At 42.6% G+C, this 72,089-nt stretch overlaps 1 protein-coding gene across 7 annotated transcripts; it reads left to right on the top strand.

Moving 5' to 3' along the window:
- Nucleotides 1–18,482: 18,482 nt before the first annotated feature.
- LOC147631130 (uncharacterized) lies at nucleotides 18,483–44,835 on the top strand. Of its 7 annotated transcripts, none has more exons than XM_086809473.1 (15): nucleotides 18,483–18,627; nucleotides 39,145–39,280; nucleotides 39,437–39,481; nucleotides 39,980–40,010; nucleotides 40,549–40,637; nucleotides 40,738–40,762; nucleotides 41,002–41,040; nucleotides 41,160–41,277; nucleotides 41,846–42,003; nucleotides 42,163–42,532; nucleotides 42,722–42,792; nucleotides 42,881–43,109; nucleotides 43,222–43,635; nucleotides 43,799–43,882; nucleotides 43,965–44,835. In XM_086809473.1, the coding sequence occupies exons 2-15, from the start codon at nucleotides 39,164–39,166 to the stop codon at nucleotides 44,395–44,397; spliced, it is 2,223 nt and encodes a 740-aa protein (XP_086665599.1). In that variant the 5' UTR covers nucleotides 18,483–18,627; nucleotides 39,145–39,163; the 3' UTR covers nucleotides 44,398–44,835. The 7 variants fall into 7 exon arrangements, with proteins under 7 accessions (XP_086665599.1, XP_086665601.1, XP_086665597.1 ...); XM_086809475.1 differs by having other exon boundaries at nucleotides 42,623–42,792; nucleotides 42,881–42,956; XM_086809471.1 differs by having other exon boundaries at nucleotides 42,623–42,792.
- The last annotated feature ends 27,254 nt before the right edge of the window (nucleotides 44,836–72,089 follow it).

Genomic DNA, 72,089 nt, shown 5'->3' with positions numbered 1-72,089 from the left:
GAAGTTTTTTTCGGGTTCGGTTTTAGAAAAACCGACGGATTAGTCTCTTGTCCGGACATCCGTGGGGATGAGGCCCCGAGTGTGGGACTCTGTCCCCGCACAAGAATTGTTGTTTCCGCTACTAGCACCCCGAATCCGTTGCGAGGTGGGAACATAGACCTTACAGTTGGTATCAGAGCCAATCTAATAAAGATCAACTGAGAAGCCAAATATGTCAAAAATTTATCAAGAAGCACAAAAAGGTTGTAATTGTGTGATATAAATTCATACAATTTGATATTCAAACTGAAAATTCGTAATCTAGTAATTGGGTCTTCAAATGGAAGTACCGCAATTGTATGGAACCCTGACTTGCTTGAGGCCTAGACATGATGGTATTTACCTTATAGTTCCAAGTATCATGACTACCGTATATACTGAGGGTATAACTGCAGCTCTTTACCGACAATATATTACGAGTAAATCTAAGACTTGAAATTATAAGCATTAATGCTATCCAGTTGATGAATTCGAATGTGGTTGATATGATTTTTAATTCTGTTTGAGAACTGATGAATTGATTTGGATTCTGATTGAAAAATGATGATCCTTGAAAATTGGTTGACATGTAATAAGCTAAGCGAAACCACAATGAGGATGAATGGGACGAGTCCCTGTGATGATGTTCTTAACTAGAATGATGATAACGATTTCAGCAAATCACTATGAGATTAGTGGATTGTGCTGTCGAATTGCTACTGTTAACACTTGACTCGGTAGATAAAGTAAGGGATGACAAATTGAGAACTCGCTTGACTGAAATTTCCGTGGAGGAATGTTCAGAAAGAAATTTTTCGGTCTAATGGATCATTATCGTGTTAAAAATATGGATGTTATGATCTGAATGAATTGTTATTTAATGATGAGTTCTATATAAGGGATGTTTATCCCCGTATTCTGTTGGGTTGACCAGAATATAAGGAACCCCAGAATAAATTGGATCTTAAGAAAAAGTGTTGTCCTCTACTTTGCGAGATGAGGACATCTCGCACTTTTTAAGTGGGGTAGAATGTGAGATTCCTCCCCCAGCCTTCGAAGTATACAGGAGTAAGAATCTCCCTTTCTGATCTTATAATTATTCCCTCTCTAAGATAAAAGAAAGATTCTCAGGAGCCCACCTGTTTTAAGGATTCAGAACGATGAGTTCTGAAGTGAGAACCGGTGTTTGGATGCCAAGATTTTGGTCATTAGTTAAAAGACTGCACGACTCCTGCCATGTCAAGGGCACAAGGAAGTCAAGAACCCCAAATTCAGAGACCAATTCCTTCATACCAATCTAATCAGGGTCCGTCTCGGACAAGATTGCTTAACTCCATTAACTAGGTCCGACCCATTGATTAGGGTCGAGATGACCAGTCAAATGCTTGACGTCATGGAGCAACAGATGCACGCAATTCATAAAGATATAAAAGCTACCCAGGATCAACAGAAACAGTATACAGATAAGAAGAGGACAGTCAGAGAATTCAAAGAAGCAGATATGGTCTTCATTCGAGTACGGCCCAAAAAGAAGTTCTTTATCTCTTGGGGAGTATAAGTAATTATCCCCCAGATATTGTGGGCCATATCTGAATTCAATGAAAGTAGGTGACTTAGCCTACGAGCTTCTTTTACCTCTTCATCTGAAAGTTCTTAATGTATTTCATGTAAGCCTTCTATAGAAAATTATGCCAAACCCAAATCATGGAGAGACAGTAAAACTTCAGTGGCAAGATACCCTATTGGCTTCTAGGTTACGCTAGTTCCTTCTTTTATATAAGTCGTAACTCTTACTTGTCGCTCGCAGTAATCTTACTTCCATCGATCTCCTTTCTTTCTTCTTAATCTCCTTCATGGCTTGGCAGCAAGAATTGGTTTTATCCATGATGATTTCTCATCTTCAAGACGCAAGCGAGTCTGTGAAGAAGGATTTTATAGAACTGTATGAGCGCTTCTTCAATTTCTACTTGTTTTGTGCTGACTGCTGCGTGGATATCCGGCTTAAGCCCTTGGACAACAAACCTGTCACACCAACAATTTTCATGGAGGGCCCGGGAATGCTAGCACTATTGGATGTGATTGTACTCAGGGAATGCTAGCACTATTGGGCAACCGTTCTTCTATATTGATTTGTCATGTTTTTGGAATATAACTAAGAGCAAGCTTACAATTTCATTTCTAAGTGTCTCCTATGTCTAAGTCTACAGTATCACTATTATGCTAAATATGATGTTTGTTCATGAGGAAGTGAGTGAGATGTTTAGTGGAGTGTGCAGAGAGAGACAGAGCTAAGAGAGTGAGAGTGAAGGGTTGCTCAATGGAGTTATGTTCAGCGTGAACCCATGACCATATGGGAGTTGGCGTTTATACCCAAAAACTCTGGTGTGGGTGACTGCACAACATGGAGAGTGGACTGTCGGCACGTTTGCCACCTTTGAGCTACAGGGTGCAACACATAGGCTGATCCTGTCTCTCTGGTATCGGTGCATCATGACATCTTCCAAACTCTAGCTCATGGATATGGCATTTTTGTCGTGTCTGTTGGGTGTGAGTGCCTTGACAATTCACACACCAACATGGAACTCTCTACTCGTAGTATATATGTGCTACCTCATCAGCTTCATGCTGCATGGATCTAGAGGACGTCACACAAAAGATGTCGATGCAGACGAGGACACACCTCCTAGTCCTATCATATGTAAGATTCCTCCCTTCAGCTTTTGAGGTGTACAGGTATAAGAACCTCCCCTTCTGATCTTTTAATTGTTCCCCTCTCTGGAATAAAAGAAAGATCCTGTTTTACCCTGTTTTGGTCTAGAGAGAGAAAATGTCTAGAGAGAGGTAATCCAAAATCGAGATATTTTTGGACATAAAAATCCTCCTAGTGTCTAAAATGGCTTCCCCTGAAATAGAAATTCAAAAAGAACTTTCCAATGTACAATTGGAATTAATTAAAAATAGGTATAAAGGACCTTAGCCTAAGGGTCTAGATTTTTAGAAATTTTTGGATTATGGTCCAATTAAGGTTCCTATGGGGCCAATAGGATCAATGCAAGTGTGGGGAGGAGATAAATCCAATCTATAAAAGAAAAATACCCAAAATGAGTAAATTCCCACATAAGATGGAGAGTTGACTGAGTACAAGGTTTCTTAGTAAAAAATTATGAATATTACTTAAAAAAATGAGATATTTTGGGTATAATGATACACTTTTGACACCTTGGTAAAAGGAGAAGGGGGCTCTTCAAGGAGACACCTATTTCACATGTGTGGAGGAGTTTTAAACTAAAAAATAATAAGATATTTTTATCTCTCCTCTCTCCTGGATCAAACCAAATCAAAAAGGGAGTTAAACTGGTCCAAATCTTGTCCAAATTTAGCCAAACTGAACCTAGAAAATTCTAGAAACTAGTTGGACTTGGTTATAGGCCTCCCTCACCTATAAATAGACCCTTGGCCCTTTGTAAAAAAATATGTGAACTATACCATGCCAGTATTATACTAAAATAATGATATTTTCTATTATCCTCTAAAAATCCTCTACAATTTGGAAATATTGGAGCTTCTCTCTCTCTTCAACCTTCTTTGGAGTCTTCATCAATATACTAAACCAATTGATTGGTTGGGGGCCTCTCCAATGACTAAAGAATCAAGCAAAATAAGAGGTAAAGCGTGATTTTATGGTCTTTTCTTAATCTCTAAACGTTTCTTACTTCTCAACCCCTCTCAAGCTTGAGAAGTATTCAATTGAATGGCTCTTTAATGCAATTGAAGCTCTCTAATGAATTTTAGTGATTAAACACATAAAGTTTTCATTTATGCTTAAATTAAAATACTTTTTTAAGCATATCTCTCTCTCCGTTGAATCTCCCCTGGGATGATGAGTGTGGCACTTGTACCACTTACCCATATTCATTTATATTAGAAAAAGCTTGCCTTCCAAAACCACTATCCCTATCTACTATCTAGCGAAACCACAGCCAAGGGAATGGGCTTGGAAAAATCAGCGGGGCGGGGCGGGGGAAAGAAGACCCTGTTGAAATTTCATCGGTGATGGGGATAGATCATTGCAATTATTGATCTTCAAGTAAGCACGAGTCATCAGCTTGGGTTGACTATGTCCCTGCCCTTTGTACACACCGGTGATGGGGATAGATCATTGCAATTATTGATCTTCAAGTAAGCACGAGTCATCAGCTCGGGTTGACTGTCCCTGCCCTTTGTACACACCGTGATGGGTAACACCCCGGTGCCATGTCCCTCGGACCTTGGTCCCCACGTGATGTGCCCTCACACGCCCCTGACCCCTAACATGCCGTGCCCTCACATGTCCCCCTCGGCACCCGCGTGACGTGCCCTCACCCCCCTCGGCCATCCCCCTGCGTGTCGTGCCCTAACGCGCCCCCGACCCCCATAGGTCGTGCGTCATGCACCCCCTGGCCCCGCGGAGTCATGCTCTCATGCCCCCAGTGCCGTGCCCCCATGCCCCCCAGCCCCCACGTGCCGTGCCCTCACGCGCTGCCCGCCGTCCCGGCCCGTCCCCTTGGAGCCGTGCCCTCACATCCCCCGGCCCGCCCCCCAGAGCCATGCCCTCACACCCCCGGCCCTCACGTGTCATGCCCTCACATCCCGCAGCCCCCCCACCCCGTGCCGTGCCGTCACGCCCCGCACCCCTCGGGTGTCGTGCCCTCACGCCCCACAGCCCCCCCAGTACCGTGCCGTTCACACCTCGCAAAGCCCCCCCCCCACACGTAGTGCCCTCACGTCCTCGCAAACCCCCCCCCCCCCCCCCGACGTGGTGCCGTCATGCCCCGTAGTCCCCCCTGTGTCGTGCCATCACGCCCCGTAGTCCCCCCTCGGTGCCGTGCGCCGATGCCCTGCAGCCCCCCTGGTGTGCCGTGCCACCATCATGCCCCATAAACCCCCCCTGTCGTGTCATCATGCCCCACAGCCCCCCGGGTGCCATGGCGTCACCCCACCCGCCCTGTGCTAGAGAAGAGTCATTTGAGATAGATTGTACGAGCTATAGGCTTGAGACAGCACGTAAGGAATTCGATAATTCCCTTACAAGATCAAAACAATCTCTCAAAACCTCAATGCTCTTCTCTAATGATAAAGCCAAAATCACATCAACACTTGCACCTTTAATGGCTCAACCTGAGTTATACAAGGACATAACAAACTACAAAAAACAGGACTGTTAGTATTCGCAAGTTTCCAAACAGCCCTCATTAAGAATTGTCAAAGGGCCGTGTGCCATTGTACGCATTGGGTACTTTTGAAAAAGCTGAGACCCAAACCAAGGATAAAAGTGAATGGGAATATAAAATAGACATAGGATCTAAAGCTGAAACAATAACCGAAACACCCATGGTTCCTTTGGAAGACTCTATCATGGTATGGTTGGATTTCCCTACAGGCAATGATATTCAGCGTAAGCGCGCATTGATTAGCCCTCGAGCAAGTCATAACATCATGACAATAGACACGAGTGTCATTGAGACAACCTAAACTCACCTCAACAAGCAGTAGTCTTGCAAAAAAAACCAATGAACAAAACCTTGAAGTTCTAGGTTACTTCAGATACACTACTCGAACAATCAATGGCGATATGGAATTTACATTTCATGTCACCCTATATTCCCTTGAGTATGATGTCATCATTGTTAGATCTTGGATAAGTGAATCGTTGTACTCACTAGATGAATCCATGCAAACAGTCACCTTTGAACACTCCTGCATGCAATGTAAGTTTGCTATTTTACGGGAGGAAGAAACCTTGTAAGAGCTGGAACTTCCAACATATCTTACTGAAAAGATTCCTAGGATTTTGGTTGGATTGGAAATTTCAAATGAAATCACCATATCTCAAGCACAGCTTTATCCAAAACGAGAAGACAATCTCATGACCCTCGAGCTATGGGATTTGTTAGGTTAACCAACACTCATGGCACATCCTGAAAGGATTACCTTTACACAAGACTTGAACGTGCCATGTTTAGGATACTTTGAACATACAATGTATATTGAAACTAACCCCCTCACTTGCAAGTTTTTTGTGGTTGCGTATGTGTTGGAAGCAGATTTGATCTTGGGGCATAAATGGACTGTTGCTGCCCAAGCACCACTGTGCTTTGCTAGCGATAGTCATCATGATGGTCAACGACAAGAAGTTGACAATACCATACTACGAGGAAGAGGATCCAACTTTAATGGATATCTATGATACTGAACGCAAAAGAATACAAGCCTCTTCCACAAAAGCCCTTCTACACAATGACCTACCATCTGCATCAACAACCAACTCCGATAAAGCCTCTACTCCATCAACCCCTTCCTCACCTACGAAGTTCGATGCCAAAACCTCGCAACAGCAGCTATTCCTGAATATTTTCCTAGAGCACAACCATCTAACTCTAATAGGGAACTGAAAGAAAAGGCCCCAGCTCCTATGCATCTCATTGACAAACCTCACCAAAGGAGACAACCACATGCTCAAAGGCCTCGTCATCGAAAGCCACTCCACAAGAGACTCTAACCTCATCATCAACAATGCCAACGAGTCTCAAACCTGCAGTCTCAGCACCAACCAAAGTCAAGGAGGGCCCCAAACCTTCCACATCACCCCAAAAGAAAACTCCACCACGACAACCACAATCAAGATATCTTAATAATATCAAAATGTGGGTGGAGAAGCAGCTACTTGTAGCTTAAGACTACTATGAAGGTGCCAACGCAACACTCGAAAGCAAAGGAAGAAAAAGTACTCCACGACACCGTCCACGAAACCCTATGCATGTTCCTCAAAGAACTCCACCAATGCAACAAGTGTGGGTACCAAAAACACTGCTGCAAGCACAAGGGTACTACCAAAGAAATACCAAAGCTTAGGTCCCCAAGCGCATCACAAAGTCCCCTAAGCTTGCACAAAGAAGGAAACCTCAACACCAAGCACATCGGCCACCAAATTACAGTGTTCATAAAAGATGGGTACCTGTGCATGTGCTTCAACAACAAAAATACTATGATGGTAATTCCATCATATGGTTGCCAAAATCGAACAATGTGAAGAAAACCTCACCCACCGACTTCAACCCCAACAACTTCACCTATAGTTCGATAAGAATGGAGGCCCAAGAAACAGCAAGCAAATCCCTCAACCACTCTCGTGCATCCAACACCAACACAAGAGCTTGTCTGTTCAAGCAAACAATCAGCAGTCTTCCCTACTGCCTCCTCGACATCATTTCAGCAACAAATTCAAGATCAATTACGGAGCTTGTGTTGGTGTATCTAGCACCATTACAAGAGCTTGTCTGTTCAAGCAAACAATCAGCAGTCTTCCCTACTGCCTCCTCGACATCATTTCAGCAACAAATTCAAGATCAAATATGGAGAGCACATCAAGAACAAAATAACAATGCTCTTGTCACCCCTCTGGAAATGATAAATGATTCATCCTAAGCAAGTGCAAACACAGATGTAAAGTCACGGCCCATGTTAGTCCCCCTGCAGTTTCACGTCATGACTTTCATGTTTGCACTTTCAAGTCATGACTTTCACGTCTGCTCTTTCATGTCATGACTTTCACGTCTATAATTTCACGTCATGACTTTCACGTCTGCACTTTCACGTCTACAATTTCATGTCATGACTTTCACGTCTACAATTTCACATCATGACTTTCATGTCTTGGATCTTCACATCATGACTTTCACGTCTGGTCTTTTACGCCTCAGTGTTTCACGTCTTAGCAGTTCACGTGAGAAAAAAAAAGAGAGAGGTCAAAATTTACAAAATCAAGGAGTTCCATCTCACGGCTTAAGAACCTGCACTTTCACGATTTAGGTCTCATCATGGATTAAGCCATATCACACAATAGCCACTATATATTTGTTAAGCTTATTGCTTACTATTCTTTTGGCTAAATTAATGTAGTAGCTGCTCCATGAGTACGAATCCATACTCATGCACTGGAGAACATTTGCACCATTGTCTCACCATCAACAACTTCCAGATACATCTCTAGATGGGGGGCCATGGTGGGCAAAAGTCTGGTCAATGGTACAACCCATCGCCTGAAATTTTCCTTCAAATTACAGACCTCTCCAAAAGACGCCACAATCTTCACAACTCAATGATTTTCCATCCCTAGTGAAGATCTCTATATTAGCCTCGCAAGTCGATGTAATTCTTTCAATCCTCACCAACAAGTGGCTACTTCAACACATAGAAATTCAATAAGAGTCTATATGACTCAAACAATAAGAGTCTATATTAGCCTCGCAAGTCGATGTAATTCTTTCAATCCTCACCAACAAGTGGCTACTTCAACACATAGAAATTCAATAAGAGTCTATATGACTCAAACAATAAGAGTCTATATGACTCGATTCTTGTACTTCATGTAAATCTGCTTTTTATAAGAGCACTTAAATATACATAAAAATATAAAAAGCACATGGGCAGAAGAAGACAGGATCAGGTCCTACTCAACAACATTTGACAAGAATCCTGCCACACACAAAAGGACATCATCACAAGCCAATTACTTCAAATGATGAATGTCGCTTCAATGAATCAAATGAAGAACTGAGAATCACCATCTCGTTCTGATGATTAAGTCTACGTTCCTCCGGATCCTTCTCTCTCTTCTCTCCCATTATTAACATCTCTTAGTGTCCCCACTAACAAAAATCACATGTAACCTTGCCAATGATTGCCAAAAATAAATTAAGCAAATATAATAATAAATCAATTAAGTTTACGTTCCTCCGGATCCTTCTCTCTCTTCTCTCCCATTATTAACATCTCTTAGTGTCCCCACTAACAAAAATCGCATGTAACCTTGCCAATGATTGCCAAAAATAAATTGAGCAAATAAATTGAGCAAATATAATAATAAATCACACAAATATCAAAATGCAATCATTCGCAAAAATCCCCACCCCGTTAGGAATTCCCAATACACAACTAACCTCTTCATTCATTAACTAGCTTTTCTTATTCCTTCTGGAGGAACACAGACCATTGAATGTCATTCAACATCAAAGCCATCGAGAAAGCTTGTTTATTCTCCCCACACAAAAGTCTTCAACACGATCACGAGGACGCGATCAGGAAGGGGGGAATGTTAATCCAATTCTAGGATTAACAAGAGCTACTGCCATTATCTTACATTAGGACGCAATCAGGAAGGGGGGAATGTTAATCCAATTCTAGGACGCGATCAGGAAGGGGGGAATGTTAATCCAATTCTAGGATTAACAAGAGCTACTGCCATTATCTTACATCAAGGAGTCACGGAGATACACCAAAGGGTCATACATTCAAGATATCAAGCAATAGTGTCCAAAGCTACAACTTAGACGGGCGCCCGTAATGGTGTGACGGAGTATTTATGGCAATTCTCGCTTCAAGAGCGTGTGGTAGCAAGTTAGGATGGAGTCCTAATAAGTGATGTACTTCATGGATATATTATGAGAGTAGTTATCGTAATAGCATTAGGCCTCTTATGAGCCTAAAGTCCCCGGTAGGCCATAGTTTAAGTGAGTGTGAACACTTATGGCCATGTATATAAGTGAATTTCTCTCATAATACAACAGACTCTCCCATTGCAATTGAGTCTTGCTCTTGCTAATCCTCTTGCTAATCTCTCTCTCTAATACATGCTAGTGTGCTAGTGAGTGTGTGTGAGTGAAGTGAGGTGAGAGGAGGGACGAGGACCCGTAGTGCAACGCGGCGGTGTGACAACACTCGCGAGACGCGGTGGAATTGCTTCTCAAGGAGTTGTAGAGCTTGGAGACCTCAAGGGTTATGAGCTCGACCATTGGAAAGATGCTCTCTCATCACTCACGACAGTTTACGGTTCACCAGGTAAGCTCTTTTTGGATGTGTTTCAAGGAAGGTTAGGGTGATTCTTAGCACAAGGTTCATGCCAAAAAAAACAGATTTAATTTTTTCGTGAAGTCAGATTCATAGTGTGAAATAGTGTGTTTCACGCCCCAAAAAAAATCAGATTGAATTTTTCCGTGAAGTCCGATTTTCACGGCGTGAAACACTAAGTGTTTCACAATGTGAAACAAGGTTTATGTCCAAAAAAAGAATTTATATAAAATTCATGAAGTCCGCTTCACGTCGTGAACTGTACCCTGCTAGTTCACGATGAGAAAGGGGGGCCATTGGCAAAAAAAAAAGACTCTAAAAAACACCCTTGTTTGGAGGCTCATATCTCCTAAACCGTGAATCCGATGAACGCACTCTATGGCTCATCGGAAAGCTAACATTGAGCTCTTCAACTTTGGTCTTGACCATCCAAAGTCAAAATCGACCGTTTTGGCCTCCGACCCCCAACAGCCTCAAAATTTAACCCGAATGGTAATCCCATCATATGGTTTCCAAAATCAAACAACGTGAAGAAAGTCTCACCACCAACTTTAACCCCAATAACTTCACCTAAAGTTCGACAAGAATGGAAGCCCAAGCAACACCAAGCAAGTCACTCAACCACTCTTGTGCATTCAGCACCTACACAAGAGCTTTTGTGTTCAAGCAACCCCAATGGTAACCAACCAGTAATCTTCCCTACTGCCTCAACAACATTTGAGCCAAAAACTTAAGAATCAATTTCCACGTCTACAACGGAGACTTATGAGCGCATCAAAGACAAATTCACAATACTCTTTTCACCCCTCTGGATGTGAAGCGTAAGTGTAGAAGCTACGCGATAGATCGAAGAACCTATTCTCTCAAAAAGGAGAGTAGCCACAAGAACCTGTTGCTTGCAAGGTGGTAGTAAAAAAACACACACATACACAAACACAAGGGAGTCACACATATGGCATACCTAGAAGTGGTAGAATATCACAAGCAACTCCCACAAGGATCTTCAATAGCCATTATATCTTGTTAAGCTTATAGCATACTATTCTTTTGGCTATGTTAATGTAGGAGCTGCTCCATGAGTACATATCCATACTCATGCACTAGAGAACATTCGCACCAAAGCCTCACCATCGATAACTTCCAGGTACATCTTTAGATGGGGGGGCCATGGTGGGCGAAAGCCTCGTCAATGGTACAACCCATCGCCTGAAATTTTCCTTCGAATTATAAACCTCTCCAAATGGCTCTACCATCTTCACCAATCACTGATATTCAATCCTTAGTGAAGATATCTTTATTAGCCTCACAAGTTGACGTAATTCTTTCAATCCTCGCCAACAAGTGGCTACTTAAAAAAAAAAGCAGCAGAGCAACTTAATAAGAGTCAATTTGACTCAAATCTTGTACTTAATTTATATATGCTTCATAAGAGCACTTAAATATACATGAAAACATAAAAAGCACATGGGAAGAAGCATGCAGGAACATGTCCTACTCAACAACATTTGACAAGAATCCTACCACACAAAGGGACATCATCGAAGGCCAATTTCTTCAAATAATGAATGTCGCTTCAATGAATCAAATGAGGAACTGAGAATCACCATCTCATTCTGATGATTATATCTACGTTACTCTGGATCCTTCCCTCTCTTCTCTCCCATTATTAACTGCATGAAATCCAAATATGACAAAAGAAACACTTTTATAATAAAATAATAACGGTATCTTGCCACTGAAGTTTTACCATCTTTCCATGATTTGGGTTTGGCACATATTTCTATAGAAGGTATTAAGAACTTTAAGATGAGGAGATAAAAGAAGTTCGTAGGCTAAGTCACTTACTTTCTTTGGTCCACAATATCTGGGGGATAACTACTTATACTCCCCAAGAGATAAAGAACTTCTTTTGGTCCGTACTCAATGAAGACCATATTTGCTTCTTTGAATTCTCTGACTGTCCTCTTCTTATCTGTATATTGTTTCTGTCGATCCTGGGCAGCATTTATATCTTTATGAATTGCCTGCATTTGTTGCTCTATGTCGCCAAGCATTTGACTGGTCATCTCGACCCTAATCAATGGTTCGGACCTGGTTAATGGAGTTAAGTAATCTTGTCCGAGACGGACCCTGATTAGATTGGTATGAAGGAATTGGTCTCTGAATTTGGGTTCTAGACTTCCCTGTGCCCTTATCATGGTAGGAGTCGGGCAGTCTTTTAACTGATGACCAAAACCTTGGCATCCAAAATACCGGTTCTCACTTCTGAACTCATCGTTCTGGATCCTTAAAACAGGTGGGCTCTTGAGAAGGTATTCTGGGAAAGTGTCTTCCCTTTTTAAACAGAATCTTTCTTTTATTTAGAGAAGGAATAATTATTAGATCAGAAAAGGAGATTCTTACTCCTGTATACCTCTAAGGCTGGGGAAGGAATCTTACATTCTACCCCACTTAAAAAGTGCAAGATGTCCTCATCTCGCAAGTAGAGGACAACTCTTTTGCTTAAGATCCAATTTATTATGGGGTTCCTTATATTCCGGTCAACCCAACAGAATATGGGGATAAATATCCCTTATATAGAACTCATCATTAAATAACAATTCATTCAGATCATATCATTCATATCTTTAACACGATAATGGTCCATTAGACCGAAAAATTTCCTCCTAAACATTCCTCCACGGGAATTTTAGTTAAGCAAGTTCTCAAGTTGTCATCCCTTAACTTGATCTACCGTCTCAAGTATTAACAGTAGCAATTTGACAGCACAATCCACTAATCTCATAGTGATTTGCTGAAATCATTTTCATCATTTATCATTACAGGGACTCATTCCAATCATCCACATTATGGTTTCGCTCAGCTTATTACATTTCAACCCATTTTCAGGGATCATCATTTTTCAATCAGAATCCAAATCAATTCATCAGTTCCCAAACAGAATTAAAAATCATATCAACCACATTCGAATTCATCAACTAGATAGCATTAATGATTATAATTTCAAGTCTTAGATTTACTCGTATATACTGCCGGTAAAGAGCTGCAGTTATACCCTCGGTATATACGGTTAGTCATGATACTTGGAATTATAAGGTAAATACTATCATGTCTAAGCCTCAAGCAAGTCAGGGTTCCATATAATTGCGGTACTTCCATTTGAAGACCCAATTACTAATTTACGAAATTAGTTTGAATATCAATTTGTATGAATTATATCACACAATTATAACCTTTTTGTGCTACTTGATAAATTTTTGACATATTTGGCTTTTCAATTGATCTTTATTAGCCAATTCGCTCTGATACCAACTGTGAAATCCATGTTTCCACCGCGCAATGGATTCGGGGTGCTAGCAGCGGAAGTAGCCTTTCTTGTGCGGGCCAGGGTCCCACACTCGGGGCCTCGTCCACAGATATCCGGACAAAAGACTAATCCGTCGGTTTTTCCAAAACCCAACCCGAAAAAACTTCCTTTATCCGGAAAGCACGGGCGATTCCACCAGGATAACTTTTTACTCTAACGTAGTCAAGACCATTACTGATCAAACTGATCCAACTGCATCTTTAAAGGTACTTGGTCAATCAAGGACGAAACTTGCACTTGGATCATTGGGATCAACGCTTTTTTCCCCATCAAGAGGCACAGCTGTTGATTCCTATTTGATTCGGTTTGGTTCCATTTTGATTTGGTTTGATTCAAGAGAGAGGAGAGATAAAAATATCACATTAATTTTGAGTTAAAAACTCATTCAAGCATGTGAAATATGCACCTCCTTTAATGGACTCCCCTTCCTTACATATGTGTCAAAATGGAATTATTATACCCAAAATATCTCATATTTTTAATATTGCTCATAGTTTTTTACTAAACCTTGTACATTTTCAACTCTTCATCTTATGTGAGCATTTACTCATTTTTGGATACCCAAAATATCTCATATTTTTGATATTACTCATAGTTTCTTACTAATAAACCTTGTACATAGTCAACTCTTCATCTTATGTGAGCATTTACTCATTTTTGGGTATCTTCTTTTACAAATTGGATTTATCTCCTCCCTACACATGGATTGATGCTATTGGCCCATAGGAACCTTAATTGGACCATAATCCAAAAATTTCTAAAAATCTAGACCCTTAGGCTAAGGTCCTTTATACCCATTTCCAATTAATTCCAATTGCACATTGGAAAGTTTTTTTTGAATTTCTGTTTCAGGGGAACTTATTTTAATAAGATGAGATAATTTTCTATCCAAAAATATTAAAAATCTGAATATTCTCTCTCTAGAATATTTTCTCTCTCTATGCCAAAACAGGCAGAGACAAGATCTCTTATATTTCTGAAGAGGGAATTGATTACAGGGGAATATGCTGGACATTTTGAGAGGCTGGGGAGGAATCTTACACAGAGAGAGAGAGAGAGAGAGAGAGAGAGAGAGAGAGAGAGAGAGAGAGAGAGAAAGAGAGAGAGAGTTTCTTTACATATGTCTCTCAATAATACGTGGGTACAAGAGCTCATTTGGACCGAATGTATATTTGCCATCATGATTTGTTTCTGCCAGATATATTGTCCATGCAGGTGGAATATAATCATATTTTGTCAGATCATTTCCCTTTGGTATTGGAGATGTATATATCCATTCTGTGGATGCTTATAGGCCATTATTGGGAAAGGCTCCTCTTGAGGTTAACCAGCCTTTCTTGGAGTTGCAGCAGGTGTTACAAAACTTTTGAGGCCATGTAATCTCTGTTGGGGTATCAGCTTGGGAGTGTTGTATGTTCAATATTCAAAAGCTTGCTAGCCATTATGGCATTCATAATGCATCATATTTTAGGAAGAAGTTGTAGAACCTAGAATTGTTGTTGGTTGATTTGAATTAGGTGGTTTAAGAGGATTATTCTTGCCATGACATTGAGATAGCTATTGATTGGTTGTCCCATCAGGTTGCAACATTGCACGAGAATCAATATGCGAGATATAAGCTTATGGCTCGAATGTATGCCCGAATGGATTATAATTGTTAGTCACATATGTTCTTTACTTGTTTGCAACAAAAGCATGCACGTGAGAATAGTGTCAAAATGCAAGATAGGCAAGGAGGATTTACTGATCCTACTTGTGTTCTAGATGTGTGTATGGACTTTTATCACCATTTTTTTGGGTCCGCAAGAGGGCATATCTCCTGATGTCATTACAGCTAGAGAGTCTATGTTTCACTTGATTCGTCACCAGGTATCAGATGTTTTTGCAAATGAATTGGAAAGAGATATTTCTGCAGATGAGGTGGAAGATGTGTTGGAGCATTTGCCTGAAGGGAAAAGTCCAGGATGTGTTGGAGCATTTGCCTGATGGGAAAAGTCCAGGATGGGATGGGCTCCCCAATGAAGTACGTTAATGAGTTGAAGGTCCCTCTCACTTTTCACGAAGTACGTTGATGAGTTGAAGGTCCCTCTCGCTTCTATTTTTCATGAGGCGTGGAATACAGGTATCATGCATACAAGCTGGAAGATCGGGCTTGTACGTTTATTGCCTAAAGTTCCATCCCTAGTTAATCTAGGTTAATGGAGACCAATCAATATAGCTGTGTCATTCTCCACCAAATGAGCTAACCGAGGAAGAGACTTGCTCACAATAGTAGCCCTTTTATATGACCTATGTGAGCTGTAATACCCACTTTTGCATCAAATATGAAAGCATTCCTAGTTAACTAGATATGCCACAAACCTGTCCACCTTAAAAAATGAAAGAAAATTGAATGTTTTGGGTTATCTAGCCCATTCGGAATCTTGCCAAAAATCCATTCTTTAACCTTTTCAGGCCTATCTATCAACGGAATACATACACGAGAAAGAAAATCCAATCTTTGACCTTTATAGGCCTATCTGTCAGCGGAATCCACAATCTTTAACCTTTACGAGCCCTTTTATACAACCTATGTGAGCTGTAATACCCACTTTTTGCATCAAATATGAAGGCATTTCTAGTTAACCAGATATGCCACAAACTTACCCACCTGAAAAAATGAAAGAAAATTGAATGTTATGGGTTATCCAGCCCATTCGGAATCTTGCCAAAAATCTAGTCTTTAACCTTTACGGGCCTATCTGTCAATAGAATCCATACACAAGAAAGGAAATTCCACACCTTCTTGGCCACCAAACATGAAATGAAAAGATGCGGGCATGTTTCCAAGCATGTAGTACAAAACACACAATTACCAAAAGCAATCTGCCACTTTCGCAACAACTGATTCCCCAATGATAGGCCTCCAACTAACATGCGCCATAGGAACACCTTCCCTTGATATGGAATCTTAGACCACCAACCTTGTAAGATTACTTCCTTCCACCAGGCCCTACTTTTCCTGATATTCCATGCCCAATTAGCCTTCTCAGTGATCCAGCACTTATCTTCCACCGTCATATGGTACACTTGATTTAATATACGCTGGACAATGTCCTAACGCTTTCTAAATGCCCAATCTAACCAAGGTTGCTAATCCTCCAACTGAGGAATGTCACCAAACGATGTAAGGCCTACCCTCATCTTCTCCCATAACTGTACATATCCACGTGGAACCTGAAAATATTGACGGATTTTCTGAAAAGACAATAAGCTGCCTCTATGTGGCAACAAAGCATTCATAATTCTCACTAGTCCCAATCAAACCATTCTATTGAATTTTGGCGGCTCAACAAGTTTGTCAGGCCACTCCAAAAGTCGTGAAGTAGCCAACACCTCACCTGCCATAGAATCAACTGCAAACCACTGATATGAAGGCTTCCATTTAGTGTGTGCCAACACCTCCTTCCATGAGATCATCAAATGAGAAAGGAGAGGTGAAGCCACCACTCGAACCTGTTGGGAACCATTCACTACATCCCACCATGTACCATCAATCCCGGTATTATCATACACAAGTGCGACCTCCTCTATGAGGACCTTAGCCATTACCACCTATGGCTCTTGAGATACACACATATCTTGCAATAAAGGCCATCTCCGACCATATGTATCTAACATCTAATAGGACTTCCCCTCCACTCCTCTTTGAAGTAGTAACATGTTCCCAAGAAATCCACGTCTGCCCTGGCTTATTTCTTGCTCTTTTCCATAGCATAAATCTAATTGGTTGTTGTATCTGATGCAAAGCTTTGCCCGTCCATGGCAATAAAGGCAAGAAAAAAGATATCGTGCTAATCATTATGGATTGTGCCACTTTGACCCGAACATGCATAAGCCAACCCTGAGATTTCCAATACACAAACTTATCGTTTATCCTTACAGAAATCCATGCCAACAAAGCATGTGAATTAACATCAAATCCAATCGGATAAGTGGCGTGTGATGCATCCCCTTTATACGACCTGCCCATTCCATCCTAAACCAAGCAAATCGCTCTCGGTACAGCTTATCAAAGCACATCCCACATATTAGTCTATAACCCTGAAGCAAGACCAAAACTATCCCAAACAGCCATAGCCTTTTGAACATTATCTCTCGGTACAGCTTATTAGAGCAGATTTTTGCATATTAATGTATAACCCTGAAGCAAGACCAAAAGTATCCCAAACAGCCATAGCCTTCTGAACATTATCTCTTTGAGTCTTAAGGAACATGAAAGAATCATCTGCCAATGCCTAGCCGACCATCTGGTGTAGCAATTGGAAACAAGAGAGGGCTAAGTGGGCATCCCTGCCTGATCAATCTCGTCAAATGAATGGGCTCAGTCACCCCACCATTAATCATAAGCCTAGCCACTACATGTTGGCTAATAGTATAAATCAAAGAAGACATGCGAGGTCCAAATCCCATAGACTGCATAAGCTGTGAAATAAAAGACCAACTAACGTGATCATAAGCCTTTTCAATATCCAGTTGAATCATAACCACCTCTTGCCTCGAAGCCCTTGCATAATCAATTCTGATTTGTACATTTATAATCAATTCCGATTTGTACATTCAGTATATTATGCAAAAATATTTTGACCTTTAATAAATCCATATTACCTTGGAAGAAATCGTTTGCAATCTATTGGCCAACTCCTTTACAAATATCTTATACATTTGGATGAGGGTACTTCGAGCTACACTTGTGGTTCGGAGTAATTAGTGAGAGAAAGCTAGTACATCACATGGCGGCCATGTGACCATTTGTAAAGTAATTTCGGTAATATATCTCCAATTACGAAGAGAGAGAGAGAGAGAGAGAGAGAGAGAGAGAGAGAGAGAGAGAACTATTATTTCATACAACTACCAAAGTAATGATACTATTAAGTATTAATTTTTACTACCAAAAATGTAGTGAATAATAGCTAAAGATTTAATAAAAAAGTATCATTATATTATACAATATGTCATTAATAATTTCTTTTATTTTGGTATAATCGCAAACTTTTAGTGTAACAAACGATATACAATATCATTTTTGCATTTTGCTAAATAATTATTGTTTTGTGAGAGTGTATAACATTGAACTATCTCAAAAATTTCCTTCCTTTCTTCGAATCTCCCCTCCCTAGTTACTCAAAACTTAAAAGTAGGGTTAAGTGTAAAAGGTCGCCTTAAAGAAGGCGTGACAGGAACGTATGTGAAGGGGCTTAAATACACATAGCTAGCACCTTTTTATTAGTGGCACTCCCTCTATTCAGGTTCTGAGCGACCCCGTATCGCACAGTTAGGGTTGCAGCGCGACCTTCGTCGCACTTCTGCGGCTCCTGGTAAGTCTCTTCCCTCTCTCTTGGTATGGGTTTTAGGGTTTCCGGATCTCTGCTTTTCGTCTTTTAGGGTTTTTCAAGGATTGTTTCTTGTCCAATTCTTTGTGTGATACAGTCTAGATGCATCTCCTTCAGGGCCATTGATAATTGCCTTGATATAGGGGAGAGTATCGGATGGCTGATATATCCCTCAAATTGAGATTTTGCCTCTCAAGTTGTCTGTCTTTTTAAGAACATGGATCATGGCTCGAGATTTTGGCCTCCTCATTTCGCATTTTTGGGAGAAAATTGAAGGATTGCCTCTCTACCTAGGCAATTATTAGCAGAGAATGAACCGGTTAGCAGTCCAATCCTTTGTGAATACAGTCCTGATTGCATCGCCAAGCGATTAGTGACTGGTTGCTTAGTTGTCACATGCACCCGTGCATTGAGGTGCCATGTGACACGGGCTCATCATCAGAGCTATACTTGTACAGATCTAGTACTTGTTTATAGGGGCGCTTGTGCGTCCCCGAGAACATGTGTCGAGAGCCTCCCCGAAGCGGCAGAAGTGGCCGCCCTAGGGGCTTTGAATGGCAATTCCAATTAGGACTATTCGTCGCACATTGTGACCTCATTGTGAGCCCTGGTCTAGTGACATGCCAAGCATGAGCTACATAGTCTCGCCAAGTCTTAGGTGTCAGAGTCCGTCACGTAACCTTTCAGTATTGTGAGCATAATAAACAGGTTGACAGTAGTAAAAGAAACGGACCAGCATCTAGGGAAATATATATATGCAAATCCTGAGTCACTTGCATAAATTATCTCATTCTCTCATAGTTTCAGCTATAAACAAGTGCAGAAGTATGTGTGCTTGAGTCCTAGGGCTTGTGCATACATAATCTAAGCCAAGCACTTCATTATGCTTTAGTCCAAGGCACTCCGAAGTCTTCTTCAAAATTTAGCCTTCATTCTTGCATCTCTTGTAACTATTTGGTCCTTGTAGCTCTATTTCACATGATGGAACTCTTTCCTCGACACATGGAAATGTTGGTGGGGACAAATGGAAACAGGGTTCTTAAAACTGGCACAAGAAAAAGCACCAGTCTTGGTCAAAAAGCAAGAAAAAGCAAGAAGTCAATTGTGTTGACCAAGAGCTAAGGGCAGCATTGGAAAGAGAACATTGAACTGGATCAAAAAGCTAAAAGCTGCTTTTTCAAAAAGCAACTCCAAGGCCAAAAAGCAAGGCCCTGAAGCTAGAAAAGCAAGACAAGAACTTTTGACTAAAGTTGAGTAATATTTTACTATTAAAAAGACCAAAAGCAAAGTAAAAGGCAAATCCAAAGCAAAAGCATCACTTTTTGGCAAAAAGCAAGGCTTTCCCAAGTATAAAAGAAGCATAAGTCTCTCGTGAGCATCAAGTTGAAGAATCTATTCATCGCGTTGCCATCTTCGTTGAAGCGTGGAGATCATCTTCTTCATTATCATGTATGAACCAAACCACGGAGTTTTTCATCGCTACTTGCTAATTTCAGAGTGCTTCCATCAACTGCAGTGCCATGTCATCATCTTTTCGTACGGCTGGACGGATCTGTATAGCTGTACGGACAAAAAATTTCAAAAATCCTAAAATTGCTCCAAAAATCCTAAAAATTGCTTTTTGGAGGGTTTTATTGCTTGAAAACCATTAAAATAGGTTTTATATCAATTTTTTGCGAGAAAGAGCTTTTCCATGGTTTTCTTCATGGACAAGGCTATAGGAGTTGTGGAGATTACCCATGGGATTGTTAGAAGTCATCTCCTGTCTATATTTATACACCAGGGCCTCTGTTGTGGGTGTGCCCGCCTTGTATAAGGTGTTTTATCATTTTTCCACACTCCTCGTAGTTTTTTCCTATTTTTTTTCCATTTTTTCTAGTGGTGGGGAGTGTTACCACAGGTTGGCAGGAGCACTCCAGAGCTGGCCGACTGTCCCAACAGCAGTCCTGTGGCTGGCCGACTGCACACAGGTGATGCGTGGGCTTCAGGATTGCTGGCCGACTACACACAGATGAGTCATGGGCATTTTTCTGCTGGCCGACTGCATTTATGCAGTCGTGGGCATCTTTTATGCTGGCCGACTGCTCTCCCAGGAGGTTGGACGGGTCCAATTATGGCATCTGGAAGGTCATGATGGAGTCGGTGCTGGAGTCATATGACCTTGCTGATTTTATCATCATCGGGGTTCCACGGCCGGAAGCTGAGGAAGGGGAGTTACTGTTGACGAGGAAGGACCGAGAGGCACAGGCACACATGTGGGATCGTGTGAACGCCAGGGTCCGGTCGTTTATTTTCCTCAATTGCACACCACAAGTGATCAATCATGTGAAGCACATGACACTGGCGAGAGGCATATGGGAGCACTTGGCTTCTTTGTATAACAGGGTATCACCCATGAAACGGATCTCCTTGGAAGTGCAGATGCGGGTTATGAACCCTGCAAAGTCCTCGACGATGCGGGAACACATCAACAAGCTGCAGGCCCTTCAGCAGGAAGTCCTACAAGCTGGGAAAGAGATATCATTTGAAGACATGGCCTTCACTTTGCTGTCCCACTTGCCTGGTCAGTATTCTACTTTCTATTCCTCGTTGATTACGAGTGGCAGGCTCAGCACCATTACATGGGAGGAGCTTGTGCCAATGGTCTTGGACCAGGAGGAACGTTTCACGAACCCTCCTCACAGCGGAGGTTCGGAGGCCTTAACTGGCCAACGGTCGAAAGGCCGGAATACCAACAAGGGCAAAGGGAAGGCTTCACCGGAGAAGTCTTCTGAGAAGAAGCCCGATTCAGAACGAGAGAAGCTGAAGGTCGAAAGATCTTGTAATGATTGTGGCGAGAAAGGCCACTACTGGAGGAAGTGCCCTAAGCGGACAGGGAAGAGTGCTGATTCCTCAGCCTCAGTTGCAAAGACTCTGGCATTTGTGCACTTAGAGATGGTGGACTCCGATGCTTCATCATCTTCGAGCGAGGAGGCAGTTGGCTTCACCGCGAAGGATACCTGGGAATGGATTCTCGACAGTGGTGCTTCCAGGCACATGACTCCATCCCGTGACTTCTTTCTGGATGTGAAACGGCAGTCAGGTTGCATCTTTATTGGCAACAACTCCACTATTCCGATACATAGTGAGGGCCGGATGGAGATTATTCTCGACGGCAAGGGGGGCAAGCATGCTTCCCGTGTTCTTTATGTCCCTGCTCTGGGTTTTCATCTTCTGTCAGTGCATGAGGTATGCAAGACTGGCTTTCGGGTGGAATTTGAGGAGCATTCAGTTGCTCTAAGGGACCGTGAGACTGGCCAAGTTGTTTGGGAAGGCGGTGTGGAGAATGGCATCTACAAGCTCTCTGCACTCTCCTCATTAACAGGTTCTCAGGTCGGAGATTTGTGTCACTTTCGTTTTGGCCACTTAAATGTGGATGCTTTGAGGCGCGCCTTCCGGGACCAGATGGTGGTTGGCTTGCCAGATGTTGGTAGTAGGCAAGGGCGTTGCAGTTCTTGCATATGTGGTAAGCAGCACAGGGAATCCTTTCCAAAGAAGGCTTCGAGGCGGGCTTCGAAACCATTGGAGTTGATTCACACTGACTTGTGTGGACCTCAGCAGATACCATCTTTGGGAGGATCTCTCTATTTTATGCTGCTTGTTGATGATTGTACCAGATTCACGTGGGTCTACTTTCTTTCCCAGAAGGACCAAGCTTTTGCTCGGTTCAAGGATTGGCACGTGATGGTGGTGAAAGAGTCTGGATATCAGGTTAAGACTCTCAGGGCTGATAAAGGAGGTGAATTCTCCTCGACTGTATTTTTCAGATTTTGTGCAGATCATGGCATCAAAAGGGAACTGGCCAATACTGGATCGCCTTCGGAGAATGGAGTTGTTGAACGCAAGAACAGGACTGTGGTGGAGATGGCGAGGACCATGCTGGAGCATCGTGATCTTCCTCGTCCACTTTGGGGTGAGGCTGTGGCAACGGCTGTCCATACCATCAACCGCTCTCCGACGACTTCAGTACCCCATATGACTCCATTTGAGGCATACTTTGGTAGGAAACCCGATGTCTCGCACTTCCGTGTCTTTGGGAGTGATGCGTATGTACATATTCCGAAGAAGCAGAGGGGGAAGCTTGACTCCAAGTCCCGCAAGCTGGTATTTGTGGGGTATAACTCTCTTTCCAAGGGATACAGGTTGTATGATCCAGATAGGAACGAGATTATTGTCAGCCGGGATGTGGTCTTTGACGAGCATGTTCCAGCATCCACTGTCGAGGAGCCGCCACTTCTTGGAGATCTAGAGGAGTCTGATGATGATTCCCAGACTATCATTCCAGTTGATCCACCTCAGTCATCACAGGAGGTTGAGCCCGCAGTTGGAGTAGAGCCCCCGCGACCTCAGGAGGCTCCATGATCTGTTCGAGTACCTGGGTGGTTGTTAGACACCCTTCGGGAGTCAGGTGTCACGGAGCTTCCCTCCGAGTGGACCACAGAAGACGGCCCTCGAAGATCACATAGAGTCCGAGATAAAAGCAACACAGGGGAGCTTCTTCAGGTGAACTATGCTTTGATGTCTCGTATCATGTGGGACAAAGAGCCCACTTCCGTAAAGGAAGCCCTTGCACAGGATACTTGGAGGAAAGCCATGCAGGTGGAACTTGATGCCATCGAGAAGAACCACACTTGGGAGTTGGTACCGAGGCCGTCAAAGCGGTCTGTCATTGGTGTCAAATGGGTCTTTAAGACCAAATATGCGTCTGATGGGTCGGTGGACAAACACAAAGCCATGCTTGTGGCTAAAGGTTATGCTCAGCGGCCAGGCATCGACTACGAGGATACCTTTGCACCGACAGCGCGGATGTCCATGATCCGGACCGTTCTTGCCCTTGCTTCTTCTCGGAGGTGGCCCGTGTATCAAATGGATGTAAAATCTGCGTTCCTTAATGGTGACCTGCAGGAGGAGGTGTACGTTGAGCAGTCTCCAGGCTTTATTGTTCCAGGATCTGAAGGGATGGTTTATAGGTTACGTAAGGCCTTGTATGGTCTTAAGCAGGCTCCCAGGGCGTGGAATCAGAAGATTGATTCCTTCTTTATTCGAACTGGATTTCAGAGATCGGTTGCAAATCCGAACCTGTATCTCTTTCGGGAACGCGGCATGGTCACGCTTATCATCCTTTATGTGGATGATCTCATTCTCACCGGCAGTCATGTGGAGCACATTAGAGTGACGAAGGCTGCCTTGTCAAAGGAGTTTGAGATGACCGATTTAGGCTTACTCTTCTTTTTGGGATTGGAGATCTGGCAGACCCAGAGGGGGTTTTTCGTCTCTCAACAGCGGTATGTTCATGAGTTGCATGAGGCCTTTGGGATGGAGAATTGCAAGCCTATTAATTCGTCGATGGACCCGAACACAAAGTTAACCGTTACAGATCCTTGTGAGCCAGTTGATGCCTCACAGTACTGGAAGCTGGTTGGTTCATTGATCTGGTTGCTGAACACCAGATTGGACTTGAGCTTCTCCGTGGGGCTGTTGAGCTCTTTTATGCAGACACCATTGAAGTCTCATTGGGATGCAGGATTGCGGATCTTGCGGTATCTGCAGAGTACGAAGGATCTGGGACTCTTTTACACAGGAGGGAATGGAGTCAGGCTCCAAGGTTGGAGTGACTCAGATTGGGGAGGAGATCCAGACACGAGGAGATCCACTTCAGGATACCCTCGGCTCAGGAGCAGTTTCTTGGAGCAGCAAGAGGCAGCCAACTATTGCCCTTTCTTCGACAGAGGCAGAGTACCGGGCTGCTTGTGGTGCTGCTTGTCACGACCCTGTGTTTTTCTCTGGACAAGATGCAGGTGTGCACGGGGACATGGTGGACAGTGTGAATGGCATCAGGTTGGAGTCAAAAAGTAAACCCATGATTTTGGGGCCACGTGTGTGCTTTTGGAAAAAGGAAGGCTGGCAGGCAGCATGGACTCCAGGGCGTGAGGGATTTTCTGAAAAGAAGGCGCATACAGGCTGGGCTGATTGCAGGCGTGGGAGAGAAACAGCGCAGAAATCCACACAGCCTGAACTTCACAGGCAGGCTTGCTTTTTGGGAAAAGTACACGGGCTGGTTGCTGTTCAGCAGAGAAGACAGGCGCAGACTGAATCCTTCTTCTTCTTCTTGGCTTTTGGAGGGCTGTCTGGCCTGCTGCGCAACAGTATACACAGGCGCCTTCTAGATCTCTTTCCTTTTCCTGTGTTTTTAGCGAGAGACTGGCTGGCTACACTGCTGTCCATACAGGCAGAGCTGACATCGAAACGTGGACTGTAGGAGGGAGTGCAAGGCTGGACAGCAGGTCCACCTACAAGTGTTCTCTCTCTCTCTCTATCACGTCGAATCAGGTGCTGGACTGCAGGCGGCTGCAGGACAAGAAGGCAGGACACAACGGGGCTTTTCCTCGTGTCTTTTTCTCTCTTGTGGAAAGCGACATAAAGACTGTAAGTCTCTCTTTCTTTGTGAGCAAGTGGGACTGCAGGTGATGTCTTTCGGAGTCTCTCTTTTCACTGGCTCAAGACTGTTCCAGAGTGGTTCTCTCTAGCCCTTTGTGAGAGGAAGGGTTTGGCAGTTCAGAGGGTGGAAACAGGACTGTTTATGGGCTGTTTTTGCTTGGCTGCAAATTCAGCTATGTGTTTGGGTTTTTGGCTGCAAGTACAAGGTCACTTGGTTATGTTTCTTGGCATGGGAGTGATGCAAGCTCGCATGGCTGCGTGCTCATGGAGCAGATTGTTTTCTTCCTGCCAGAAAGGAACAGTGGGACCTACAGCTATGGGCATCTCTATGTTGCCAGATGTTTCATGAGGGAACAGGTAACTAGATGTATGGAAACAGGACAGAAGTTTCAAAAGGGAAATAGGCCTAAGGGTTTCATGTGGAAACAGGTTGTAGGTTTCTCGACGAGGAAACATGTTTTTGGGTTTCTCCAGGAGATAGGTCACATGCAGGCAGAAGGTACAGGAGTGGACACATGTTTGGTACAGCCTTGCTACTGATTGGACAGGGGACAGGGAATCCATGACAGAGATGGATAGTACCCTTGGAAGGTAGAGAGGGTTTGTACAGGTGTGTCGACTGTATGGTATGCTGTGCTGTGATACTCTTTTGAGAGACAGTTTTGGAGTCTGTGTTGTGATGCAGAAGCACTGGATGTGTCAGGGTGTGATGCTGTTCATAGTGTGAGAGGCTATGGCTATGGATAGTTGTGGCAGCCCTGATCAGGGGAGAAAGCTTCTGTATGCAGACTCAATGTGAGAGAGTCTTTCGATGTGAACAATGGCTGAACTTGTTTGTGGATGCCGAGTGGACAGGAAGCCATGATGCAGGTTCTTTGCAGGCTTCAGGAGTTCTACTGTGTCGGCTGAGTTCCTAGCCTTATATTGTAATCAAAGCTCTTATAATCAATTAAAGAAATACCGCAAGGGGCGCCACTGCGATTTGGGGCCAATCAGTGTCCGTGTACTATTTGCAGGAGCACTCTAGCTCCCCCTGTTTGTTTTCCTTTTCTAGGTCCTCAATGGTGTTGAAGTGTTTTATGTGCGAGTGTTTGTTTCACCGCCCTTTGCTTTCTGAAGGCCGGTTTCAAGGTGCCGTTGCTTGTTAGGTTGTATGGCTGCGGAGGCTGCTAGGCGAGATTGGGTTTTCACAGAGGGAGCCCACAGTCATCCAGTGCGATAACCAGAGTTGTATAGCTATTGCTCGGAACCCGGTTTTCCATGCCCGGACCAAGCATATAGAGATACAATATCACTTTGTACGGGAGAAGATCTTGGCTGGTGACGTCTTGCTACTTTATTGTTCGACGGAGGACAATGCGGCGGACCTCTTCACGAAGTCTCTACCTCAGGCTACGCTCAGGCGGCACTCCAGCTCCCTTGGGTTGGTTTCACAGCCAGGAGCTGAGAGGGGGTGTTAGAAGTCATCTCCTGTCTATATTTATACACCAGGGCCTTTGTTGTGGGTGTGCCCGCCCTGTATAAGGTGTTTTATCATTTTTCCACACTCCCCGTATTTTTTCCCTATTTTTTTCCATTTTTTCTAGTGGTGGGGAGTGTTACCACAGGTTGGCAGGAGCACTCCAGAGCTGGCCGACTGTCCCAACAGCAGTCCTGTGGCTGGCCGACTGCACACAGGTGATGCGTGGGCTTCAGGACTGCTGGCCGACTACACATAGATGAGTCGTGGGCATTTTTCTGCTGGCCGACTGCATTTATGCAGTCGTGGGCATCTTTTATGCTGGCCGACTGCTCTCCCAGGGGCATATATATAGGCCCCTTGCCCCCACCACTTATTCATTCAGTTTTCTCGGGATCTTGTGTATAGAGAAGAGTTTACACACCTATCTCTCTATGTTTCTTGTGCTGTTTATTTTCTGCAGTCTACTTGCTCTTGTCTACTCAAGTTTGGTTATCATTTCCGCTGCATATTCTGACAGGGATCAGCGAGTGTTTCCTGGACTTGGACATAGAGCTTGGACATGGAGAACTTGGGCATAGAGCTTGGACATGGAACATGAAGCTTGGACATAAACATGGAGAACTTGGACATATAGCTTGGGCATGAAGCTTGGATATATAGCTTGAACGTGGAACTTGGACATGAAGCATGGAACTTGGACATGAAGCATGAAACTTGAACATGAAGTTTGGACATGAAGCATGGAACTTGAACATGGAACTTACACATGGATTTGGATCTGGACTTGGATTTTGGACTTCGACTTAATTTAGACTTGGAACTTGGAGTTTAGAATTGGATTTGGAATTAGAGTTTGGACTTATCATTGGATTGGACTAGAACTATGATTGGAATTGGAACTTGGACTTGGACATAAACTTGGATTTGGATTCATTGGACTTGGATCCATTGGATTTGGATATTGGATCTGGTACTAGTCGGTGAGAGATACTTGTGGGTCATCCCCGTGGTGTGCTCGGCATGAGAGATCTCATTCCTTGACATCGACATCGACTTGGATATCTTACATCGGCATATCTGTTTGTTTTGTATTCATTGATTGTATTGATCTTGGCCAGCGTACCCGTGGATTGTTTCTGAATAAATTCTTGAAAGGGGGCGGGCCTGTTTCCCGCTCAATGTGGTGTACTGTGCAAGATTCCTATTCCCTTCTATCTCTCCCCTCTCTCTCTATATCTTTATCTCTTGGACACATGGTTGAGTCTGTCACTGCACGCCCCGCTGGGCTTACATCTCCCTCAACAGATGTAATAGGCGGAAGCTTCGGAGAAGGATCGGTAACTTCAATACTCAGAATTCAGCCGGAAATTAACGCACAAACTGAAAGGAGATGTGCAGAAAATAGAGAGAGAGAGGGAGAGATGGAGAGGACAGAGTATTGGGTCCCAGTTACCCTCTGTAGGGCCCCCACCATGGATGGTGTATTTGCTTTATTAGAATGATGAGAAATCTGAAAGAAAATACAGTAATCTTGGACCTTTTCTTGGCTGAGAAATCTCTGCTCTTGACCTTCAGTTCTCCACCCCTTTGCTTAGCAATTCCCTTGGCTTGTCTAGCCCTTGATTTGCTTGAGCTCTTGGTGAATAATGAGATAAATGAATGGGATTGTGGCCTCCACTATTTATACTACTTCCCAACAGCAGTCGGCCAGTAGATAAATAGGCAGCCAGCAAAAATGTCCCACGGCTAGTGAAAATTCAGCAATAAATGCTGAAAATATTCACATAAAATGCTGCTTTTTTTTCCTTAAAAGGCTGGACATGATGCGCCTGCTTCTGATTGGCTGGACACAGCTTTTGCCCACAATCCAAGGGCTGGGCAGCCTGTATGGGCTGTTGCCCCATACATGCCCTACAATCATATACAGGCTGCAAACTCCTGGAAATTGCCTTATCTGTGCCCTAGGGCTGTCCTACAGCCCCTCCATGGCTGGTGGGTTCAGCCTAGGCCTTCCTGGCCCTTATGGGGGTGGTTCCACACCATTCCCATGCCCACACTAAGATCCGGGGTAGCCCTATGGGCTGGCCCCTTGTCCTAACCACTATCTATTCTGTGATCTGGCATCCGGTACCATACGAGATACACAGAACCACTGACATCATTCTAGAGGGAGACTCACAGCGCGGACTGGCACTGTTTCATGTGCAGGACAGTGCACACCTGACCTTGGACTCGTGTGCAGGACAATGCACACCTGACCTCGGACGATTGAGATGGATCCTTGGCTGACTCGTCCCGGACTGGGCTCACATGGGACCAGTTCACCATCCCAGGTCCTGCACCTTCTGTACAGAAATGTCTACGTGGCATCCAAGTGCGGGATGCACGTGACATCCCCTGGCAATACTTACCACCTCTTCACACGCCACAACAACTCGTCAGCAGACAGCACATCCACGGTACACTGGGGGCGTCCCCATCCAGTGTACTGGCACGTCATAGCATGCAAACACACGAAAACAAGTCATGCGAAAACAAGTTTATGCATACAAACATAAATGCATGTGCACATGTAATGGACGAAACCTCCCTTTCATGAAACTTGTACAAGGATTTCTTGTCGGGCACAAAACTGGCGCGACAGAAATGTGAATTCCTGGTTTTACCATGGAGTGACAGTCCCTTAGGCAAAACACACATCTTGGCACGACCCTTCCTATGGAGTGACAATCCCATAGACAAGGTCGGCACAAATATTAGTCCTACCATGGAGTGACAATCCCATGGATAAGATGCAATCCTGGTCATACATGGGTGGCATTAAACAGACTCCCGTCCATATGGCACAATACTGGTCATACACAGGTGGCACAAAACCTGTTCCTGTCCATGTGACACAAGATAACTGACCCTTTCACATGGGGCACTGGCCTGGCCACATGTGAACATGGTATAAATCTGGCCTCTCTATGGAGTGACAATCCCATAGAAGTGGCTCCAGAAATGGAGATGGACCAAATGGTGACACGTTTGGTCTACATCGTCCTTGCGTTTGGCAATCCTTACTCAACCTTCTTCAACAAGTTGTAAATAAGTTCTCCAAAGCAATAAAGCAAATACTCTTGCTTGCGGGATGAGAAACTTAAGTGGGTAGATTGGGACCCAATCTCATTTGGACTCTACTTTTGCTCTATCTCCTGTGAATAAAGATTAAAGTGGATTGCTTTATGCTTGCTAACATGAAGGTATAAAGGCCTTGTTGTGCGTTACACTTGGTTGTGACCCTGGTTGGCTTCAGGGAGAGCTTTCCGTGAATGGTTAAATTGCGGTTAGGAAAAATCACCCATTCATTCATTATGTTAGGAGAAAAAGAAAGAAGCTTCGAAGAAGACACCATTGCAAAAGTAAGTGTCGACGACTAAGTGTCGACGAAGATGCAACAAAAGAAGAAACGCTTTCGTAAAGCACTAAAGTTTTTCTGTAAGAGCTAATGAAACAAAACAGGCTTCCAAAGTTACAATTGAAGCAGGTGAAATAAGTAGAAAAGCCAAATAGAAGCCTAAAGACTAGGGTTCTCAAAATTTTGAACACATGCTTCTTCTCATGGAGCTACAAAGATGACGAGAACATGCTGAGGTACGAAAGACAAAGGAAGCCAAACACAAGGATGATGAAGGTCAACGCTAGGCAGAACGTGTGGCACTGGAGCATCAACATAAGCTTGATTGGGAAACCATGCAATTGTAGTATCAGCAGATACTGGCAACCTTAACACGCCAGTCTGATGGCAACACTTTCTAAGTTGGCAACTGGTCCTCGTTACTCCATCAGTCCATTCACCACTGTCATCCAAGCTCAATCAAACTTAAATAAATGTACAATTCTTGCAAGCCCATGGTTGCCTTTAAAAGGTGGAAATCCCCTAACTAATCCCTAATCAGTTGATTCAGCCTATAAAGGACCGAATGATCAACAAGAACTTAGTCAAAAGCTATTTATAACCAAGTAAAACCCATTTGGACTGGCCAACCTGTTGTCAGCCAGGTCCCTAGACAAACCACCTTCACATGCTGCAGTAGTCGACTATGATAAATCTCTATTAAAGCTGGCCAATAGCCTCCTGGGTTCCTCCAATGTCTTTTCGCTGGCCGATAGCCTCCTGGGTTCCTCCAGTGTCTTTTCCCTGACTAGACTTAGCTGCTGTAGATCCAAACTTTGGTCCTAAACCTTTTTTTAATCTGTTGTCCTTCAAGGATAAGCTATGGGATTATCTTGTACATGTCTTGCACATGACATTCTACACTTGGATCAAGCCGTGTAGCATACGGTCACAACAAAAGATACTACTCGCTTGTTTATTCACCTTTGGTATTTTATTTGTGGTTTACCACGGATAATTGTTTTAGATAGAAATCCCAAGTTTACTTCATGTTTTTGGAGGGTATTATTAACTTTGGGACTAAGTTGTAGTTGTCTAGTGTATTTCATCCACAAACAGATGGTTAGACATTAATTTATAATCAATTTGGTCTTTGATGTTCTCAAATCTTATTGCCATAACAAGAACATTATCTTTAATTGGTGTAGGCTATCCTAAACGACACTCATTCATATAGTATTGGCAAGACTCCATTTGAGGGAGCATTTGGTTGCCGTTTCTCGTCTGTAGCATTTGGTTGTCGACGGTCGTTTCTTGTTTGCAACATTTGGTTATTGTTTCTCATTTGTAGCATTTGGTCACCGTTTCTGGTCTCTTCTTATGAGGATGGTGTTGCTATCATTGGTAGCCAACAATTCAGAGATTATTGAGTCCTTGAAGGAGCACCTAGACAAAGCACATGAAGCCTATACCTGGCAAGCCAACAAGTCTAGATGAGACGCCAACTACAAGGAGGGAGATTGGGTATTTCTCCAAATCATGAAGCAACGGTTAAAGAAAGTGGGCAAGCGTTGTCCCAAGCTCTCTCTCCAAAGCTTTGGCCCGTTTCCCATTGTAAAGAAGCTCAGTGATGTCTCCAGGAAGTTGAAGTTACCGGACAGTTGGATTATGTATAATGTCTTCCATGTCTCATGGTTGAAGACTTATGTTGGACCATCTTTGCAAGAGATTCCGTATTAGGAGAGCTTGAAGTGGTCGATGAAGTAGAGGTTATCAAGCCCGAGCAGATTCTCTGCCACAAGTGGAAGCATGGTTTCGATCGAATTCTACACCAAGTCAAGAGACCGAGGTACTCACAAAGCTGCTTGGCTCGATGAGTTCTTCTTCCAAGGGTACCTATAGATATTGGCCGACTACTTAGAGGCCATGCAACTACCGCCAAGCTAAGTAGGAGGGAATATCACATGCACTTATGCATTGAGGTGCCATTAGCTCATCGTCAATGCTATACTTGTACAGATTTAGTATCTTTTTAGGACTATTTGTCGTATGCCGTGACCCCATCGTGAGCCCTAGTCCAAGGACATGTCAAGTAGAAGTTGCGTAGGTCTTTCCAAGCCTTAGGTGTAAGAGTCTGTCACTTAACCCACTTGGAGAACATTCAATTCATGTAGGTCACCATAGGATAGGCATAGATAGCAAGTGTAACATGCGGAAGCTTGGTTGAAGAATTGGTAACTTCAATGCTCAAAATTCAGCAATCATTCACGACGAATATAACAATTGGTAACTTTAATGCTCAAAATTCAGCAATCATTCACGACGAATATAATGCACAACATAAGAGAAGATGTGCAGAAAATAGAGAGAGAGAGAGAGAGAGAGAGAGAGAGAGAGAGAGAGAGAGGGGAGAAGACACAATATTGGGTCTCGAATACCCTCTGTAGGGCCCCCACCACGAATGGTGTATTTGCTTTATTAGAATGATGTAAATCTGAAAATAAAGACTGGTGCTTGACTTGCACTTTTCACCTTGGCTGGAGCACTTCCCCTTGGCTGTCCTGGCCCTTGGAACACACCTATCTTTGTGAATAATGAGATGAATCTACTGATTTCTAGGCTGGGTATTTATACCCCTAATATGCTATGGTCGGCCAGCTGCTAAGAGCCTCTCGACCTGGTCCAACAGCAAATAAATGCTTTTTAATGTAATCGTTTCACACTATGCTCTGCCTGCCATTGTGCACATGGACTGGGCTGCTGGGCAGCCCTGCGCAGGCTGTGTGGGCTGCCCCCACCCCTGGCCGACTGGTTGGGCAAAGGCCTAGAGCTGGTTGGCTGCCTGGCCAGGCCCCTTGGGCTGGCTGACAGCCTGCCCAGCCCATTCTAGGGCTGGTGGGAAAAGCATGGGGCCCTCTTGGCCCCTTGGGGTGGCTCAAAGTCTGCCCCATGCCCATTCAAGAGAACAATGCCCTCTTCTAGGGTAGCCCTATGGGCTGGACCCCTTCCTACATGCTTCTACAGACTCTTGGTGTCCGGTTGCAAATCCAACTCGTAGATCATCTACATCATTCGAGAGGGAGACTCACAGTACGGACTGGCACTGCTTCATGTGTAGGACAATGCACACTTGACCTTGGACGCGTAGAGTGGAACCCTAGTTTACTCATCCCGGATTGCGCTCACATGGGACCGGTTTCCACTCTAGGTCCCGCACCTTCTTATTCAGATATGTCTACGTGGCATCCAAGTGCGGGATGCACGTGACCAAGTGCCAAACAATGAAAGAGAACTGAAGTTCACAAATAAAGGATGCACAGGAACTGAAGGAAGATCATATACACCAAAAGGTGGTTACAAAGCTGGAGTAGGTAGCATGAGGCGCACCGTAGGTGCAGCCAAGATCCTAGAATATGCGGAAAATGAGATAATACAACACATGACCTCGGATGCAGAGTGGAACCCTGACTGACTTGTCCCGGACTAGGCTCACATGGGACCAGTTTCCAGTCCAAGTCTTGCACCTTCTTGTTCAGATATGTCTACGTGGCATCCAACTGCGGGATGCACGTGAAAGCAAGCATGTAGAAGCATTGATTAGAAAAAGTAGTCAAGGCTGTAGGCTAGCCTAGTGCCTTGCACTTGGCAGCCCAAAGGCCACCAGGAGGTGGCCAACCAAGGGCCACACTCTGCTAGCAGCCAGTCGGCAGCCAATACAGGCTTGTCGGCCAACAGCAAGGGCAGCCCAGCCCACACATGAAGCAATGACATGGAAGGCAGCATTTAATGCTTATTTTCAGCAGTCGTGAGCACAATAAACAGGTCGACAGCAGGAAGAGAAACCGACCAGCATCTAGGGAAACATATATATGCAAATCCTCAGTCCCTTGCATAAATCATCTCATTCTCTCAGAGTTTCAGCTGTAAACAAGTGTAGAAGTATGTGTGCTTGAGTCCTAGGGCTTGTGCACACTGCATACATAATCTCAGCCAAGCACTTCATTGTGCTTCAGTCCAAGGCATTCCGAAGTCTTCTTCAGCATTCAGCCTTCATTCTTGCATCTCTCTCAGTAGATCTGGGTGTGTGTAAGGCTTCTAAAGTGGCTTCACATTTGTCCTCAGTCTGTTTGATGGTTCAGTTGACGTTTGGTCTACATCGTCCTTGTCTTTGGCAATACTTAGTCAACCATTTTCCGTAAGTTTTTTTGCATTGTAAAGAATGAAGCAATACCCTTGCTTGCGGGAGGGACCCCTTAAGTGGATAGATTGGGACCCAATCTGGTGCCTTCTCTCTCCAGCTCTATCTTCCATGAATGAAGATTAGAGTGGAGTACTTCATGGTCACGCCGTGGTCACCATGAAACTCGTTTTGGTGGCTTCGAAACTCGTTTCACGTTTCAGTGTTGAAATGTTTCATGTGCACATTGAAACCATATCGTTTCATTTGGGAAAAAAGGTTGTGATTTTGTGTGCTTTTTAGCTTTTATAATTCTTTCTCTTTCCTTCTTTCATCCTATTTGTTCTTTTCTCTTCTCTTTTGTATGTTTTCTTTGTTTACTGATGATAAATATGCTAATATCATCTTATAACTATTGGCTAGTACCTTCACATTTTATGTATATGATCGTTTCGGTCCAACGTTTCATTGTCCACCTACCTGGTGTTGAAATATTTTGTTCCAAAATAAATTGTTTCAGCATCGTTTCGTTTCAATAGTGAAACGTTTTGCAGTGACCTTGGCTCACGCTCATAAAGGTATAAAGAAGGCCTAGCCGTGCGTTAGATGATCATATTGGTTGGATGTTACATCAGTGCATGCATTTTTTGAGGTTTGGGCTGCTCATTTTTGGAGAAGTTGTAGTGTAGTGGTTTGTGTATTTTACCTGTATGTGAATTATTATTATTATTTTTTTTCCGAGAAAAGATCCTTTCATTAGTTATATAAAAACGCCCGTAGGGCTACAAAAGATCCTCTCCTGCTCACAAGAAAAACAGAGCAGAGAACAAAGCAAGGCAGCCAGGGAGACTCTCCCTAGGTGCTGAAAAGTACAAGTATCAGTACAAAGAACTGAGGGGCTATATCATACAATAGGAGGGGGGAAAAGCCAAACAGGTGGCCTGTAGTGCCAACGGGGGGACCCCGCGTGTAGGGTATAGAAGGGGCCGTTGCGCTAGGTGGTGTGAAAGGCCTGGCGCCGCAAGATCGCCTCATCCGAGTCGCCCCGGATGCGGTCATACTGTCCTCGCAGGGTGTGGATCAACTCCTGCCAAATCCCCCGAACAGTCTCTGCTGGTGGCTCCAGTCTCCTCTCAAAGGCCCTGAAACACCGGGCCCTCCAGGTGAACCAGATGGTGAGGCTGCTGAGGAGCTCCCATCGTAGATCCCTCTCCTGTGTCCAGCTGGCGGACGAGAAATCCGGTGAAGGAACAAGGCGAGGCTGGCCCCTAATGAATCTGATGGCCTGGCTGTCCTGCTCCATCTCATAGCCCATAGTAGGCCCTGACGAAGTCGACCAAGCAGCGGCACCCCACGTATACATACCCTCTGGAGAGAGGGGGGCCAGAATACGCAGCATCCGCAACCAAATCTGCTGCGCCTGAGGGCAGTCCCATAGGCAATGTCTCTGTGTCTCCATAGGGTGGCCGCATCGGATGCAGGCTGCCAGAAGACCGCTGTAGACAAGCCAGGTGCCAACTGCTGAGCCCCTGTGTGGGCGACCAGCCACTGGAAAGTCGAGATCTTGCGGGCCTGTCGACTAGCCTAGAGCCGGGCCCAAAAATCCTCCAAGAACTCCTGTGAGAGTCCTTGTAGCCGCCAGTGCCCCGCTGCAGCTGGGGAGACCATCCTCCTCGCCGTCAAAATATGCCGCCCCAACCGAACAGTATACTGGAAAAAGGTGATCTCTGTGGCCTCAAGGGATGCATAAGGATAATGCCACTCGTACTCACCAGGGTCCCACTGGAGCCGGGCCAAGGGGCGCGCTGCATATGCCCATATGCGCCAATCCGGGAGCACCTCTGCAGGGTCTGGGTCAATATGCCACTTCCGAGAAGCGGCGGCCACTACTCGTATCCTCTGAAAGGTGCACTCTGCAACCAAAGGCGACTCCACCTCCACTCTCTGAAGTCTGCCCTCATCCTGAATCTCATAGTAGAGGCATCTGCCATCCTCAGTGCAAGCTCTGACAGCAATCAGGATCTCCAACTGAGTAAAGGCTCCCATCCACCGTGGGGCCACTAGCTCGAGAGGCGTGAACCACTCCTCTGTGAGTGCCTCCTGAATGTCATCCCTCATAATCAACCCCCCTCTGAAGTGACTCAGCCTCTCCACCTGGATCTCCTCTGGGAGACTGCAGAAGGCCTGCCAGTCTCCAAAGCTACGTGCTGGGCCTGCCACCAAAGGTCCCCAGGCTAGACGCGGCCGAGAACCCAGCATATGACCCTGCTCTGTGCGAACCGCTGGGCTCCAGATGAGCGGCTGTCTGGCCCGCTCCTCAACACAAGGAGGATCGCTCCCAAGCTGCAAGCTCCGTGCCGTGCACTGTAACATGACTGCCTCTCACCCTATCGGCCGGGTCCTCAAGCATGTTGAAGTCTCCCCCGACACACCAATGTGCGGCCTCTGGCAATGCATCCGTAACCTGGGTCCAAAACTCTGCTCTGGCACTAGCATGGTTGGGCGCATAGACGTTGAGCACGCCCAAGAGCTCATCATGCATCCTCAGAATGACATACTGTGCTCTACCAGGCACAATGATCCCTCGATCCACAATGGCCTGCCGCCATACATCTACAATGACCATGCATACTCCTCCCTGTCCACCCAAAGGGCCTTGCAGACCAAAAGGTGTTCTATCTACCAGGCATCACCGAACCATATCTCCGGATCCTGCTCTCACCCAAGTGGTGCTCCTGCATCATCAAAATATCAATACTGCCACCAACCAGGCATCTCTGAAGCTCCTGCCTCAAGCAACCACGATAGCGTATATAATGTGCTCCGCCAAGGCCCTGTACATTCCATGAGATGATCCTCATGGATGACCTGCTGAGGTGGATGCTGTCTCAGCCGTACGGCGGGCCTTCGCAAGTGGCTTGGATGGGGCTACGAATCTGCCCACCCGGTGTGCTGCAAGAATCACGGATCACGCGCCAGTTGGCTGTGTCCCATGGCGAGACTGCCTCCCGCTCAGACAGAGCAACCTCGTGTATGCATACATATCTAGGGTCGCGTGCTAAGTCTGCCACTATGTGAACGACCAAATGACGAATCCCTGAGGCATCCACACTCCCGGGATCCAAGAAAAAATGAGCCAACTCCCATAGTCGGCCTATCACATCTGTCACCTCCAGATCGCTCACATGGTGAGAAAACTCAACTGCCTGAGTCTTCAAAGTGCTAAGAGCGAGCTCCAGAGTCCACTCCCGGTCGCATGGGCCACAGAGAGGGAACGAGAAGGCCACCGCTGAATCAAGTGCCTCCTCCCCGCGGGCTGGAGGTATCACTACATGAACTCTGATGGGTGCTGGCTCATGGGGGCCCTCTGCTCCAAAAAGCCGTGTGGTGAAGGAGTAATCAAAAGCCTCCGAGCGGTGTCTAGTGCCGAGGCGACTCAGCCGACTGCGGATAGATGATATCCGTGAAGCCCGAATCGGCATGGTAAGTCTCCTCTGCGGTGCTCGAGCAAGGTCGGTGCTCAGAGCCCTCCGGACTGCAGGTGAACGCCAGGGGACTGCCAGGGCCTCCCGGGGAGCTGAGGCGGGGGGGGGGGGGGGGGGAAGGGGGGGGGGCGAGGGGGGTGAAGCTGCTGTGGGGCCAGTCTCTAGCACCGAACCCACCAATGCTCCTAGCCTAGAAAGGAGCGGAAGGTACTCACGGCGGAGTCCAGGGAAGCAAACTGTAACATGGAAAAGGCGCTCTCCCTGCTCGGCCGCTGCTGGGTCAAAGCCATGCTGCCAAGGTCTGAAGAATGCCCGAGCACCCCTGATGTCAAGGGGACTCATGGCTAGGACCTTGGCCACGCTCTGGGCTGTCTCGAACTCGATCTGATAGTGTCCACGGCCCAATAGCTGAACGTCCAGGATCCTGCCCACATCTGCAAGAAGGCGGGCTTGGAGAAGATCCCGGATCTCCCCTCTGCTGGGGCGAGTGCCGACTATACGGCAGATGGTGGAATGTGTCTGGAGGCGTTCCACCTGTGCGGCGAGGCTCGCTTCCTCTTCTGGCGAAAGAGAAAGCCTGATGGGGGTATCCTCAGGGGCGGGCGAGGGGGCTGCGGGAGAGTCCCTCTGAGGCGGGGCGGGAGGAGCCTCCATCAGTGTCTGAAGCAATGTCGAAGGCGGAGCGAATGCGGAGAGTCCTGCAAGAACCGAGCTGCACACAAAGGACGGAGGGGGAAGGCGGAAGGCAAAAAGAAAGCCCCAGGGGACGGAAAAATCAGAAAAAAAGGGGGGGGGGGTAAGGCGGCGAAGACAAAAAGCCCCTAGGGGGGAGGCGGAAGAAGCGCGAAAAAGGGGGCGGGGGGGAAGATAAGGTGACGGCGGTGAAAGGGGGGGCGGGGCGCTGAAGAAGGACGGGAGGGCACGAAGGAGAGGAGCAGGAGCAGGGGGCGGTGTGCGCTACAGCGCTGGGGCGCGCAGGACAGCCAGGCGGGGGAGGGGGGCCAAACGCGAGGGCAGGTGGGGGGGGGGGAGGGGGAGCAGACGCGAGGCCGGGAATGGGGGGAGGGCGTGCAGTCAGCGCGAGCAGGGGGGGAGGGAGCGAGAGCTTCAGCGATCCTGTATGTATATAGATCTAATATTTAAGATAGATACCCGTATGTGAATTTGCACCCCTGCTCTTGGATATCCATTGATGAGCTGTGTAGGGATGCCGTCATGTGGAGTCATCTGATGGTATTATATTTTTTTGAAGCTACATTGGCACCTATTGGTTTATGGGCCAATTCCAAACTGCATAAGCATTGAGGTTGAGATTGTTAAATATCGAAGGCAGCTTGAGAGAAGCTTCACACCATGTAGTACATATTTATGTTGGAACTGCAGCTGCTTATAGCCTTCTGCTGCTTTATGTGGTGCATGTGCCTGTGGGAAACTCTTCTTCTCTTATGCATGGCGACCTTTGCACACTAGGTTCAAGGATTATTTTGTAGCTTACTAAACCCATGCATATTCATTCAAACAGTTTCAAGCTGGTTTCCAGAATGAAGCCAGAAAAGGCAGAAAAGGTGGCTAAGGTTGAAAAGATGGGGAAGACCAATCCAATTGTTTTTTTCGATTTAGCAATAGGGGGTGAGCCAGCTGGCAGAATTTTGATGGAGGTATGTGTCCTGAGTGCCACTAATGTCCTTATCTGCACTGTGGGTTTTGTGCAAAGAGTTTGCTAGGTTGGAACAGTTTTGGGGTACATATCAACCGGTCTACACCATTTTTCACAGATCTGGACTTTTTTTTGACATGTTGACAGCTCTATGCAGACACTGTACCGAAGACTGCTGAAAATTTTCGGGCTCTTTGCACAGGTAACCTCTTTCTGCAGTTTCTTTCTTAACATATTTTCCATTTTTTCGACAAAGTGTGTGAAGAGTCTGTGTCATGCTGGCACAGTTGAAGCTCTGGGTCTGGGTCTTATGTGTACTTGTTTTCTTGATTAGTTTTTACCTGGACGGATTCTAGTCTTATCTAGTATGAGGTTTTTAATTACATTGTCTCTAATGACACAGGAGACTTCATAGTGCATTGGTTCATGCTGGATATGCTACAAATAGGGGTTAATGTTAAGATTGGACATGTCATGCCTAAGGGATAATGCTCCAAAAATTGATTTGATTATGAATTTAGCCCTATCTGTAGCAAGCATTATGCTGTGAATGTCTTTCAGAGTGAGTTTGCAGCAGTTGCACTCTGTGTGCAAAGAAACTTAGTTGCTTAGCAGGATTTTCTTATCATAGTAATCACTCGAAGAGCTGATACATTCTATAAATAATAGCCTGGCTCTCTGCACTGACTCTCTGTTACAGGGCTTTGTCAGGAATCAGGGTTATGTACCAGGTAATCCATTTGCAGATTCTCTCACAGAACTTGTTTTGCTGCTGAACTTTTCTAGAACATGAGTCATAGTTGGCTCTTTGCTCTATTGTAGACATTGCACTATTGCACTTGTTAGAAAACACACAGTCAATGGGAGAAGCGAGAGGGAGACACTTGATTACATGAACACACACACTCTTGCACAAGAGAGAGAGATAGAGCACAAGGGAACTTGCTTCAGCTTGATTGCACTTATAAATAATGCTACATGAGGGTCCTTTATATAGGCATTGGACCTAGCCTCAAAGTGAGTGCACTGAAGTGAATCACACTAACCTTACGCTTAATTAAGAGACTGTTCACATGCCCATAAATATAACACTATACGTATGCACTCCGATGTTCCCTCAAGGAGGCTCACAAGTAGAGATGCACCGTAAAAACCCTACATCCAACAGCACTAAATGAAAACTCTTTTGGGAGATATTGTAAACATTGACAGGGTTGCTGCTATGTGTTCTGCGAGTCATTTGTATGCATTTCACATGCTATTTTGCAGGTGAAAAGGGTATTGGACGGAACACAAAGAAGCCTTTGCACTACAAGGGGACCATTTTCCAACGTGTTATCAAGGGGTTCATGGCCCAAGTACACGATTCGTTCTAACCTTTGGTTTTGGTTGTTAAATTAGATTTATGTTTTTGTTTGTTGTATGTTTCACAGCGTTAACGCTGTGTTGCCTGTACAGGGGGGTGATTTCTCCAAGAAGGATGGTATGTGCCAAACCTTGCAAATAAGGAGGATCTTACAATGGCATTTGAGACTAAGCTATGTTTTAGAAATTCACTTCATTAGCTAGCTATGCCTGTGAGGTGGTGTAGTTATTTGTACAATTTGTGTCAATTAGTTAATGATACGGGATAATGATATGGGTAAATCAAGCAGTTAGTACCTGGGCATAACTTCCATGGATTATTTGCACATGGATCCAAGCTCATTATCTTGAATGCAGGGACTGGAGGCGAAAGTATTTACAGTGGAAAATTTGCTGGTATGTGTACTGTAGATGCTCTCAAGAGCTGGCCCTGTATCTAACCAGATGTGTAAAGTAGATATTCAAGTTTGTTGTGGTTGCTGTTCTCACAAGTCACTTGTGGTCCTACCTTGCAGATGAAAGCTTCCGTCATTCCCACTCTGAACGTGGGGTTTTGTCCATGGCGAATGCTGGCCCTAATACAAATGGTTCTCAGTTTTTCTTGACCTTTGCACCAGCTCCACATCTTGATGGGTAGGATAGTCCTGCCTTTTGATTTTCTGTTTTGTTGTGATTCTATGTTTTTCTGGACACTCGGTTTGTGCATGTGATGAAAATATTAAGTAAGCTGATGCATCAGGTTTTTGCTGTGAATTGGAGCAAATAGCTCCTCTGTCATTGAAATGGTTTCAGTGCTTGGTTGTGTGTGTGCCCCCAAATTATGATCTCGAAAATTTTACCATACTGGGGCAGAGGAGCTGGCCCTTGAATTTTTGCTCTGTTTGACTGGTCTATATTGTGATAATTTTTTGTAGGCCAGCAAGACACTCGTCATTCACATGACCTAAGTGATGGGGTGAGGCTAATACTTGTTTGTATACATTTAGACTATTGACCATCTCTCTCTCTCTCTCTCTCTCTCTCTCTCTCTCTCTCTCTCCATGCATACCTTCATGCTCCAGAATTTCTCGTTTGTAAGGTTGGATGTCATCTTGTTGTATCAACGTACAGTATTTACTGTCTGATGTGTCCAACTGCTAGAATTTTCAGAAATCTAGGCAGAGGTTCAGAGAATGTGCATCTAATCTCTTTTTGTTTGCAGGAAGCATGTGGTGTTTGGGAAGGTGGTAGAGGGAATGGATGTTCTGAATAAAATTGAGCAACAGCCAACAAGAGAGAGGGACAGACCTGAGCAGACCATCAGAATTGTCAGCTGTGGAGAGAGATCTCGAGGGAAATCAAATGGTGTGACGGAAATTGGTGAGTTGTATAGTTATCTACAGTGTTATATACAGTGTTATATACTAGGGAAATCAAGTGGTGTGACTGATTGGTGAGTTGTATAGTTATCTACAGTGTTATATACTAGTGAAACCTTAATTTTTATTTGATGTATGGCTTTTTGACAATGGACTACAGAAAAGAAAGGGAAAAAGCCAAGAGGGAAAGGAGGCTTCTCTAGTGACGAGGATGCTCATGAATCAAGAGGAAGAAAGAGGCATAGGAAGTCTTTGAAAGAGAAGAGCAAGAGGAAGAGAAGACGTCACTATGAATCGGATTCTGATAGCTCCTCTGACTCGGCATCAGAGTCTGAGACCTCCTCTGAAAGCAGTTCAGACTTAGAAAACTCCTCATCAGAGCTAAGCTCCTCCAGTGAAGATGACCGGAGGCACCGCAGGAGAAAGACTTCGAGAAGGACAAGGAGGAAACACTTGAAAAAGAAAAGAGACAAGCGCAAGGACCGAAGACGAAGCCGAAAGGACAAGAAATATAAGAGAAGGCATAAATGGTATGTATCTAGGGGGGACAATGTCCAGTGACTTCTTTTTCCTGTTTTGCTACTTGATGTTTTCTCTGTCTCTTGATATCCTTGTGATAGGAGTTCAGAAACTGATGACAGTGATAGTGAGAGTGAGAGCTATACTGACAGTGATAGTGAAAGCGAAAGTGATAGTGTCTCTGAAAGTGAGAGTGGCAGTGATATCAGCAAACAAAATGGGAAACAGAAAGCTGCAGTGAGACTACCTGAAAGAGTCTCAGTGGATCCTGGTCTGTAAAGTGTGCAGATCTTGTATGTGTTATTTGCTACAGCTGGTTACAAAAGCAAATGTGGACTTGATGCATGCTTTTTCTGCAGGAAATGTGCCATCGCTTGAAATCAAGCTTTCTCCGGTAAAGAAGCAGGAGACTAGAGAGGAGAGAGTCAAAGAAAGGTATGAGCTCACACGCAAAGATACACAGGAAGAAGAAGACGGTGAAGTACGCGATGAAGCACGAGAGGATACTAAGGAGAGGGGGGAAGGGGAGGCTTTGGAAAGGAAGAAGAGTCCATCTCCTTTAGCAAGTCAAGAACAAAGTCGATCTAGGTTTCTACCAAATAAATCTTTGATTTCGCCACTATGTAAACTTTATGCTGCTGTTTGTGCTTAATACACAGACTTGCAGTTGCAAAGTAAGTTCTTGTTTTTTTCTGTACAGGAGCCAAAGCATGAGCCCGAAGAGGAGCTCTGGCAAAAGCCTTAGCCGGAGCATGAGCAGAAGTTCCACTAAAAGCCCCAAAAAGGGTACCAGCAGAAGCCGCTCCAAAAGTAGAAGCTGGAGTCCTGTACCAGAAAGGAAGAGCTCACCACCGCGTCTTGTGGCCCACTCGAGAAGCCCAACGCTGAGTCCAAAGGGCACCCCAAAACCACGTCTAGTGGCCCACTCAAGAAGCCCAACGCTGAGTCCAGAGGGCACCTCAAAGAGGACAAGGAGAGGTAGAGGATTTAGTGAGCAATATTCATATGCTCGGCGCTATCGCACCCCTTCTCCGGTCCGTTCCCCCCCACCACGGTCCTACAGATACAGTGACCGATATGGTTGGAGGTCAATGATTGACAGAAATCGTGACAGGTGATTCACATCTTTGTTTTGACCGTTTTAATTGGTGCTATGTTGGCCTTTTCTGGTTGTATTGAGAGGTCAGTGGGAGGCCAGAAGGTACTGTGTGATTTGATACCAACCTAGAGTAGTCTGACACTCATCAAGCCTTATTTTGGTTTGGTATTCTTTGCAGGTATGGAAGCTCTAGGAGTTACCACCGAGAGAGGACTCCACCCAGGCGTTACAGCAGTCCACCAAGAAGGAGATCTCCCCTAGGGTGAAGAGAAGATATTTTGATTATTGCCTGAAAATGTACATTGAACTCTTTGGAAGTTTATTTGGTTTTATTTGCTGAACAGGTATAGGAGAAGCCGAAGCAGAAGCCCCAGTGGCAGTCCAAGTTTATCCCGCAGTTTTAGTCCTCCGGTCAGTCGGTGTGACCGTAACAAGAGGAAGTACAGCCGCAGCTGCAGCCGTAGCCCTGTTGAAGAACGCCCTCGAAACAGCTACCATAACCGCTCTCGGCCCAACTCGATTCGTAGCCATTCGAGGAACATGGATGGCAGTCGTGCTTCAAAAGGTAGAAGAGGCCATAGGACACCAAGATGGAGTTCTTCTGTGTCACGATCTCCAAGGTCAGCTTCTATGAGTTTATCTCCTCATGAAAGAGGAGTTTTGAAGGCCAAGTCAGACACACCTCGTAAGGAGAAGCAACAAACTCCTCTTCGAAGTAGATCTCATCGTAGCTTGGTGTCATATGGAGGTGGGAGTCCAGAATCGCTTTCAAAGTAGCTGCAGTACATGTGGATTTCTTCAAGCGTGTCTGTTGTGTCCTTTTGGCACAAGCTTTGAAGCCAAGGTTGAGACTTAATGGGCTTCTAGAGGATAAAAGCGTTTTACTTACATGTAATATGTAACATGTAATATGTATTTAATTTGACGTAGGAAGCTCTAATTTTTTGCGGACTGTGTGCTTCGTACGCCTTTCTGTGCCAGCATTAGAAACTGCATGGTTGTGCCCTCTAATGATTTTCCAAAGGATGGCTTTGCATATTCAGAGGACTAGTGAGTAGGCCCGTGCTTTGCACGTCTTTTGAGACCTCCAAATTCAAATTCTACCCGAACCTCCTCAAACCTCTTCCCCTTATGGAACCTCCAAATTCTTGCCACGTGGTAGCTTTGTAAAACTCTTCCTTTATATAATATAGAGAAGCGATATGATCGGTCAAACTTAAGAGCCACATTATTTTCATTGAGTTTGTTCGAACTTTATGCCACTTGCTTTTAGACATTTTATTATGATTCAATATCCAGCTTCCGTAGGGTAAGTGAGTCCACAAGGGAACTAATAGTACAAACTTGTAGTTAGTAGATCTACGAAGCTGGAAGCAGCTCAGTAGAGCTGGGAGTTTAATACGTGTCGTGCTAGGTTCTATTGCCTTAGTTTCACCATGTGGAAATTGTGTCATGTGTCAGTTCCTCATTTGTTGCTGATGTGCTGCTGTTTGAAACTTGGGCCTCCAAGAGATGTGTCACAGGGTTGGTGTGGCAAAAAAGTTGATAGAAAATTTGCTGATACTTAAAAGGATTCCAAGAGCATTTGCTCTTGATGGACTCAGTTGCGGTGGAGTGTGGGTACCCTCGATGACCTCGTTGCACCTAGCACTCCGAATGTGCCAGGTTGCTATCCACCCTAATTTTTCCTAATCTGTCTTGATACCCCCTAAATTTTACCCTAATTATCTCTAAATCACTCTTAGTTCCCCAATTGGCGCAAGTTGCCCTTGCGCACCAACCATTACTAGTTAAATAATTTAACCTATTATAAGATTAAGGTGCCTTCAAAATGGTTGTAACTTCTCCCAACTCCTTTGGATGCATCGTGCTCTCTTAAACCCAACGTTAAATCAGTAGCTTCAACCCTAACGCTAGGTTGGATTGAGTTTTTGGCTTACTGCTACTCAAAATTGCACCAACTAATCAATGTGGTTTATTTTTTACTTGTAGTCCCCTATTCAACTCGTTTACTCTATCCACTATGTGATCAAAATTGTAATAATAATAAAAGGCAACATCATATATTAACTACAACGAGGACACAATCAAAACATAAAAAGTGTGTAGTTAACATAAAACTCAAGGTTTGCAGTACTTAAGGTTAAGTGTGCATCATACATAAGGGGACTTTGAGCTTCCACGAGGGCCGCTTGAGAAGAGGTTGAAAAAAAAGTAAGCCTAGAAGACATGCTATTCTTTTTGGGTTGTCATCGCCATGTTCGATAGAAAGAAGAGCTGGTTCGGTTGTCGTCTCCATGTTTGATGAAATAAATGGTTAGTGAAATAAGCTTAATAGATAACCAATTTGCCAATCACAGACCGTGAATCTCATTAACAATGCAATATATGTATGTATCATGGACGCATTGGAAGAGCCAAAACAAGAAAGGTGATCTTGTCAACGGGGGATTGTTTTAACAATTTCAATGACCTGATGTTGGCCTTGCTAAATTGACCTCCGATGAAGAAGGTTGCTTTTGTTGCGTTCAATAACTCCACTGATGTGAGCTATTAATAACATCCGTTGAGACCATAATTGTCAATGTTGGCATTTAGGCTTGAATTTTGACGGGCACCCTTGCCCTTCAAAATTGATGGGTATGGTGAAATATCATTTTTTTTTGTTTTTGTGTAATTTTCGACGGGCATTTCAAAACTTTGTAAGTATTTTACGGCCAAAATGTTAAAAAACAGGCATGACACCCGTCCAAAAGCAACTATGCCAGTGGCATACCTCCTATGCCATCGGTTTGACCACCACGATTGGGTCACAATCTCAATTAGTGTATAATTGGCGTATTTTCACGGGTTTTTGTGAAAGTCTCCTAGGTGGAAGAGGGAGGGGAAACTTCCCTATCCATGAACTTAGGTGGGAAAGACCTAACCCAATTTCAAATAATTTTGCAGTATGTGCAAAAAATTCCCCTTAGAAAAGGCCCTAAAGATTCGGTCTAGCTTTGGTTAGGGCTAATTCTTTGCTTGCCCACCTAGCCAAACATTAAGAATGCACATGTGCTATCATTTGAAGTGAAGAGGCCTATTATATGTACTTAGAATCTTGATCACATGATAAAGAATCATGGGAGGATGATGGTTCAAGTTTATGATGGATTATGGACTATAAGACATACATAGCATACAATTGTTTATGATAGTATAGGTGATGTATGGAATTATGATCTGTTTAGTGGCATATGACGATGGGTGGAGAGAGAGAGAGAGACATATATATATATATATATCGAAAGAACCACATGACTCTGAACCTTTGGGGCATTGTGGATTGAGCCCAGATTGACATTGGCATAAGAGAAATTGTACATGATTGTGGGAGTTACAAGAGGCTCCACTCCAATAGTTCATGGCTATCATTTACAAGTGCCAAGACATAGGCTTTGTTAAAGTTTGAAAAGCCCCTTGTAACCAGTATTCTAGAAACTATTTTTACCAAACCTTACATGAATCCTTTTCACAATAAGTTGAAAAGGAAAAATCATAAATTGAACAAGATATTTCCTCATACTTTCACTAGGATATAATTCCTCATATTTAAGTTCTTTTTTTCCCCTCTTTTCTCACTATTTTGAAAAGGAAAATTTAAAATATCTTTTCTTTAACCCTGCTTGTAGCTACACTGTAGTGTGCTGAAACAAAACACTGTGATTTGAAGGTAAAATTTTCAACTGCTTGCATTGGTTTCTAGAGGAAGCGTTGCTTCATGCAAGGGGTAGACGATCAACATGGAACAATACCGTCCTTTTTGCTCAAACACTGATAAAAGCTCGTGCTACTGTGTTGCTACTATTTGCATTCATTATTGCTTGCTTCATTTGATACATGATCAAAATGTACACCTTGTAAACCTCTACGAACCCTAGTATTTTCCACAGCCAAACAGTCTCAAGTGTGAGATCAAGACAGGACATTCAAGGGGCGCCAACTTCAAATGAGACTGTCCTTTGATGGGTCGGCCATGTTAAGCTATAACTATAGCCCATAATTACATTATTTCAAGTTGTGCATTCTCCCAATGATGATGATGATTACCTTTATGCTTTCTTGGATTAGCACACACAAGCCTAGTCTCTTGTGAGGATGCTCCACATTGGTCTTACACTTACTTTCAAAAAAAATTCACTAACACTACTATTATATGCAGTGCAGTGTGGATTTTATAAGTGATGATCTGATTGTTGTTGCTGACGGCTAAAGCTATGAGCTCATCTACATGAGGGCGTTAGTGTGGCCACCATGTACACGCTCATCTTCTTCTCCTTGTTCTAAAATAAGTATACGCATGCACTCCTATGAAAACGGCCCTTTCATAAAAGATATATCAAATACCACAAAGTAACACATTAGTGTCACATCATCTCCATATAAATCTCCTCTCACCATGACCATAACCTTTAGACCATGACCGCATGCACCAATAAGCCTGAAACTCTCGGACCACCGTAATGATCGAAGGAGCCTTGCATGTCTCACATCCACCTCAACGCAAGTGCCAATAATCATAGGAGTCGCTTTTATTGGTCGTCACCTATATTTTGAGATTTAAAGACTTGCACGTTCAATAAAGCAAGCTATTCTTGCTTGAAATCAATATACTTGTAAAAGAAAAACTATTTTGAGTCCTACAAGCTATTTCAAGTAAATATGATTAAAATACACGAAGAGGAAGCGTGGGCTCACTCTTGTGTGGGGACAATTGGACCCAATATCGTATTTTTGTCTCTAATTGATTATTTTTGATGCAATTTAATATTGAAGGGTCTTAGACTCCCAACAGTGGTATCAGAGTTTTGACCTACACAAAGTACTTGTACAATTGAAGACAAGTGGAAGAAATTGAAGGCAAATGAAAGAAATTGAAGAAACATGAAGGCAAGTTGATTTTATTGAAGGTATCTTTCAAAAATTGAAGAATTACATAGTTTTTATATCCGTTGGGTAATGATCAAAGGAAAAAAGAGGTGGAAAACCATTTGTAGTCTCACAAATCCACTCAAAATCCTAAAACCACTTTCTTCATACTTAATCCTCTTCAAACTCGGGCTTCATATATGTGTTTGGCTAGGCTTGGAGACTATTCTCTTTTTTTTTTTTGAGAAATTACTAAACCATTCTTACATCACCCAAAGCTTGATTTTTTATCTCCTCCTAATCAAGGCCTCATGGCAGTTGTAAATAAGCTTTCCTCAACCATATTTTTTCTTCAAAAACAATGGTTTTCATGCTTTAAAAATATAAGCTTTATAGCTTAAAAAAGGATTTAAAAACATTGTAAAAGCCTTATACATGGACTTTGGTGCAAGACTTGAATGCTGTAAATTTTTTGGTAGCTCTCTAAGGGTTCCAGATTAGTCAAAGTTTTTGATAATTTCTAGTAAAAATTTGACCCCAAAATATCACTTCTTGGCCATTTAAGGCTTAAAATTATTTAAAAATCCAAAGAAATCCTAAAATTTTTTTCTTGAGGTTTTCAACGTAGTTTGCCACATTTCTTTGCCACTTGCAAGTGTTAAATAAAGTTTCTTTGACCCAACCCAAGGGATCCGGACCCTGGTTTTAATTAATTAAGCCTCCAATGAACGACACCAACAATGAAGCCGCTGATTTTGAGATGGTGGATTTTGCAATTCTCCACTTCCACAACTAACATTTGAAGATTGAATTCAACTCCTCAAACATTTACTTTAAGATAAAACACAAAATTGCCTCATCCTCATTGTTTCTACTCTTGCTTTTGAAGACGCACGCATTGCTAAGATCATCAAGGCTACTCTCGACGCTCAAGCAACTAAAAAGGATAGTAAGATTAACCGTCATACTTTTTCTTTAGTCAAAACTTTTCTTTTGTCAAAACTTTTTCTTTAGTCAAAACTTTACTTCCACAACTAACATTTGAAGACTGAATTCAACTCCTCAAACATTTACTTTAAGATAAAACACAAAATTGCCTCATCCTCGTTGTTGGTAAAATGAAGTTTCTACTCTTGCTTTTGAAGACGCAAGCATTGCTACGATCATCAAGGCTACTCTCGACGCTCAAGCAACTAAAAAGGATAGTAAGATTAACCGTCATACTTTTTCTTTAGTCAAAACTTTTTCTTTTGTCAAATTTGACATGACAAAAAGTATGCTTGTCTTGTGCTTTCATGGTTAAGTCAATTGGATGGTTACTTCTCTGAAGGGACTTTTTCAAAACGAGATAAGATTAAATGTGCTACCACCTATATGGTTGATCGTGCATCACTATGGTGGAATTTTCTCCGCAATAGTTTTGACAAGCCTACTACTTGGGAGGAATTTCAACGTAAGGTGAAGGCTAACTTTTTACCACGACAGTTTGCTCTCAAAGCTCGTTGTGTATGGGACACTTTTTCTATGTTTGACTACAATACATCCAGAAGCTTTAGTAAACTCTACTTCAACTTCGTGTGCTTGAAGATGTGTCTGAAGATACTATTCAATGTCGTTGAATCTAGTCTTGTGAAGAAACTATTCAAGCAGAGGTTAAACATGTTTAATGGTCTTAATGCAAATAGAAAGCCTTGGATAGTGCCTAGTAATGCATGCTCTACTTCTATTCAAAATGGAAAGGCTGTTAATGATTAAAGCAATGTAATTCATTGCAAGCCTATTAGTCACAATACTAATAGGAAATGAGCAAAGCAATATAATTCATTCCAAGCCTATTAGTCACAATGCTAATACTACCAAAAAGCCTCACCCTACATGCTACAAGTGTAATCAACCCAGTCGTTTATTGCTCGATGTTGGAAGACCTCTACATAGCCAATTGCTCAGTCTCATGTTGGCGAAAAGCCAACGCATACAGTTATTCATATTAACACGTTACAGATAAAGAACATAAATGAATAAAAACACAAACAGAAGTAAACAAAAGACAAGTAGTCGGCAAACCATCTGTATTTGTATTACTTGCTACTTCTCTGAATACAACATATGCTTACAAGTGATTGTGCTTTGTGCCATAAGATGTTAACAGTTGTAATACAAAGCGACATATACTTTCAGTATTCCAGTTGAATAATTAATAAGGATAAATGCATAACTATTCAATGGACAACTATTGACTAAGGGTAACTATGGGTTAACACCTGGCACACCCGATGGGTAGTCCGCCCCCCCGCGGAATGAAAGACGAACCCACTTGATGATGATGATAGGTAATAATAAAATCAGATTCTGTAATTTCATGATCAAAATCTTCCTGAAAACCTAATCCAGTTCTATCTAGTGGGTTTCTAAAATCTACATCTATAATATGGACGAATGGATGTGCTTGTCTATAAGATTGAAATTGAGAATGTAAATAATTTGAAAAAGAATGAGAATAGGTTTCTGGATTGCCAATTTTTGGATGATCTTTAGTCTGCTCCGCAGCCTCTGGTTGGTTACTCTGACCATATAGTCAGGTTAACGACACTCATCTTTGTGATCGAGTCGACCCTTCGAAGTTGACCTTTTTTTGCGGGTTCTTTATATCAGCTTGGGTGCCCGCACTTTGTCATTGATCTGGAGTTGCTTGAGATGGTCATCTGGAGGCGGTTGTTGGTTTAAAGGCGGTACATCTCTGCTAAAATGTGCCACAATGTTTGGCACTATCGCCAGTTGGAGGGGAGGGGCAGATTGTGAGAACGTAATGTCTCCACTGCATCTTGTATACGAATTGCACATTGCACCATCTCCCTTTATAGAACTTGAACTTAATTCTTTAGTTGAACTGTCTGCACTTCAAAAACTCTGTCGTCCTGACATTCACTTTCCTTAACATATTTTTGATGTTCATGCTGTAGTAGGCGTTGAAGTTCTTCTTCATATTGTTCTAGCTTTTTGATTGTTTCCTTCAGTTTAGTGGAAGCAGGAGCTTTCTCACGCAGTTTAGTTATCCTGGGGGGCTAAATCATGTGCTTTCTCATCTTTTAGCTAATTTACCAATTTTAATGCTTCAACTTCATTTTTAAACTACTCAGCATTGTGATGAAATGCCCGAGCTTGCTCCTGAATGACAATGTACTACATACGCAGCTGGATCTGTAGATGGGCCTGCGTGCTTGCCTTTGCCTTTACCATCTGAGTGCTATGTCCATATGGTTTACCTCCTTTGCCGCCGGATCACCTGCGCGCCGGATTCATCATCGTGTTGTCGATATTGGAGCTCATCCGGTCGGCCGGTCATCTCTCGGTCATCTTAATAATCTTTTTGAATTCTTCAATGTAGCCAGCGTATAAGCTGTCCAAAGCTCCCGCATTCGAGTTTCATAGGTACCCACCTCGCTTGCTAATAACTCATACATCTCCGCATCATCATTTGCAACAACTGACTGTGCTCTGGAGCACTTGCAAGGTTGCTTGATCTACTTTTGATTGGGGCTTGTGTTGTTGCATCACAAACATATGCTGGCTTTGTAGCTCAGCTTTTGTTGCACATCTCTGATTTGTTGCTGCATTTACACTTTATCCCACTTCTCTTGTGAACGCTCTTTTTTCTTGGAGATCAATTATGTTCCGAAAATGAACCAGCTTCACCAATCTTGGTCTTGGAATTTGGCCCAATACTATGGAGTTTTGCCTTCAGTTTGCTGAAATAAAATTCTTGCCCATGCAACTGGTTTGCATGCAGAGGCATACAGATACAGGCCCATGGCCCTCTTGGACATGTATGTGACCTTGTGTGGTGTTGAAATAATCATTTCAATTAAGAACGTGAAATGTAACCTGTTCTGCGCCTCTTTGTGATTGTTCAATTTTTGTATTCCTTTGCTGCACCCTTCATCAGAAGCTGGAAGCTCACTGCCACTCTTAAAGTGGGTACAACAAATTCCATTGGAACCATCGCTTCTAGCTTGTAAACCATGGAAAACGGTGTTTGCTCTATTGTTGACTTGTAAGTAGCCCAGAATGCCCATAATGCAGAATAGAGCTTCTAGTCCCAATCCACCCGGCTCTCATTGACCACTTTCTTCAAAATTCTCTATAAAAGTTTATTGGAGGATTCGGCCTGATTACCATTAGCCTATGGATAATACACTGTAGATTTCTTATGAATGATCATGTACTGTGAGTTAATCTCTTAATCACTTCATTCAGAAAATGTCCACCCTGATCACTAACTAATTCAATCTATTCACGTCATTTCACATCCATTCACATTCTTTCACATCCATTCACATCCATTCACATCATTTCACATCCATTCACATCATTTTTATCTAAATGAATCATTTCCATAATTCATCTAAAATTTTGTGCATAACCTTCTTTATTTTTCTAGCAAATGAATAATGCTCAAAACTCCACTTTTAGCATAAAATTTATTTTGCACAAATTCACTCTCTAATGGTATAAAAATTTTCATAGCTTCCCACATTTTCTAAGAAATGATAATACTCAAAATTCCACTTTTGATATAAAAGTTATCTATGCATAAATTCCATTTTCCAATGATAAAGATTTTACCATAACTTTTCCAGATTTTCTATGAAATGTGAATGCTTAAAATTCCACTTTTAGCATAAAAATTAATTATGCATAAAATTTATTTTTTAATAATAAAATTTCTACCATAGTTTCCCCACCTTTTCTATGAAATGAGACTGCCCAAAAGTTCACTTTTAATATAAAAATTTGTTTATGCAAATCCTTCATTTTCTAATGATAAAATTTTGCTATAGTCTCCCCGATAACATAAAAAATAGTTTATGCATAAGCCTAAGCTTAAACATAAACATAAGCACCTTATTTATTTAAGAAAAGTACCCAATATGACTTTCATATAATAATAATGTTAGCCCAAGCTCTCTTTCACTTTAGAGTGAATAAATATGAATTTTCCTAACATAAAACAAGCATAAATGAACTAATCCTCATTTTAATTAGCTTAAAAAAATAAAAAAAAGCTTAATCTTTATCTCTAACTTGTTAAGCCTAGAGATTTGGTTAAAAAAATAAGATTAGGACTAAGATCTATCCTTCCAGAAGGATTAATCCAATAAAGGTGAGTATTTTTACCAAAAGAGAGATTTACAAATCAAAACATTACTTTTAAGCTTAAAAGATTAGCATTAATCCATTTTAACAACATAATCAATAAAAACATGGTTTTTTTAATAGAAAAACCCATAGATTAAAATGCTTCCCAAGCATTAGAGGGGTTGGGAAGAAGATTACCATTTAGAAAAAACACCATTGTTTAGGCTTACCCTTGGTTTTTGGCTTGATTCTTTAGGGAAATGTGAAGCCCTCAAAGAAGAAGCTTGATTCTTTAGGGAAATGTGAAGCCCTCAAAGAAGAAGCTTGGCCACCAAGTAAAAGAGTATAATCTCCAAGAGAAAAAGAGGATTAATGAAGCTCCAAAGCTTCACAATAATAGAAATATAATAAACTGAAAATTACACTAGCATATAGTTACTCCAATATGAAAATACAAAGGAATGGGGGTCTATTTATATGTGAGGGAGGCCTTTTGGACAAGTTTAGACTAGTTTGGCTCACTTTTTTGATTTTGTTTAAGGAAGAGATATGAAATATCTCACTTTTTTGAATTAAAAAATGCCCTCTTGATGTGATTTCTAGGTGGTGTGGAACATTGTGCATGGTATGGATGTACGCCCAGGTTCTTTGGATGTAGGATCTGTTGAGGATGTTGCAGGTTCTAGCAGCTCTACTGTTGCTACTGTTTTACCCACTGCTGAACAAGCTCGTTGGGATGGTAAAGATGCGCAGGCTCATGCCTTGATTGCACTTTCTGTCAAACGTAACATCACTCCACATATTCGTTCAGCTAAAACAGCAAAACAGGCTTGGGATATGCTGGTTTGTAACGAGGCTTGGGATATGCAGGTCGTAACGAGGCAAAAATCTCTTACTTGCGTAAAGAGCTAGAATCGAAGATTATGTAGGAAGATGATGACATGAATGTTTTTCTTGCTGAGATTAAAGATCTCAAGGAACAGTCGATTTCTGCAGGTGAGATTATTCTTGATCATTCTCTTGTGCAGACTATTCTTGATGCTTTACTTGAGTCATATCAAACTTTTGCTTCCACGTGGAGACTTGTTACTGATGATGAGGACAGACCTGATGTTGTTAAGTATGATACTTTAGTCAACAAGCTCTTGCAAGAAGCGCAGTCTAGGCAAAATAGGGCTAGGCAGTGTGCAGTTGATCAGGCATTAGAAGTGGTAAGGCAGCCCCTTCCACTGTTTCTTCTCCTATTAGTAGGTCTGCAACTTCTTCTCCTTCCATAGGTAGCAACAATAGGTCTGAGAAGGCTCTTGATAAAGGCAAGAAAAAGATCAGGTGCAACTATTATAAGGCAACTGATCATGTCATTAAGAATTGCCCTAAGCTAAAGGCTAAAGAGGCAAAGAAGAAAGAGTCAAATTGCCCTAAGCTAAAGGCTAAAGGCTAAAGGCTAAAGAGTCAAATGCAGCCACAATAGCGGATGCTTCTACAAATGCAGATTTTGCAAATGTTGTGCAGGATACAGAATGGGCGTTTAGCGTGTATTGCCAATATGACCCATCTGTACATGATGCATGTTTGGCAGTTTCTGTTGACTCTAATGTATGGTATTTTGACAGTGGTGCTACAAAGCACATTACCTCGCATCATGATATGTTCACTTGTCTTGAGGCTGTCTCTAATGGGAATACTGTCACATGTGCCTTCTTACCCAGTGAAGGGGGCGTTGGTAAAATTATGCTTACTGCTGCAAATGGCAGCGCTTTCACACTTTCAGATGCTTTGTATGTGCCAGGGATAAAGAAGAGTCTATTGTCTGTCTCTGCGCTTGCTAGACTTGGACTTGTAGTCAAATTTGTGGATGACAGATATTTTTTAAGCTTGCTTCCGTCATTGATGTAACCCTCCATTTGTACGCCCTCAATTGTTTCAATTCTAACTAACCCTTGAGGTGTGATTTCAAACACTCAAAAAGATCCTAATCCTCTGTACTTGAGTTTCTTTTTTCTGGTGCCTTCCACACCATACATGAGGACAAGGTCCCCCTTTTCTAGTTCCCTTTGTTTCAAGTTATTGCATCTGGCACCTTGTTTCGTGGGCTGTATAGGCTCAATTCTTATGACAAGTGTGTGGAAGATTCAGCAAATGCAGTTTCTGATGAAAAGGCAGTTTCAGATGCAAAACTATGGCATACTCGTTTTGGTCATCTGAACTTTGCTAGTTTGCTGCGTTTGCAGAAATTTGATATGGTTGCTTCATTGCCCCCTCTTGAGGCACCATTAAAACATGTTTGTGAAGGCTGTATTTTGGGCAAAATGCAGTATTCTACGTTTCCAAAAAGGATGGTTCTGTGCGGGCCACTTGTAAATTGCAACTTGTACATAGTGATGTATGTGGGTCTATGCAAACTCCGTCATTTGGTAAACACTTGTACTTCGTGACTTTCATTGATGATTACTCAAGGCATGCATGGGTATATCCACTGAAGGCCTAGTCCGAAGTGTTTTTGTGCTTCAAACAGTTTGTTGAAAATGTATCCAATTGTACTGTGGGCACCCTCCGTTCTGATCGAGGGGGGGAGTACATGTCTAAAGAGTTTGATGCATTTCTGGCTAGTCTCGTGGGATAAAACACCAATGTACAGTGCCGTATACCCCTCAGCAAAATGGTATTGCTACTAAGAGGAAAAACAGGTCACTTATGGAGATGGCACGATGTATGGTCAAGAGCCAAGCTTTGCCACATGCGTTTTGGCTTGAGGCTGTCATGTGTGCTGCATATGTACTCAACAGGTGTCCCACTAAGGCCTTGCAGTAGTCTGTTACTCCATACGAAGCTTGGCATGGCAGGAAGCCTTCTATTGGTCACTTGCATGTCTTTGGTTGCTTGGCATGGCAGGAAGCCTTCTATTGGTCACTTGCGTGTCTTTGGTTGCTTGGCCTATGCTTTAGTGCATGTGCCACAACGTAGAAAATTGGATGATAAGGCTGTCAAATGCATTTTTGTTGGATACAGTGCTGAGAGCAAGGGTTACAGATTGTATCATCCGCAGTCAAAGCTTGATTAGTCGAGATGTTGTTTTTGTGGAAGATGCTGTGCAGCCTTTGTTATCATGTACCACAGAGATAGGTGTGAGCTCACGGGATGTATTTGATACGTTGTTGCCTCTGTTTACAGGTGGGAATTCAAATGTAAGTCCTAACGAGGCAAATATTCTTCCTATGCAGATTTCAAACGACATCATAGATCAGCCTATTTCTGATGCAGATTTACAGGATGTAATTTATGAGGATAGGGCTGAAAATGAGCAGGCTAGAGGTATGCCTAAATGGCTGATGCAAACCTTGCGTGATAGTAAAATTGATGCACCTATGTCTAGTCGTACTCGTTCAGGTTTTTAGCATGCCTCTTATGCATCAGATTGTTATGCTTTGGCTGTGTCTAGTATGTGTGAAGATGAAGAACCTCTTTCATTTAATGAGGCAAAAAATCAAAAAATTGGTTGGCTGCAATGCAAAGTGAATATGATGCTATAATGAAGAATGGTACATGGTCCTTGTGTGATTTGCCTATTGGTAAAAAGGTCATTGGATGTAAGTGGGTTTTTAAGTTGAAATGAAAGCCAGATGGCAGTGTTGATCGCTATAAGGCTAGACTTGTTGCAAAGGGTTATGCTCAAGAAAAGGGCATTGATTTTGATGAGACCTTTGCTCCCACCTGTCGTATGACTACCATTTGTAGCATTTGTGCATTGGCAGCTCATAATGGTTGGAATGTACATTAGTTGGACATAAAGACTGTGTTCTTGAATGGAGATTTGCATGAGGAGGTGTATGTATCGCAGCCTTGTGGTTTTGTTCAAAGAGGTCAGGAAAACAAAGTGTGCAGGTTGAAAAAGGCTTTATATGGTTTAAAGCAAGCTCCACGAGCTTGGTATGAAAAGATACATGCATATTTGACTGCACATGGTTTTCAGAATAGTCCAACAGAAAGCACTTTGTATATTAAACGTGTGGATGATGTACATCTAATCATTGCTCTCTATGTCGATGACATGCTGCTCACAGGACCAAATGAGAGTCATATTGCTGATTTTAAGGCTGGTTTGAATGCCTCTTTTGAGATATCAGATTTGGGGCATTTGCATCATTATTTGGGGATACAATTTAAGCAGTGTGATGGAGGTATTGCTTTGTGTCAGACAAAGTATATTGAGACATTGTTGCGGAGATTTGGCCTTGAAGACTGCAAGCCTATTGCTACTCCAATGGAGATAGGTTTGAAGTTGAGTCTTCATGATGCTGGAGATCACTTTGATGTCACACTCTATTAGACAGCTGTTGGTTGCCTCATTTATGTATGCATTACGAGGCCGGACATTCAGTTTGCAGTCTCACAGGTGAGCAGGTTTATGCATAGCCCAGGGTCTCAGCATTGGAAGGCAGTTAAACGTATCTTTCGCTACTTGAGTGGCACCATACATCTTGGGCTATTTTATCCCAAGGGGGGATCGTTGTTGCCGCCAGATTTACATGCTTTTTCGGACTCAGATTGGACTGGTTGCTATGACACAAGAGTGTCCACAAGTGGTTTTTGTTTCATGCTTGGTAGCTCATGCATATCTTGGTTGAGCAAGAAGCAACCTACTGTGGCCACTTCTAGTTGTGAAGCTAAGTACATGGCAGCTTTCACAGCTACGGTTGAGTGTGTGTGGCTCAGACGGCTTATGGCTGACTTGGGTGTTGGACAGGAGTCTGCCACCTCTATCTACACTGACAGTCAGAGCGCATTGGCAGTTGCGAGAAACCCAGTTTTTCATGCTCGCACAAAGCACATTGAGGTGCATTATCACTATGTCAGGGAGAGACTCTCAGCAAGAGAGATCAGCTTGGCATATGTGCCAACACACAACCTCGCCCCGCCGATCTTTTCACAAAGGCGCTTCCTCGTGAGAAGTTTGAAGCTTTCTGCAAAGCTTTGGGCTTGCTCCCCTTTGTGGACTGATCTACTTCGGGCATGGCACTTCCCTATACATGAGTGCCAACTCTCGTTCACACCATCACTCCTAGGGGGGATTTGTTGCCATATATATAGGCAGTGATGTGTGTGAACACACTTAGGACCGTCAGGGCACTTTTTCCCTCTTTAGGAGGTTTTTTCCCCTGGCTTGTATATACGCCCATTATTCTAGGGCTATCTTATCTTTGTACATTGACACAATCTAATACACTGTGTGTTGTGTGCATTCGTGCTTTTTCTTCTCCAAGCTTTGTGTGTTTTTCTGCAACCCTAATTCCAACAGATCCGTCCATAATTGGGATCGTGTGTTGCACCACTTCAGGTGGTCCACTCTTCATCTCTTCATAATTCCAAGAGAAACAATCCTTAAACTCTTTAAGGAGAGCAACGTGCTTCTTTTCTTTAGCTGGAGTTAAGTCCTTAGTGATATAAAGAGGTTTGGTTTCCTCTCCTGGCTCTGTAATATCAATTTCCTTGAAGCTGGGCCATTGTATGATGTGGATAAACCATCTTCCTTAACCCTTTTGGCCGTCAATTTGACCACTTTTTGTTCGTCAATTGTGTATGCCTTGAAATGGTCTGGTACTGAAAGTAGGTCTGGCTTATCCTCATCCTCTCTTCTTGTTTTAGCCATCACCTTCTTAGTCTTGCACTCGGCTTCCGCTAAAGCCTAGTTTCATTTTCGGCGCCCAACTTTTGTAAGCTTAGGCGTTTCTGGTTCTTGAAGGGCGACTTCCTCCCTATGTTTCCCTTCAATGGATATCTTGCTTAACTCCTCACCCTAATCCTTAGAAAACTCATCTTGTACCTTAGTAGCTTTGAGGTATCTTAGCCACTAGGCATTCGTCGATTTTCTTCGTAAAAGCAGGGCATTTTGTCAAGCGATATACCGTTTTTGCTTCCACCATCTTCTAAGGCGTTGGGCACTAGTATGGCCTTGTGATCCAATATTTCCCTTCTATGTTTGAAACTTCCTCCTCCGATTTCTCTTCAATGGGTTGCCAGTTGACCATATAGACATAGGTAGTCAGAACAGTCCCAGATTCAACGTATTGGGTTCCTCAAGGTTGCATCACATCTATGGTGGCTAGCACATACATCCAATTTTCACTAAAATCCAGAGGAGGAAGCGATGCATACATTTTCGCTTCCTCTTCCTCTTTTGAAACTTCCACCGTGGGATGGCATATTTGTACGGATGAGGTTCACTCGGTTGTGACCGAATCATTACCATACAGTTACCCTTCCATGGGGTATGCTTTCCATGTTCATAGATCCATGTTTAGGATTTGTGAGTCCCTTCGAACATACACATGTTCTAATGCCCAATCGTGCACCAATTTGGATTCCCTCATGAAGGGTCTCCCCAAGATTATGTCATATGAGTTTGGTTGGCGCAGAAAATTCATTACCACAAATGTATGATGGTAGCAGAACGTAAAGAGTTTAAGTCGCACATTCTCTAAAAGTCCCATGGGTCTTGAAGATGTTCTGTCTGCCATTATAAGATCCGCTCTTTTCAGATCGGCGGGTTTTCCCCAATTTTACCAACATTGTTTTGTGATGATGCTGACTCCTGTCCCACCATCCAAGATAGTCAATGCTTGATTTCCGTTATGATGAATTGGAATTGTAGCATTAGTGTCGTCACTTTTGTAATAACACCCCAATTGATTAACCGGTATTTTGATAAATCTAGGCATTCTTTCTCTTACGTGTTTTAAGTTTCTTTCTGTTAGAGGTGACTGAATCTCCTCTACAATCGCTGTTGGCTTTAGTCCTCCCTTTACCCATTCCTTTATGTCTGCCTACAATGTTGGTGAACTGCGTAGCAGTTGTCCCAATGGCATTTGTACGGAAGTGGACACAGTACAGTTTGTGAGACTGCCTATGTCTCTGGGATCTTTGGCAAGTGAGGGTTCCTTCTATGTGTGCATCTCATATCCTGGTCTATAGGTCGGTCCGGCCACTTCATTCTGGACTGGCTCATTATTAGCAGTCTCTATGTACGCCTTTGTAGAATCAAGAGCTCCATGTCTTGTAAAGAATATGGGATGATTGATCATTTGCTCAATGTCCTTCTTGGTGTACAGGTGGTCCTCTACTTCACCAATCTCCCTCGGTAGGTTATCCCCTTCATCCTGGGTTACAAACCCTTCCTCTGCTCTTGGCTCTTCATTAGTCCTGCCCATAACTATTTCTGGTTCCTTGCCACATGATTGAAATAGATTCACATTTCCCATTTCCTTTTGTTCATCCCTAGCCCTTCAAGTATTGGGCTCGTGTTTCCTTAAGCTCAATTCTCGCAAATTGCCATTCTACTTCAACCCTTTTCAAATCTAATTCCACTTCCTCTGAGGAGGTTGGGAAGAATACTTGACCTGTCCTGACTGCGCTTTCCAAGTCACTTCTCATTCTGGGGGTGCCAGTGTTAGATAGCCTATAACTTGAAGGCTAGTTGGTAATTCTTGGCTTGCGCGCTGGTTGACGGGCCCATGCCCCGCAGATTGCGCTTCCTCATCGATGTTGGTTTGGAGATTGAAAAATCTCCAGGCTATATCAATGATAGCACTAGATCTTGTAGGAGAGGGTGATTTCTCGTCTTCCCCAAACCTAGAGAATCGTAGCCCTTCTTCCATGGATTCTTCAGTACTTTTCTCGACAATGGTTAGATTCCTTAAGACACTCAATTGAGTGCTCATTGAGTGGCCTGAACCAACACTCTTTTGATAGGAAGATCCTGTGTGATTTGATGCACTATAGTCTCGGTAGCACACCTCAAGTGTATGTGAATGTGATTTGATAAGCTAATTTGATATCCCAATTAAATTTAAGTAAGGTACTGTCGATCTTATTTTTCTTTCTTTTCTGTGGCCCATGAGACTGTAGAACAATTCACGTCATGAGATGTCAGAGAATCATTCACATCATCATGAGATCCAAATCGTTCACGTCGTGAAATGGTAAGTAGTTCACGTCGTGAACTAATTTATGTACTGTCACATGCTCTAATGATTACTTCAGATTTTCAAGTCAGTGTGTTACCTTGATCTAATTTTACTGGTCTCAATGTGCTTAATTAAGGAACTTCCCTAACCTTGATCTAATTTTACTGGTCTCAATGTGCTTAATTAAGGAACTTCCCTAACCTTAATCTGACAATACTAGGTTCGTGAACTAAATTTGGTTACGTCATGAAATTGCAGATAATAGTTCACGTTGTGAAATGGTAAACAGTTCACGCCGCGAAAAGCTACATTGTTCATGTCGTGAACTATATAGTGTTTCACATCGTGAAGCATTCTCTACTAGTTCACAGACTACAATTTTGTCGAACCCATTGTGTCAGAGATACGATGACCTATTTTTAGCAAGGTAATCCCGTGATTTGTGGCGCTGATTGTAGGAGTGGTTCACGTTGTGAGATAGTAGGAAGTAGTTCACGTCATGAACTGTTTTCTTGCACTTTCACATATGAAGTTCTTGTGTTGACAGAGAGGAGTTTGGGTGCAAATTACCTATCCAGATGCTCCAAAATGATTGTGCTAGACATAAGGAATGTAATGTGAGTTCAAAACACAACCGATGGCTTCTTATTTTTGTGATTTTTATGGATTTTTTTGAAGAAACAAAAGCAAAGTATCACCCTACTCATTCACGTTCACGAATTTGGTGATACAAACATCAAAATTGAAAGAAAAAAAAAGTGGAGCTTTCCTCTACCCAATACTCACCCACACAAAAAAAACGACTAATTTATCACAAACCTTCACTTCCACTCAAACCTTATCCATTCATTCCATACGCAATGCACTACCAGAATGCAAAGGCAATGATGAAACTTGTGTAATGGGAGCTGAAACTCAAAGAGGATAGGAGAAACAAAGGTGTTTCCCCAGCAGCAGCGGTGCCAAAAATGTTATGGGGGCTACCACACCTCCAAGAAGGAACTCTATGCATTCACCTTTGGAAGAAGCAATAGAAAACAACTATCAAACTTACCAATGCTTTGAGCTCGTGTCCCTTGAGGTCTCCAAGCTCACTTGAGAAGCTCCAATCCTCCAAGCTTCACCTCCACACTCTCACCATATAGAGTCGCTCACACCACCACACAAGGCAATCTCTCTCTCTCACTTTACCACACAAGCATGCAAGCATACAAGCATAGAGAAGGCACATGTGCTAGAGTACTCTCTCACACACTCTCTCTCAAGATAAAGCAAGAACTCATTTATGAGAAAATACCTTATATATAATTGGCCCTTATTCACACTTGGGCACCAAATATTATACCTTATATATAATTGGCCCTTATTCACACTTGGGCACCAAAAATTACTAAGGCCTTGGGTGCCCAATCTCTCATAATGTTACAACCTTTATAGTGCCTTTGCATGGCACTTATTAATGTCCTCAAACATAGGAGCATAATTGTTAATCCTAATTGGGATTAACAATTACCTTCTTTTAAGGTAAAGTCCGCATGAACAGATCTTTTAGTGGGATCATCAATCCTTCCCATGGCTTAGCAAACTTGAGTGAACTTTTCTAGGTATTGAATGGGATCTCTAGTCTCATCAAATTTGGTCTTCATCCTTGGGCTTGGTTTTTCCCAAATCTGAGCCTCTAGGTACCACATTTGTGGCAACCCCGCTTTCCATTTCAAATTTCATTCTAAGCATGTCATTTACATATTCACGTGGTAGTAGTGAAACATAAGGGAGGGGTTTCATAAATTCCTATGTTTGAAGGTTTAGAAATTTTTATCCCGTGGGGTTGGGTTATGCAGTTTCCAACAATGACATGTCCTATACTGGTGTGGTTTGAGGCTATAGGGGCTTGCTATATGGCTAAAAACACATATTGTTATTACTCTTATGAATCCCTTAGGTTTGAGGTATTTCTAGTCATTGGCTCTTAACCCTTGCATGTGTTCCTCGTCCGAATGGACAGTAACTGAAACTTGGCTCTGTGGTAAAGAAGCTTCTTTAATGGGCTCTTGTATAAAGTGGGATTCACGTAGAAAGTGGGACTCATACTTGCACTAAGTATGCTTGTTGTTGAGTGTTTTATGGAATACTCATCCCTAATGGTATGGCAAAAGAGACATATCTCGATTTCCACAACTATGCTTGTTTAGGATTCTTAGCCATGGTCAGCTTGGAATAAACCCAGTTCATGATTGACAACACCAAACATTTGAAACATTATGGCATTGAGGGAGAGAACCTTGAGGTTCCTGGTCTTCTTGCTCTCACTCCTTCATTGGAGATTTACCCAAACATAGGGTGGTTTAATAGCCCAAAGATAGGGCAATTTAATAGCCTTTTCATGAAGTTCATGGTGTTGTTTATAGAGCCAATTAGTGAATCTGGGACTTGAAGGACCATAGTGGCTCTCCCATTCCAAGGGTTTCATTGTTCCTTTGCTTACTTTTACATTTAATTGGCTCATCTCATCCCAAATCTCCTTGCATAAGGTGGATTTGAAGGGTACTTACCTTCTTAATAAGTGGGAACTTTGTTGAGTGTTGGTCATTTGCCATTTGTCATCCGCCGAGATGAGCTCCACTACCTACCTTTGCCAAGCTCCTCTATTTCACTGGCCGATCTCCTCTGTTCATCATCATCGTCGAGCTTCTTTGTCCATCACTACTATAGTGATCTATTATCTATCTCACTACTGCCCATTGAGATCCGGCATGATCGAGTTCCTTGTCCCCACTGACTTCCACCACCGTTCCTTTGTGCATGACCACCTTAGCCTATGTATGTATCATTGTATTTTAGTCTTTCCCAAGGTAAGCTGTATATGGCTAGATTGTATGATCCTCTTATATCTTCTCCCCCCTTCTCGATGACGATAGTGGTGGGTGGGTACACTTCAAGGTGACCTAAGAGAGAGGCACTATAAGTTATTTGTATGTGAGTAGCATGTGACATTATGTTATTGTAAGGCATTGTAAGTAGTTGTGTGGTCAAGGAATGCAAGTGTATTCTGGTTGTGCCTTTTTTCTATGTTGTGTCTTGTTCTCTCTGGTGCATTTCACATAGTCAAGTGGACTGAGAAAAAGATAAGTGATGTGAGTGTGTGGAGTAATTGAGGCATAGGAGATTGTTGTGTAGCTAGGGTAAGGAGAGAGGTTAGGGCAGAAGGCTAAACGAATCCAAGATTTGTTTACACTACAAATAATCCTTGATGGGTATACTTCCCAAAGTGTAACCCACTTAGTCCTCTCGTTCTCTTCCTCTTGTGTGGATGTAGGTGTAGAGTAAGTGTGGATGTAGGTGTAGAGTAAGTAGTCCCAATAGTTCCACTAAGTCCTCTCGTTCTCTTCCTCTTGTGTGGATGTAGGTGTAGAGTAAGTAGTCCCAATAGTTCATCTATAATTAACTAAAAATTTGGCGATCACCGTGGGATGCTCACTGAGGTCAACATTCTGTCTTCTTGGTGGCAATATTATATGCCCCCTAAAACTAGAGCTTTTGGTGGTCCTCCATCCCTTGCTAACCCCACTTAAGCAAAGCCATAGACCTTGCTCTAGCAACCTTCCATGTTCTCTTACTCTTCCCTACACTTACCTTACATCCACAACTATGGTTTTTCCTCAAGGGTTGGAACCCTTAGCAATTATTCTTAACCGAGTGCATGTGAAGTTGCCAACCTCATCAAAGGTGCTATCACTTAGGATGTAGAAGGTCATGTGAGGCAGTTTCTCATGATGTGCAACTCTCCAGGGATCAATAGGAATGATGTCTGGCTAGTTTCCTTTCCCACAACTCTTGAGGAAGAAACCAACCTATGGTATAGCTAGTTTGCAAACAAAGCTCTTCCCTTGGGCAACCCTTTGTGGTAGTTTTGGCCACCATTAGGCCAAGAAAATATTATGATTTAATAATGCATGAACTTGGAGAGCTAAATTTTTGGTGGCTCACCTTCCCCAAGATCCTAGAGATTACATGCTATGGCAATGTGTCCTTGGGCTCTTCTTGCTTAGACTTCTCTGAAGTTAAGAGAGACTTTTCCTCCGTAGGGGACCCTTTAAGAGTTCCAAGACAAGTCAACCCAACTAGAGAATGCTCGCGTAATGGTAGAGAGGAGCACATCAACTTCATCCTTGGTGCCATCATTAGTTCCTCTTGCACTCGTTGTGGCCGCTTCCTCATCCCTAGGCAAGCTATGAAGGCTCAAGCATGAGCTCCAAGATAAAAGAAAATCCCAATAAGAGATTGTGGCAACATTTAGGAAGGAGATTGATGATTTTAAACTCAAGGAGACCAAATCAGGAGTGTGGTTTTCTCTGTGTCTCTGTGTCACTCGGGCCATCTTTTAGGTGATTTCCCTTTAAAAAAGAGATATGGTTGATATGGAATATTTGGCTGAAGATTTAAGGCAAGTAATACTCTCTTTAGAGTTCCTAGTATGGTAGCAATACAAACAACCCTAGCCCTATAGCTTTGGTCTTATATCTAATCAAGACGAGCCTTTGTTGCTAGACACTTATAAGGTCTACTCAAGCATCAAATCAAAACCTAGAATGGATACCCTGTGCATCCCCCGAGAAGCCCGAACCAAGAAACTGTCCCTAGAGGCCAGTTTTCCACACCTACTTCTATCTCTTGCCTTGGTGATCTGATTTTAAAATAAGCAATTGCACTAGGCCCATGCCAAGTTTGGTCCCATTCTGACAAGTTTAGGTTTTGACCATTTAAGTGCCCTAGGCTAGTTGCATTTGTGAACCAAGCTTCACGTAGAGAGACGCTTCATGTAGATCACATAGACCTTGTTGTAGCCAAGAGTGATGCTCACATGGAGAACTACACTATTTACACACAATGACCTTGCTTTCTATCTATGACATCTCATAAAGGTCGCTCTTAATGCCACTTCATACAAGAAGTGATTGCTCCATGTTGCTAGTCCCAATTCTACCTTGCACATAGCTAATCACCATAGCTAATCACCATAGGTATTGAAGATGCAACTTTTCACACAGAAGTAGATGTATCTCCTCATACACTATCACTGATTCACTGAGATCAAGCTACTCATATGAGAAGAGATGCCCACAGCTACCTAGAAGTTCACAAAGAAGTGCCAAAATTGTACCTCTCTCTCTCTCTCTTTTCCCTTCATCTCATTTGTTAATTAAAACTAGAGGGTAAGGGTTAACATTGCTCAATGGAGAACCGAAGGTTTACCCATGGTTTCAAAGTCTTTCCACATGCTCACTCTACCACTAAAACCATTGGTGCCTCCAAAGGAGGTGGCAATAAGACAAGGTTTACCCATGGTTTCGAAGTCTTTCCACATGCTCACTACCACTAAAACCATTGGTGCCTCCACAGGAGGTGGCAATAAGATAAGGATTGCCTTGCCCTAAATCAATCTAAATACTCCCTTAAGTTGACTTAATTCTCACCCAACACACTTGAGTTCTGAGATGGTCAGGTTCGTTCATGGGACAAATTGTCAGCTTAGCACTAAATTTGATAGCAGCAGCGGGCTAGCTGGTATTATGAATATCATATTTGGTAACTCACTTTGCTCTCCCACAGTGACTTGCTATTTTTAGCCAGATAGAAAACATCAACAAGAGAGATCATCAAAAATAGGAAATTGCCAAATTTTTCCATTTAAGGCCAAACTTGACAGGATGTTAAGACCGCGGAAATGTAATCACTAACCAAAAGTTAGAATCGAAAAAGAGTAATGGGAGAGAAATGGTTCTAGGCATGGAAAACTAGCCTCTCTCGTTTGTTTCTTGGTCCAGGGCTATTAGATACATAGGGACTCCAATCCAAGATGTAACTTGATATATTGGTAGACACTAGGTTCGAGTATCATCGTGCAAAGCCACGTGAAGAAATGTTAAATCCTTTTTTCCCTAGAATTAGCTGAAAAATCCATTTGGAAAGGGGTAAAAATATCTCATTAACAGCTCAAAATTTCAGCCAAGAGTTATGTGATAGCCTCAACTTAAGATACTGGCAAACTAGACAAGGTTAACAAGCTAAATGTATTTGTTTACTACAAAATACTAGTGTCCTAGATCTCAACTTTCTTTTTGCCCAAGAGTTGAAGATGTAAAGTATTTATTAATGACCAGCCACCAGGAGCTTACCTTTTACCCCTTTTTACCTTTATAACTAGTATATCTCTTCTTGTATGGCTTGGATAATGAACACCCTACAACTTAAACCAATTGTCAATAGCCACATTAAGGTGATCAGCCATGAAATATTTTAATTTCAGATCAAAATCATAGTAATGAAGCACACAGAATGCATGGAAAACAAGACTATACAGTAGTTACAACCATCCAAGCTTCTTAGCAATGAAGCACACACAATGCTTGGAAAACAAGACTACGCAAGGTAGGGATGCGGGTGTTGAAATATATTCAAGAAGATACACTCCATCATTCGACAGTACATTTGAGCGTAGTACCATGACCTTGCTTGGATACTGTTACTCTGATTATTGGTTAGGAGATTGTGATAGCAAGAAACCAGTTTTAGGTTATTAGAAATCAATGCTCCACTCTCATCATCGTCACTATGAAGGTGATGGGTTTCTCTCTTTTGCCCCCACATGATAGCATGTTTTGTGTTGAACACACGAGTGCCGATGGTTCCCAGTTTACACATTGTCATGTGTGGCCGGATGGTTAGGAGATGGATTGTGTATACTTGGCACCATGACAAATAGAATGCATGCAAGCACAGAAGGCCAATTGGCAGTCTTAGGGAGAAGAAGATCTTCTCGGGGACACCTAGACCTTAGATTATGGGGGCTCACTCTTGGGTAGAAGAAGTATCTTCTAAAAGGACATCTCGGGGACACAAGAAGCACAACCACAAGAAGAGTAAGGTGTACTTTGACAAAATTTTCCCTTCAATTTCTCCAGAGAAACAATCAAAACAAGAAGATCAAGGCGAGTCAAAGTTACCACATGGCAAAAACCAATTCTTGATGTTCAATCAAAACAAGAAGATCAAGGTGAGTCAAAGTTACCACATGGCAAAAACCAATTCTTGAGATGTTCAATCAAGAAGATCAAGGTGAGTCAAAGTTACCACATCAAAAACCAATTCTTGATGTTCAATCAACTGGATATTATTTGCATAGCTAAAAGCCTCTATGTATGCCAAAAGCATAAACTTTTTGTAATCCAAATTATATATAAATAGAAAAGTATTTTTTTTTGTTGTCGTTTATCAAAATCTCGCATTCTGTTATTATATTGGCATAATGTAAATTATATGATTTGATATATTATGTTATTTGCTCTTTTCTTGTAGGTATTTGGAACATCCAATTTGTAGCTTTTGTTTGTCAAATTAAAAGCACATGATTAAACAATAAAATAAATAAGAAAGAAATTTACCTAACAAGAGTTTAATTTAAGAGCTAATTATTGTGGTAGCTCTATTTCATGTTCATCGAGAAGATCAATTCAAGCAAACAATCTTACCTTAATAAAATAAGTGTCACTAACTCATTTCTTAATATCTATATAATAGGATTTTCATTTGCATCATTGAGATCGTGATCAAGTGCAACTCAAGTGCCACTCATTTTCATTTGCATCATTGAGATCATGATCAAGTGCACTCATTTTACCCCAATGAATAGAATATAATGGCAAGATAAAATTTTGACTTCTAATCATGATTGAAACCTTGATTTTCACTTGTCTATTAGCAATGCTTGGTCTAAGATATCTTTGAACATCAATAAAAAGCTTGAGCCTAAAGCGTTTCTCACTAATTGTTTAACTTTGAAAAACCCAATCTTCACTTTTGAAATCAAGTAGTAAATACTCCAATGTTCCAAAAGGACTATTACTTTGAGGAGGATAAATAAAAATGATTATAGAAAATGATATAGCTTTTGCAAGTACCTTTGATGGTATACCCTTTTATTGAAGCTTGCTACTAAAGCATGTATTGCATTAAAATTTCATTGAATTGGTTGCCACTCAAAATTTGAAGATGGTTAAATATTTGTAAATTTTAAAAAAATGCATCAATGTGTGTGTGTGTGTGTGTGTGTGTGTGTGTATTCAAGTTATTGAAAGCCAAAACCAAAATTTGAATTGAAATTCAGAACTTATAATTTGGTCGATGGTAAGGAAGATTGACTGGGTGCTCCTCTAATTGAAGATATTTCAAAAGTTAAGTGTCCATTTTGCGCCTTACGATAGGTCGAACGAGCAAAACCTATAATCAAACCTATCTACTATACATTCATCAAGCAAGATTCAACAACATGCAAGCAAGCAAGAAGAGGGAAAAAGGAGAGCTCATAAGAAAACTATTGCAAGGGAATGAATGTGTCTTGCTTATTGTAAAAAATGACACATATATACAAATGACTAGTTTTCCATTATTAGTCTTAAGCAAGTATATACAGTAAGTCTGTAGACTTTCCCTATTAGACATTAAGTGCATGGTAAGCAGGTTGGTCTCTTTTGTTGTAAAGCCTCTACATGAGAGCATGCGTTGTATTAGGGGCACCTAAACCTTAGATTCTGGGGCCTCACTCTTTGTTTGGTAGAAGAAGAAATTCTCGAGGACACCTCAGGGACACAAGAAGCACAACCACCACAAGAAGAGTAAGGTGTACTTGACAAAAAATTACCTTTAATTTCTCTAGAGAAGCAATCAAAAGAGGAAGATTAAGGTGAGTCAAAGCTACCACATGTGCAAAAAGATCAAGCAAAAAACAATTCCTAATGTTCAATCAACTGGATATTATTTGCATAGCTATAAGCCTCTATGTATGCCAAAAGCATAAACTTTTTATAATCCAAATTTCATGTAAATAGAAAAGTATTTTGTTGTCCTCTTTTGTCAAAATCTCACATTTTGTTATTATATTAGCATAATGTAAATTATATGATTTAATATATTATGTTGTCTTCTCTTTTCTTGTAGGTATTTGGAACATCCAATTTGTAGCTTTTGTTAGTCAAATAAAAAGCACATATGTTTAAACAATAGAAGAAATAAGAAAGAAATTTACCTTAAGAGCTAATTATTGTGGTAGCTCTATTTCATCTTCATTGAGAAGATCAATTCAAGCAAACAATCTTACCTTAAGAAAGTAAGTGTCACTAACTCATTTCTTAATATCTATAATAGGATTTCCATTTACATCATTGAGATCATGATCAAGTGCAACTAAAGTGCCACTAACTTTATCCCAACGTATAGAATATAATGGCAAGATAAATTTTTGACTTCTAATCATGTACTTACAAGATACAAAGTAGTCTTGCACTTTGCATTCAATGTCATTAGAAACTTTCAAGTCCTAGCCTTTGTTTGAAAATTCAAGAATGTTGTTTGTTTCTAATGCCTCTAGTGTATAAAACATTGCCTTTGTAATTTTGATTGAAGAATTTGCAAGAAAATGAACATACATTAGATGTCATTCAAACCTTGATTTTCACTTGTCTACTCACAATGCTTGGGCTAAAACATCTTTGAACATCAATAAAAAGCTTGAACCTAAATCTTTCAGTAATTGCTAAACTTTGAAAAAACCAATCTTCACTTTTGAGATCAGGAAGTGGTGAATACTTCAAAGTTCCAAAAGGATTATTTCTTTGAGGATAAATAAAAATGATTATAGCTTTTGCAAGTACCTTTGCAACTTTTTTTGCACCTTTGATGGCTTGCTACTAAAGCATGTATTACATTAAAATTTTGTTGAATCGGTTCCACTCAATATTGATTTTCTTCATCTAGTGTATGTGAACTAATTATAGATTGAATAAAGAGTGAGGATGTCGAGAGCATTCTTGCAATGCCATTATTAAGTCAACTAACATGATGCAAAAAACACTTTTTTATTCTGAGAAGGAGAAGAATCTTGTAGATTTTTGAAAAGTAAGATATAAAGTCGAATGGGGAAAATCGACCTCCCAAAGCCCCTAGTGAATTGTGTCATCCATCTATTTACAATTTCTAGTCAAGGATTAATTGAAGTTCTTTTAGATTTAAAAATCAAGGCTTCTACCTAAGAAATCTAACTACACAAATATTAATTTCTTATTTGCAAAACCCCCATTGAAAATCACAATTTGTCACTCATAGACTTTACTATCATCCCACTAAAATATCTATACCTTTCCTTGCAAAGAACTTCTCACAACTAGTTAGATACATGGAAATGGCTTTGTTTAGTTGGGCCAATGCCAATCTATACATGCCGATGAAGAGAATGCCTTTCCTTGCAAAGAAGTTCTCACAACTAGTTAGATACATGGAAATGGCTTTGTTTAGTTGGGCCAATGCCAATCTATACATGCCGATGAAGATAATGGGGTGTTACATAGTCCTACACTCAGGTGGTGTGATGGGGTGCTACATGATCCTATGCTTGGACAGCCCTGCTCCTCT

This window comes from Cibotium barometz, chromosome 15 (genome assembly GCF_041138505.1).
Source record: "Cibotium barometz isolate CiBa-2024 chromosome 15, ASM4113850v1, whole genome shotgun sequence".
In the NCBI taxonomy this organism is placed as follows: Eukaryota; Viridiplantae; Streptophyta; class Polypodiopsida; order Cyatheales; family Cibotiaceae; genus Cibotium; species Cibotium barometz.
Note: the sequence above shows the minus strand (reverse complement) of the source record. Positions and strands in the feature narration are given on the sequence as shown.

Coding starts and splice junctions, on each gene's coding strand:
- LOC147631130 (XM_086809471.1), top strand. CDS start 39,164: ATGAAGCCAGAAAAGGCAGAAAAGGTGGCTAAGGTTGAAAAGATGGGG. Junction 39,281..39,436: donor CTGGCAGAATTTTGATGGAG/GTATGTGTCCTG, acceptor AGCTCTATGCAG/ACACTGTACCGAAGACTGCT. Junction 41,041..41,159: donor TTACAGTGGAAAATTTGCTG/GTATGTGTACTG, acceptor CCTACCTTGCAG/ATGAAAGCTTCCGTCATTCC.